Below are 72,089 nucleotides of genomic sequence, written 5' to 3'. Positions count from 1 at the left end.
AAAAGGAGAATAGAAAATGCATAGAGGAGTGTTATGTTACGATGTTAGATAAAGTGGTCAGGGAAGAAAGTAATATCTAATCAGAGACTTTGTGTAAGTGAGGAAGCAAACCGTGAGGTTATGCAAGGGCCCTGAAATGAGAGCAAGCGTGGAGTGTTGGAGGAATGGCCAGGAAGCCAATGCGAGCCAAGGTGAATGCAGTATGAGGTTAAGTCAGAGAGGCAGTGGAGGCCTGGATGGCCTAAGCCAAGGAAGCCTCTAAATGAGAAGCTGAGTCTTGGGGGTGTCTTGAATGAACGGTGACATACGTACCCTGCATTTTTTTAAGGTACAAAAAAATGTTTAAAATGACCTAAACTTTTTTGGAAATACTTCATTCTGAATTTTCAGTGAATTATATACTGAAGAATAATATACACTACAGAAAAATTTATGGATCCTAAACTTCCACCTTAATTAGTTTCCCCAAAGTCCATACAGTCATATCATCATCACCCAGATCAAACAATAACTATCCAGGTAATGCAGAGCAACACCTCCAATGCCCCTTGGAGTTATCACCTCCTTCCTGCCCAAACGTAAACAGTATCTTCATTTATTTCATTGGAGATTAATTATGCCTGTTTTGGAATTTTATAGAAAATGAAAACCATACAGTGTATACTTTATCATATCTGTCATTTTGCTCAGCATTTTGTAAAATGTATCCATGCTTTTGTCTATAATACTCTGTTCTGTCTAGAATTGCTCCAAAATGATACATAGTAAAAAATATCACAATTCATTTATCCTTTCTACTGTTGATGGGCATTTGGGTCATTATAATTTTGGGTTGTTAACATTAGTTCTGTTATGAATATTATTGTATATGTCCTTCGATGAACATATTTACACTGCCAGGGGTTAAACCGATCATAGAATATGATTCAGGTTTAGTAGATACCACTAAAAGTTTTCCAGCATTTTGTACCAATTTAAATTCCCACCAACTGTGGTGTAGTTTTTGCTACAACCTTGCCAACAGTCAGTATTACATACTGTATTAGTTTGCTAGGCTACCGTAGCAAAATACCAGACTTGGTGACTTACACAACAGAAATTTATTTTGTTGCAGGTCTGCAATCTGGAAGCCTGAAATTAATGTGTCCACAGGATTGGTTTCTTCTCACTGGCTTACAGATGGCCATCTTCTTCCTGTGTTCTCACATGGCCTTTCTTCTGTCTGTGTGTGTCTATGTCCAAACCTCCTTTTCTTATACAGACATCAAACATATCGTGTTCCCCCGAAAATAAGACCTGGTCTTATATTAACTTTTGCTCCAAAAGACGCATTAGGGTTTATGTTCAAGGGGCTGTCATCCTGAAAAAATCATGCTAGGGCTTATTTTCCAGTTAGGTCTTATTTTTGGGGAAACTCGGTATTGGATTGGGGCTCACGCTAGTCACCTCATTTTAACTTAATTACCTGTGTAAAGACCCTATTTCCAAATAGTCATATTCTGAGGTACTGAAAGATAGGAGGACTTCCACACATGTATGTTGGAGGACACAATTCAGCTCATAACAGTGCTCTTACATTTTAGCTATCCTGGTGGAAATTTTTCCACTGTGTTTCTAATTTACTCCTGATGACAGATAAGGTAAAGTACCTTTTCTCATGTTTATTTAGCAGTCTTTTAGGTAACCTGTTTTGTAAAATGGAGTGTTTGCCCATGTTTCTATTGTTGTGGTGGTTGTTTTTTTTCTTTCTTTCTCTCTTTCTTTTTTTTCATTAATTTTAGGAGTTCTTTATATTTTCTGGATTTGAATTCTTTGTCAGATATGACTTGAAAATATCTTCCTCCGTTTTGTCGCTTACTTTTCATTCTCTGAATAGAATCTTTCAATAAATGGAAGTTCTAAATTTTAATATAGTGCAGCAGCATTTAATAAATATACCATTGTTTCCTTACTGCATTATAGTAATCATTTGGAAAAAATAATTCTGTGTATGCTTGGGTCTTTTTCTGCAATCTATGCTGTTCCATTCATCAATTTTATTATTATTTTTTAATCTATAGGCCAACATCATTCTGTCTTAATTTCTGTAACTTTAAAATTCTTTGAATAAATTTAATTTTTCTTCATAGTCATTTTACCTAGAAAAGTGAGCACATCTTCCGCATGTTCACACACCATTTATGTTACTAGCTCAACAATATTGCATAAAACTAGCAACATATTTTGCACATGATTGATGAATTTGAAAATATTATTTATGTTATGTAGAACTTTATATTTTTGAGGTTATTTATCAGTATGCACCTTGAGTTTCTCATTATAATATTTCCACAAGGTAATTGGGTATTATTTGTTCCATTTTATACCCAAGGAAACCAAAGTTAATTGCTTCACCTAATGTGAGATGAATCATTATTCAAAATTAGAATTCACAATCCTTGTCTTTTCACTCTGTTATTTAACCAGCGAGGCAGGAGGCCATTTTAAGGCATTACTCTTCCTTAAGAAAATAGAAAGCTGTATTCCTGGGATCAAATATTGCTTACAGATTCCCATTAACTGTTAATTTACGGTTAACAAAACTCTGCATTTCCTTACTCTCTGGCATGTGCATCGATGAGACGTACCTCATGAGATAACTTATTCAGCTATATTTCAGTAATTTAATTGAGTCAAATAACAGCATTGTCACAGGACCTCAGTGTAGATTTCATATTCTGCCTTTGCTGTCTCTTCTCAGTTACCAAATCACACTAATCATTATTACTGTCCAAATTGACAACTGTCTTCTAGAGTATTTTTCTGACACCAGGATTTAGTCCTGTGGCTCCCTTTATGTTTTTGTACATATCCCAGAAGTAGTCATGTTCCCTGTTTCATTCCCTCTGGATGTGAAATATGTAGCCCTTCAACTCTGCTGTACCCCAACATCTGCCTTATTCCAAGTAGTTTCTCCTCAATATTAATCACATATTTCCTCCATTTATTTAGTCTTTGGGTGCTTCTCAAAGCTCTCCATTCCCTATAGAACACTTTTGTATTGAGGTTTCATTAGCTACTCATGATGAATTAAATCACTGGCCACTGAGATTAACTCTGACTCCAGCTCCTTTCCCCTCCCTTGAGGAGGTGAGGGGTTGGCTCCAAAGGTCCAACCCTCTAATCCTGTTTTGGTTTTTCCTAGAGAACAGCCCCCATCATGAAGTTATCATGGGGCTATACCTGGGAGATTTATATATAAATCATATAAATGATGGACTTTGAGCTCTCTCTCTCTCTCTCTCTCTCTCTCTCTCTCTCTCTCTCTCTCTCTCTCTCTCTCTCTCTCTCTCTCTCTCTCCTGGCTTAGAGAATTGTTTCAGTTCATTTTTTTTTTTAAATAAATAAGAAATGGCTTTGAACAATGTTGCGTGTGATGTCTGTCTACCATGATCTAAATCTCTTCTTTCCTACATGGAATCAAGCTTTTTAATTGTATTTCAGCCTGGAACCATGACTTTTCAATAGTTATTCCTTATTAGAAAAAGTCTTATTGCTACCTCTAAGACTTAGTCAAGTCATATTAAACTTTCTATTCCATGTGAGACCTCCTACCTCATGCCACAGGAACTCTCTGCCAGATTTCCTCCCTGCCTTTTCCCAGCGAAGGCCACTAGCCTATACCTTACAAAAGAATAAAGAGACACATTTTCTTACTAAACTAACCAAGGAGAGTGTGGGGACAGAGCCCCAGAAAGCAGTTTCCAGGCTCTCGGCCTCACGTGGAAAGGTGCTGGCTCAAGTAGTAAATGGCCATCAACTGTGATTAGATGGCCATCAGCTGTAGCTAGTTGGCCGTCAGCTGTAACCAGTGAGCCATTGGCCACTAATATAACTGCTGTGGCTACGCTAGCAGAAAAACGGGGGCTAGCAAGAAGATGATGGCTGAGCCTGCAAGCAGAGCAGTGAGGTTTGCGAACAGTGTGGTTCCTGCTTCCTGTGTCTCCAACCCAGCCGCAAGCAAGAGTATAGTGGTATGACTCCCCTACCTATGGCTCTGTGGGTGTTTCTTTTTGGCCTCACCATGTCCTGCGTTACTATGTGGCGAGCGGGACCAGACACCCTGCATGAGTCCCTGCATGACACATGGTTCAGCGAGCAGGGTTTCCCGCCTGAGACCCCGCCTGACTCCCCACGTGACAGAGAGGTTTCCATCCTGTCTTCAGTTAGCTATAACTGCTTGTCAATCAGGTTGTGTTTCTGGAAAGCAGAATTGGAAGAGTTGAACTTACAGGATATTTATCAAGAAGCACTCTTGGGAAGAAGGCATAACGGGGCAGAAAGGGAAGTTTAGCTGCAGTATAGCCCAAGAAAGAGATATTGCACACTCCACAGAGAGCTCTGGACCTAATGTGGACCAGAGCTGGGTCCTGCACTAGGCCTTTATTGAACAGTCTTTGGATGCCAGCACTGTTCTTTGGTGAGGTAATGCTCTGTACGTGCAGCAGTCCCTCGAGGGGCTGACAGCTGAAGGCTGTTTGCAAACTGCAATGCCCTGCAACTGTGGCAACAAGTTCCTCCCTGAAGAGAGAACTGAGTGACTGCTCACCATGCCCTACACAGCTGTTGGAAATTACATGACAGGTCCGCGATGACAACAGGCCCCACTGATGGAAGGCTTCTTTCCAAACAGCTCCTCTAGATACTAGTGGTCCTTTGAAAGATTTGTCCACATTTTTCCAGCTAACCTATATTTGACTGATAGCAAAAGGACGCAGGTGACATTTCTTTGATGCTCGTACTCGTGAACACAAGCACTGGAGGTCCTCCAGCACCGAAGCTGCGAGGCACCTGTAGGTGCTAACCTCCATGTTTTCTGGTATTAGAAATTTAAGTAGAGTGGGGGATAATACTGACTTGCCCCACTATGTCGTTTCATCTCAAGCTTTATGAGCAATCCCATGTGAGTTGTTTCTTTCCTTTCAGTGAATTCCAGCCAGTGAATGCTGCACTGTTTGTACTCTTTGTCCTTCTTAATTCTCTTCTAATATTGTCTGTGAGGGTAGAGGACGGGAGAGGGGGATTGTTTCTGCTGAAATGGTCACCCTCAGTAGGCCTGTGCAAGGATGTGTCCGGGCCTCTCTGAACTTAAAGCATCACATATTAATACACATTTTCTCTAACCATGGGTCTTAATAACAAATCTCACATTTAATAACAAATACAATTCTGTTACACATTTTTTATTTCTGTGGCTGCTTCAGCATGTAGGAGATTAATAGGCTGGGGATTAACAGTTCAAATTTAACAAATCGACCTCTCTATAGAGATGTTTTTAATTTGTTATGGAATTTAGCTATATCATCTGAGAGTCTACAAACTGTTTTTACTTTCAGCACTCTGACACCAAATGTATGGATTTGTTTTTTATACCAACAATCAATTCTCCAACACTCCAGGCCCCGATTGGGTATCCTACGAGTAAATTCAATTCTGACACTAACTACCTGGTATTAGCACAGACCCCACATATTAAGGGCTTGGTCCTACAAGACTGCCCGCCCCCCTACTTCAGATGCCAGGCATAAGTCCCAGGTTGTAATCTGTATTTCTTATCCACCAGCTATAAAATGGGATTCCCATTCTCAAGTTCAGTAATGTGTGGTAATGGTTTATAGAACTCAGGGAAAGACTTTACTTACATTTATTGGTTTATTATAAAAGATATTGTAAAGGAGACCAATGAACAGCCAGATGAAGAGCTATAAGATATGAGTTCCAGAAATGTCCCAAGTGCAGGCGTTCCTGACGTTCCTGGCACAGGATGTGCTCACCAAGCTGGAAGCTCTCCATTCCCTGTAGGACACTTTTGTATTGAGGTTTCATTAGCTAGTCAATGATGGATTAAATCACTGGCCACTGAGATTAGCTCTGTCTGCAGCTCCTTTCCCCTCCCTTGAGGGGCTCAAAAGGTCCAACCCTCTAATCCTGTTTTGGTCTTTCCTGGATACCAGCCCCCATCTTGAAGCTATCCTTGGGCTTCTAGGTACCAATTATCTGATTAGCATATAAAAAGACTCTATTATCACTCCCTCTCTGGAGACTTTAAGGGTTTTAGAAGCTCTAGTGTCAGGGAACAGGGACTAAGACCAAATGCAATAATAAAGTATGCTCCTAATATCTCTATCACTCAGGAAATGACAAGGGTTTTAGTAGCTCTGTGTTTACATTCTCAGATGTTTGCTACAGAGTTTTGTTTACCTGTGCTTTTTTTTCCCAATGTGCCTTAGTCAGGATTCCTTAGAAAAACACAACCCATAGGAGGTATAACAATACTAGAGGGTACCAATACACACACGCACACACACACACACACACACACACACACACACACATTTTAAGAAAGGAAAAGAAAAAGGTGTATTAAAATTGTAATAATATATACCGATAACAAAGGATGAATACAAGTCAGGTGTATACATTTTTTGGCCCCCCGGTATGTATATGGATTTATGATAAGGTACCAGCACACACAGCTGTGGAGGCTGAGAAGTCCCTGTGAGCTGGAGACTCAGGCAAGCTGCTGGTGCAGTTTGAAGACCTGCTTGATGGCACATGAAGGAGTCATGTCACTGGGTCTCAAACATTGGCTTAGTAAATTCTGCTTATGTGATGTGGATTCAGATTTTCTTATCCTCTTTTTCTTTTTTTTTTTGGATCTTGATGTTTTTGACAATTTTAGTTTTTAGGACGATCTTTTATGTAAAACTTAAATTCTGAAACGAATTCCTTATGTCAAAAATAGCTATTCTAAAAAGGTGCAAAATTCCAAAGGTTGCACTCTCTTTGTCCTAAGAAGCATGGCACCTGCACAGTATAACCTCCTGAGTTTTTAATTATTGCTCAACTGCCAGATGGGTGATTTAGATAACATGCTTAGCTCAAATTATCTCTTTATAATATGAGGTGATGCCATGAGATGATATTAAAGGTCCTATCCAGCTCTGAGATGTTTTACTTCCATAAAAATAGTACTGTTATTTTTATCACAAGAAGGAAGTGCTGTATTGGGAAGAAATAAAGGTTACAAAGAAGAGCAATGCTATTGAAAAATATAGAGGCAGTAAAAATGTTCTCTCTTAACACCACTAACAGGATTAAGTTATAATTAGCACAAAGAATTTGTAGCTAATATATCTTAATTAATGTTCTGATTATACCTCTTGTTTTAACCATTTGTAAATTGATTTTCTTTGGTAATTTTCCCAATTTCTATGGCAAGACTTCCAATACCCTCAAAAGTCTCCTCATCCCAATTCTAGGTGTTCCCTGGGCATGTTTTTTCACCATTTCTATGATTCAGAGACAAGGAGAAATGGTATGTGTATTTGTATGTGAGCAGAAATTATCATTCAACTATCTCTTCAGTGCTCTGGAAACCTCTGGTAACAGGTGCTCCTCCTTTCAGCGCTGATGTTCGAGGCCAATCTAAGTGGGTTTTGTCTCTCCCACTAAGCTATTTACTGTCAGATATCACTGTCATTGTCTCTTTCTGGGTGTCACCATTGCCACTGTCAGTTTGTGCTTTCTAAAACCCTATTTGGATATAGTAAATTTGTGAATCTTACAGAAGCTTGCAATTTTCTTCTGTCTCTGCTTGAGTGTTGTTTTTATCCTCAGGGGTACCAACAGACTTAGTGCTTACCCTGTAATGTTTTACAAAAGCTTTTGTGAAAAAAGTATTTTTTTGGCTTTTCTTTGTAGCTAGGTGACAGTAGTGTCACCTTCACCCACTGCAAATACACATACCATTTCTCCTTGTCTCTGAATCATAGACATGGTGAAAAAAGAGCAGGCAGAAATTACTGTGATGAAAGAATAATAATTTGTGCTAAGATTCTAAGTCAACTTTAAAGGAAAACGAAGAATAGGCATTGACATATAAAGAACAAGAATTCATGCTTGTGTGGTGTGTGTGGTGTGTGTGTGGGTGTGTGTGTGTCTGTATACTGCTATGCTTAACAGGTATGTTGTTGTGCTATAATGATCTATACTTAAGGGATATGTCATCCAGAACTAAGTCAAGAGGTAGTTATCTTAGAGTAATCTGGTCTGTATTCATTAGAGGTAGGTGACTAGGGAATATATAGGTTGTCGAATGCATTCATTCAATAACCTTTTTTTTTTTAACAATCTACTGGATGGAAGATAAAAATATCATATAAAATTGTATATGATATAAAGCTATACAGAACTATAAAGGGCCCTAAAGGCTACTACTTTTACATCAGGAGAAAGTGAAACATTTTGGAGTTGTCAATGTCTGGGTTTTTAAATATACCAGCTCTAATAGCTTATGTTTGTGGCCTTTAGTGTAGTCTTGGGCCAGTGCTTGAGGATTTTGAAGGAATCACCCATCCCCTATGAAGGACTGAATCTGAAGATAAATTTGAGTTTCAAACACTATGCTAAATTCTCAGTGTCCCTTGCCTCTCATGACTAAAGATTTATTACTAGACCAATGAGTCTAGTGTCTGCTTCCCTCTCTTCTCTTAGTATAAGTGCACTCCCAAGAGGCTTCTAAGTTCCTAATGCAAACAGACTTTGAGGCAACCTGACTCAATTTGACAGATTTTCCTGGTATGCACAAATACTAGTATTGGATTTAGTTGAGCTCCAATTTGACTATACCCATCAATTGACATGTATCTAGATAAATTATGCCATCTCTCTGTGCCTCTCATCTCTCACTTGCAAAGGGAAGTGAAAAGTAATAATGCATATTTTAAAACTTTAACCCAATTCATGTCACAAAAATATTAAGTAAATTACATGGTAAGTTAATGACATAATAAAAATAGAAAAGTCAAGAATAGGTAATATAAACAAAAGTATAATGTTAAAACCAGATATTTTAAAAGTGTAAGTTATCATCTTCTTGGTTAAATTGAGAAACATAGTCAATTGTAGAGTTTACAATATCCAATATATCCAGATTTCCCAACACCATTTACTGAATAGACTGTCTTTACCCCATTGTATGTTTTTGCCTCCTTTGTCATAGATTAATTGAGCATATAGATGTGGATTTATTTCTGGGCTCTCTATTCTGTTCCATTCATCTATGTGTCTGTTTTTATGATAGTCCCATGCCATTTTAATTGCTATAGCCTTATAGTATAGTTTGATATCAGGTCGCATGATACCTGTAACTTTGTTCTTTTTCAAGATTTCCGTGGCTATTTGGGGTCTTTTGTGGTTCCATGTAAATTTTAGGATTATTATATTTGTTCTAATTTTGTGAAAGATGCCATTGGTATTTTGATAGAGATATCACTAAATCTATGGATTAATTTGGGTTCTATGACATTTTAATGATGTTAATTTTTCCTATCCATGAGCATGGTATATGCTTTCATTTATTTGTATCTTCTTTAATGTCTTTCTTCCGTGTCTTATAATTTCCTGGGTACAGATCTTTTGCCTCCTTGGTTAAATTTATTCCTATGTATTTTATTTTATTCTACTTTATTTTACTTTATTTTATCTTATTTTGTTTTGATGCAGTTGTAAATGGTATTGTTTTCTTAATTGCTCTTTCTGATAGTTCATTGTTGGTGTATAAAAATCAATACAGTTCTGAATATTAATTTTGTGTCCTTTTACTTTGCTGAATTCATTTATGAGTTCTAACAGATTTTTGGTGACTCTTTGGGGTTCTCTACATATGGTATCATGTCATCTGCAAATAATGACAGTTTTACTTCTTCCTTTCCAATTTGGCTGCCTTTTATTTCTTTATCTTGTCTGATTTCTGTGTCTGGGACTTCTGATACTATATTGAATAAAAGTGGTGAAAGTGGACATTTTTTTTTTTTTTTTTTGATCTTAAGGAAAACTCTTTTACCTATAAAGTTAGCTCTGGGTTTGTCATATGACAGGCTGTAAAGTCTGATATTGCTTACTAATATTTTTCCCCGTTTACCTAGTCTTCTCTCCAACTTCGTGAGTATCTTTATGACCATTAATTTGAACTCTTTATCAGGTAAATTACTTAACTTCATTATTATTTATTTTTTCCCGAGGTTTTGTTTTGTTCTTCTTCATTTTGAACATATTCCTTTTTTGTTGTTGTTTCCACTTTTTCGTGTTTTTTTTGTTTGTTGTTGTTTTTGGGTTTTTTTGGTTGTTTGTTTATTTATTTATTTATTTATTTATTTAACTTTCTGTTGGTTTCTATACAGTACATGAAATAACCACCACTCCTAGTTTTGAAGGAGTGGCCTCATTTAAGAGAGGAACTTTGTCATTCAACCCTGACAAAGCTCTTGATTGTCTCTCAAATTTTTGTGCTTGTCCATACAGCCTATTATATTTTTAATAGCTCCCAGTAATTGAGGATGTGCCAAGATTCGTTCATGTCTGAAAGGGGAGTATTGCAACACCTAGATTCAGGATGATTGGAAGCTAGAATCTCAGGTATAAACTTTTAAAGGTATGTAAATATATATAGTATGTGGGACTACAAGATTAAGTCCCACTGGCCACCAGAGCCATGCAATCGGGAAGTGTCCCTTGGGCATCAGTCACAAAAAATTGGGGCTTCCAATAAATTTATAAGCTCTTTTCTGGGTACTGACAAACTGGAACAATGCAAAGGGAGTGTGTCAAGGTGGCATCTACAGCCAGTGTTTCTTTTGAGCAGCTCTGTAGGCCACTCAATGTGTGTCAAACTTGAAACCTGTCCCTAAGGCTGAAACTCCAGGACAAGCAAAGATGCCTCCTTCACAGAAAGACTTGGGGGTGTGCCTCATTCTGCTCTCTGTACAGTAGCCTGCCAACAACCATCTCTCTGATTTCCACAGTCCCCTGGGGCCCAGGATTATAAGCCCCACAACCTTGTTCCCAGAGCCAGCCAATCAAGGGGTATCCCCTGCAGCAGCTATAGAAACCGGGGCACCAAACATAAAAATCAGGGCACCAGATACATGTAGGAGACACTGGTGTTCTGAAGCGTGGCAGAGGGTGAGTGTGAAGGTAGCACCCACCCTCCATGATCTCTGGAATGGATTACATTCAGCCCCTAGATACCTCTTTAATTAGAAGCCTGACCTTGTAGTACAGTCATGATAGTTAGCAAATAGGCCTCCTTCACAGAAAGACTGAACTCCTGGATGTGTTCCCTCTTGCTGTGATCCTAGAGTGGTAGCTATTTAAGTCTTTGTACATTGGATACAGTTCCATGGATGATGGACCCTAAACCCGATGGCCAACAAAGCTAGATGACTTGAGGTGTCCCCTGGCAGCAGTTGCAAAAATTGGGGCACCAGAGAGGAGTCTGAGCTCCTTTCTGGGTGACACCAATTCTTATAGTTTCATGGGACCAGGAATGCAAACTCCACTGGCTTCCAGAGCCAGGCATGGCTGTAGGCAGCAGCTGTAAAAATTGAGACATTGGATGCATGCAAAAGCTCTCTTTTGGGAGGTACCAGTGCTGTGGGAAATGAAAAAGGGAAAGTGTGAATATGGGGACTGACAGACTTTGTCCAGTGCAGTGTACCAGCAGCCTCCTAGATGTATATATTAAGTTAGACAGCTGCCCCTCAGGCAGATGCTTTAATATAATCATATGAGCCTTTTTCACTGTAAGTCTGTACTCGATTGGCTGTCTGTGAGCTGGATCCTGGGACAGTGAGTCCAAACCTATGATCCGTTTAAGAGCAGTTTCTCAGATTGCAATAATCTTATGGGTCTTGGAATGCGAGTTTTGTTTTTCAATGTTAGAAGTTTTTGAGGGATTGTCCCACAAGAGGATGTCTTAAAAGATGTAATGACCAATATGGAGTTTGAATCCTTTGCTCTCAAGGGAGAAACTCTGAATTCCTTTCTTTCCTGGTAGTGAGTTTTCATGCCAGAGGTAGGATTTATGGGATGATTATTTCCTAGCCTCTTCTACCTGGTTCAGTATGTTTTCCCAATGTGTACTCTGCCAGCCCTTAGGTTTTTCTTTTCTTTTTCTTTTTTTTCTTTTAAAGAGACAATTGTTCTATATATAGCTGTAGACGCAGTGTGTCCATGGGAGGAGGTGAGTTCAGGATCTTCCTACATTGCCATTCTGAACTGGAACCTCCAAATTTATTAATTCTTAATATTATATACACGGAGCATCATAAGAAAACAAAAGTGAATACCCAGAAAGCAGTGAGATTTTTAAGTTTATATACCATCTTAATAGGGGAAAACAGGAATTTAGGGAACAGTGAATGACTTTAAGGAAGATGAATGGGACCTCAGAAGAATAGATGGGAGGTATGATAGTTTGTGAAAAAAATTGTCTTCGTGTGTGGTGGATTTCTAGTGCCCTCTTCCATACTGAGAGTCAATCTTTCTTGGTTGATGGAACTCCCAGGGAGGGCACTGATGACAATTGAGTTATTTTTGGAGTATCTCTCTTTAGGCAGTTAAGAATAGTTTAGAGAAAGCCTCTCCCTGAGTCTGTTGTTTTTCAAAGTGTCTTCAAACTCAAAATAATCAGCATACCAAAGTGACATTATTAGGGGTGGTATGTCTTAAACTCCTTCAAAACAAAGATAATTGCTTTTTTTCTTATCTAGTGTGCATATAGAGTGAAAAGTTCTGATAATTCAAATTGACTTTTAAAGTTTTTATTTTTATGTGTATACATACAAATATATTTAATATTATTTCCAAAGAATTGATATATACTGCTAATAAAAAAAGTAACCTGCAATTTATTATTTTTTTTAATTTAAACTTTTTAAAACCTTTAACTGTATTAAAAAAAAAAATCAAGCTAACAGGGAAAGGTTGTAAGAATTGTATGAAGAAACCCCATATATCTCTTACCCAGGTTAAGCAATTTGTAAAATTTGTTAAATTTGCTTTTGCATTCTCTCTATATGCGCATTATTACCATTTTTCTGAACCATTTTTCTGAGAATAAGTTACATATCTTATGTGAATTTTCTAACATTTGATTTTTATATATTTATTATCTTTGAACATGATAAAACTCTAATATATATGAATGACTCGATGTTTGTCATTTAATTTACTTCTCTATTCACTGTTTATTCAAAACATTTTTTGAGTACCCATTATGTGGCTACAGTGGTGAAGAAATTAGGTAAAATCCCCGTTCTTATAGGTTTTCCAAAAAAAAAAAAAAAAAAAGAGCAAGTACATTAAAAGCCTGATGAGGGTTATGGTAATGAAAATAAAGTCGATGTGAATGCACAAAAAGCAAGAACATCTAATATACCTTCATATTCTCAAACATCTGGAGAAAGGTACATTTAAGCAAGGGCTAAATAATTAATTTATAGAGGAAGCAGGAGAGGGGTCTTCATGCAGCGAGGACTGACTGTGTAGAGCTTCCGAGGTGAGATAATATGCCCAGCCCCACGAATATCCATATCCTCAGGCCCTGGTATAATTCTATGACCTAGATAATATAAAATATGGTGAGCACTTACTTAGGGTCATTTCTTTATGTACATAAAGAAATCAATGATGAGCTCTTTCACAAGTAATCTCAAGCAATGAAACTGAGAATGCTTAAGCGCGTTGTTGTTTACTAATGGCAATGTTGAAAAAAGTGAATTTCTCTGGGAGGTAGAAATGAGCTTCCTCATGTTGCGATTTAATCAAATAGGAGAGAAACTTGAGTTAGCAGGCATTTCCAGGTGAGCTTGGAAGAATGACTTGCAGTGAGGCCGTTTAGGGTCTTTTTCCAGAAGAGATGTCCTCTTGACACACACAAGTGAATGTTCCCGATGAGTACTCTGACCAGGAGAGGAGAATGAGTGCCCACCAGCAGAGCAGGTGGCAATGCTTACATCCACTGAGCCACCATTATGCAAGGCAGCCAAGAAGAGAAGACAACAGCTACGTGAATAGACCAAAGGTAGTGCTTTTTTACCACCAAGCGCAACCAGAGATGTCTCAGGCTAACTTCAGGCCAATCATTTTATTGTATGACTTGAGACTATGGAGTCATGTAAACTTGCTCATTGCAAGGGCATGTCTACTGCAAATTGTGTTTCTTAGCATTCTGCGAACGGGCTGGAGACAGACATTTTATAGTCCCCCTTCGAGTCTTCCTTAGACAAAAGTAAGCTTGGTATTTTGTGCTGTAGGCACCTCATTGTGAGATGGACTACCCAGAAACATTTGGAGGAGTTTGAATGCTTGCATTGAAATATATGATATGTGATATTCAGGCATATTTGTGAAAATTCAAGCACTTTTAAAATAGCATATGCAGACTAATGTCTTTGGTGAAAACAGACTATCATAAAGCAGATCTCTGATGAATCTTGGAGGTATAAGTGCTCTACAATTATAAATGTATACTTATTTCTGTCATAGTCTTTAATACAGTGTTATAATTATAGGCTATGTTTTTGTCTCTTCAGTTTAAAGGGAGGCACCATGTATTATTTTCTTCTATATATATAGTTAGTGCCCAATATAGCCTAGGGCACTAACTAATGAGTGGATAAATACATTGATTCAGTTGTCCCAAAGTCATGTATTGATTGGTAGTGATTGAACTGAATCATTGGAATTACTATATACAATAATTATAACACAATTAGCATCTACAGAGGAGATAGTAGATTTTATAATGTATCTCAGCCTTTAAAGTAAGAGATTTGTGTTTTAGCTATAACTGTTTCAATAAACTTAATTTATATGTAAAAAAGTAATAATAGGTTAAAGATCTACTCCCTCTTACCTCTACCTGTGTTTTAGCGTTCCAGGAGCGTTATGAGAAAACTTTCAGGAAGAGGATACAATGACTTTAGATTTAGTTTCTGGAGACAGCATTTACTTATTGTAGCCCTGTAGTACAAGCAAAAATCAGGGAGTGTGATACCTCCAGTATTGTTCTTTTTTTTTAATATTGCTTTGGCTATTCGGGGTCTTTTGTGGTTCCAAACAAATCTGATGATTTTTTGTTCTATTTCTTTAAAAAATGCCATTGGGATTTTAATGGGGGGAGACAGCATTTACAAAGGTTAAATGAGTTTCCTACTGAGGAGAAACTGGAACTTTCCTCAATCCCCTGGTCTGCTTCACAACTTTAAAGCGATAAAGAAGAGGCAAAACTTCCCGGGTGATGGGTCATATTTTAATTAACCATACAGAGTTCTCCAGTCAGAAAGCTAATGAGATTTTACTTCCCAACTGTAATGAGAATAAAGAAAGAGTAATATGTTTTACTAGGCTGGGTCATTCAATACCCTGACCATGGTGGAGTTGAAGCAGAGATGAAATGTTTAGCAAACCTGATTCATTATCTCTGCAAGCCCAAGTCTAAAGCTCAAGGTTATTAGTGGTGACTTCTAAAGCAAATTAATGTATGTTTCATAGAAATGGTCAAAAAAGATCTTTTCAGTGAAAGATAATGCCACATTGTTTACTTTTGGGGGCCCAGTGGCAAAAAGGCCAGAATGATAATATAGGGCAAATGATTGTTTTAGCCTGAGGATTTTCAGGAAGTTGATTAGCATTGCTAGGAATTCTTTGTATTAAATTATTTTTTTATTATGTATAGATGAAAAGTTTTTAAAGGCAATTGTTTTGTAGGAATATTTTAAATTTGAACCTTTCCTTATTTTATTCTGCTCAAGCAAGGGTCATAAAGGTAACTCAGGGAAAGAATTCTGCAAGTCTGTCCAAACAATATAAATTACCAGGGAGCTGCTCGGAAGCAGGAACATTTACTATTTCATTGGGAAGCATCTTATCTCCCAAGAAAGCACCACAGATTAATGTATTAATATATTAGAGTGGCAAGCTGAGTCATATGTAAAGGTTTCAGGCCTTTACCCAAAAGAAATCTGCTCTTCAAACTGTCTATGCATTACTGTGAGCAAAAAACAAAGGTGGTATGAGCCAAAATTATCTATTTGATTTTTCTGGTGTGACCTTTTTAGGAAGGACAGTTAACATGCACAGGTATAAATAAATGACAGACTAAAGATGGTGACTTGTAAGGACATCATGTAAAACACTATTTTAATTAATATATTTTTAACAGACATTAGTTGGATGTAACAATTTGGAAAACATGCATCTGCCTGATTTTAGCTGTCCTCAAGCTTGTCTGTTTCTCCCCAAGCTTGTTTTCAATTAAAAGTCATCAATAATGAAACTCATTTCTTTCATCTCTATGGGCACTGACAATGAAAAATGAGCAAACAAGTTGAAGTGAATATAAATATTAGATGCCCAAATATGCTGCTCATCATGGCATGGAGGCTGGGCATTGTGTTGATCTGGGTGCATTCTGCAACATCTGACAGAGTGATGAATAGGCCAAAGAGCTCAGTCACAGTCTAGTAACTAGATAAAGCTCTCCATACAAAAATGTTGTATTTTCTATGCCCACATTAAACTTTTTAAGAAGGAAAGGAGGGAGGTAAGGAGGAAGGGAGGTAGAGAGGGAGGGAGGAAGAAGGGACGGAATTAACTGTAAAAGGAGTCATAAAGCCTATGGTTATTATTTCTTTCTTTTTTTCTTTTTTCCTAGTAGCTTGTGATGAAAAGTTTCCATCTGCTAAAGGGCATTTGAGATGAATGCAAATGGCAGGCAAGTTAACGTTTTTAAATATTAGTTGGGTGCAAAAGTAATTGCAGTTTTTGCAATTTAACCTTTTAAAACACAATTACTTTTGCACCAATTTAATAGTATAGATATATAATAGTGTACTTTTTTGTTTGTTTCATTGTGACCTCTAAGAACTATTTGCCTATTTACAAACCTACACTTCTTCATGACTAGCAAATCAGGTAGGAAGTTCTCAGACTTGGCCTTTGAGGTCCTCCACAATGTGAATCCCACCCACCTTGCTGTAGGTATCTCCCCCTGCTCACCTATATGCTAGCCTACAGAATACTTGACCCATTCCAAGAACTATTTTGTTTGTCCCTACTTCTGTTCTTCTGCACACATTACACTTTATTATTGTCCTTACCGTATTGTACCTTCAGTAAATCTTCCCGAATTCTTCCAAGCTTCATTAGGACAGGGGTTTTGTTGTTGTTGTTGTTGTTGTTTCTTTGTTTTGCCTTGAATAATATCTGACAAATAGGAGGAACTCAACCAATTAATGTTGAATGAATGCATGAATTGCTTGTTTATTTTGTAGCCTCTTAGTGCCTCCTAACTTTGTCCATAGTTCACATTCAATAAATACTGAACTGTGGTCTTGGTTGTTGTCTCCCCCTCCTCCTCCTCCCCTTTCTTCCTTCACTTCTTCCCCACCCATTCCCCCTCCTTCTCCCTGCTCCTTCTTCTTTTTAATGACAAAAATACAAGTGTTAGTGGATGACATCTAGTTTTCAAACCTAATTGGTGTATACCTCTTTAGAGCTATGCATGGTTTGGAAGGAGGGGACATTAGAATGTGGGCTCCCAAGAGACAGAAGGGCTTTCCTGAGGACCTTTTGTTTTATGATAGCCTCTTTCTGAAGGAGTGACCAGTATAAGAGTTTTATCATGAAAAATAGCCTTCTTCACATAGGCTGCTTTCTTCATTTTCTATCTGGTTAAATGAAAGTCATTTCTTTTGAGTCCTATGTTCCTCCATTTTAGGGGTTTCCCACTTGTGCTCTGTGAAGTTTTATTGTTCTATAGAGATACATCAAGGGGTTTCGCAGGTGCTTGACTCAAAATATCATATGAAGTGTGACAATTAAGTTTGCGACCTCATCCTAGAAAAAGTGCTACATACCTCATTGCTGAATATCACTATGGTCACCTTCAAAGTACTCCCCTTGGAAAGCTATGCACTGATGCCAGAGCCTAGCCCACCTTTCAAAGCAATTTTGGAACTTTTTCGGGAATGGCCATCAAAGCTGTAGTCATATTACCCTTGATGTCCTGAATGTCATCAAAATGTCTTCCTTTCAATATTTCCTTTGTCTTTGGATAAAAAAAGAAGTCATTGGGGGCCAGATCAGGTGAGTAGGGAGTGTGTTCCAATACAGTTATTTGTTTACTGGCTAAAAACTCCATCACAGACAGTGCCCTGTGACCTGGTGCATTGTCGTGATGCAAGAGCCATGAATTGTTGGCAAAGAGCTCAGGTCGTTTCTGTCTAACTTTTTCATGCAGCCTTTTCGGCACTTTCAACTAGTAAACTTGGTTAACTGTTTGTCCAGTTGATATGAATTCATAATGAAATCCCTCTGATATCAAATAAGGTTATCAATATCATTGCAACAAGTTTGTGAACTTAATTGTCTGACCTCATACATACAGACAATATTTTTAAAACTTCAAGGAGCTATACAGTATTTAAATATTGTAGCAAATTTAGCATATTGGAGACTGCTCATGAGTCAATGTATGCTTTCAATTTAGCTAAATTTTTGTGCTATTCTTCTATCATGGCTATGTATACATTTAGAATGTTTTGTAAAAGTGTTATGGATAATGATATGAGTAACCCTGAACTGTTTGTTTTGCTTTGTTTTGAAACTCAAGTAGTATAGGTTTATATGAATAAAAATGTACAAATATGCAGTACTTCAAGATGTAACGTGCATGAGCAATTAATAGCAATACAAGTTTATATGCGTCAGTTCAGAGCATATTCTCATTATTTCATGTAATAAATATACAAATTAGTATTTTGAATGCTTACTACCTGCTAATAGAGCTCTAGGCTCTGGGGATATAGAAATCAACAAAGTAGACAGTATCTTCTCTCATAGAACTTTAATGTTAACATCATGTAGATCAGAAAATGGACACATAAAAATGCATATATACTATACTTGGTCATGATAAGAGTGTGTGAACAAAAAATAAGCATATAAATGGTCTAGAAAAGCCTCTCCAAGAAGACGGTATTTGAACAGAATTAGATCTGAGAGGAGGACAAAAGTTCTTAGGATTTTTAGAGTACAGTGTTCTGAAAAGTTCAAGTGTAAAAACCCTAAAAAAGATAGACCTGCTAATCAAGGAATACGAGAGATATGGGTGGCCAGAGCCAATGTAACAAGTGAAAAAATGAATGCAGATATGTTTACAGAGTTGGGCCAGGACACAAATATGAAGTTTAAGAGTATTTTGAGATTGTAGGAAGAGCTGTTAAAATGAAGTACCAGACATTTCTCTGTGGGAATCATATTGTCAGTATGACGCAACCTAGTTCTGAGGCTAGTAGAGGAGCAGAAAATCCACCAATAACTCCTGATATCAAATTGTTGCTTTCCTCAACAGAATCAAGGTTTTCATTGATTCACTTTATGACTATTTAAAACTAAAAGTGTATGCATTGTATCAAATAGCATTTTATCACATTTTTGTGTTTCAATGCCCAATAATATTTTGCTGAAGTATAATTCTTACCTTAAAAAGGATTAAAATATATGTTTGTTAAAATCATTAATGTAGTCATTTGGAACTTGGATGACTTAACAGGGACTATTGTAAGTGTTCTGATTAAAACATTGGGAAGACAGGAGTTACATTCATGTACTAGAAAAGTAAATCATCAGAGCCACGTATTTTATTTCATCTGATAACGTTTTCTTCTGTGTTCTTTCCTCAGTGTAATATAATGAAAGATAATTCAATGATAGATAATTCAACTAGTAAGACATGGGAGAATACAGTGAATGTTCCGTGTTCTGATTTATAAGTGAGATTGATTAGTGCTTGTTTCATAATGCAGTAAAATATGATAATATCAATTTGATGAAACATTCCATGATTCTGTGAACTCTTTTACTTGTATACTAGGCTGATAACATAGATAAAATATTGTTTAGATATTTAATTCCTATGTACAAAATGAAGATACAATAGACTTTAGTTTTTCAAAAAAAACTGACCAGTTTTTCAATAAAGTAGACCCAACTCATAAAGAACATCTCATGTTATAATTACCTCTTCTTGAAACTATGCTCATGTCAGAATCTAGATATTATTTACTTATTTTAAAAATTTTTATTGGGAAGGTTGGGGAACAGTGTGTTTTTCCAGGACCCGTCAGCCCCAAGTTAAGTCATTGTTTTCAATCTAGCTGTGGAGGGCACAGGTCACTGGCCCATGTGGGAATTGAATAGACAACGTTGGTATTTGAGCACTGAGCTCTAACCAACTGAGCCAACCGACCACCCCAGAATCTATCTATCTATCTATCTATCTATCTATCTATCTATCTATCTATCTATCTATATATATGGAAAACAGACAAATGAAAGTGATTTGATACATAAATGATATGCTTAATCTATGTAGGTTATTTAGAGTAATAATAATGATGCAATAATGTGATAACCTACTTAGTTTTTCAAATAATAATTTTATAGAGTATTTATATTATATAGTATATGTATAATAATTTAAGGCCAGCTTTTAAAACATCTTTAATATTTGAAACTATAGTTTAACTAAAGAAATAAAGTCACTACCCTATACTAAACAATAAATAACATTTAATAAAATAAACAGTATTTGGAGAATTAAATGTTTCTTCTTTCATTAATAATAGAAAATATATAGGAAAAATCAGTAATGATACAGAGAACCTGAACTACATGGTCAATCAAATCAATCCAATTGACTCTCCATACAACAATAATAGAATACACATTTTTCTCAAGAAAAATTTAAACTTTCAACTGTATAGACTTCCGAGGCCATTAAACAAACTACCAAACTACCAACGAAAATAATAATTATACAGAGTGTGTTCTTGGCTCACAATGGAATAAAAATTAAAATCAATAACAGAAATATATCTAGAAAGGCCAACAATGAAATTTAAATACAATATTTTTAAATAAACTAAGTTTCCAGTAAGTCTTAAGGGAAATCACAGAGTATTTTGAACTGAACAAAAATAAAAATGCAACGTATCAAAATCAATAGATGTGGCTAAAGCAGTCATTATAGGAACATTTCAAGTATGGATATTTATATCAGAAGATAAGAATAGTCTCAAATTTATAACCTAAACATCTTCCTTAAGAAACAAGTAAAATAAGAGCAATTAAACACAAAGCAAGAGTGTGTATGTGTGTATATATACATATATGTATGCTATGTTCTTCTCACCTCTCATTCAAATGGTTCTAGAAATCACAGCCAATGCAATATCATAAGAAAAAAAAGAGCATATATAGGAAAGAAATAAATAAAACTATCTTTATTTGCAGAAGATATGATTAAAACCTTAATGAGGAAACTGAAATGTCTTTCAACTTCTGAATAGAAACCAAACTGTGGTGCACTCATACAATGGAATACTACTCAGTAATAAAAAAGAATTACCTTTTTTTGATATGAGCAATTGTAACCTCAAATGCCTAATCATAAGTGAAAGATGACCATCTCAAAATATTGTATATTATATGATTCTAGATCAGTGGTGAGTGTGTGTCGGGGAATGGTGTGTGGGAAATATTATCAATCTTGCTTATGGTGGTGGTTACACAGACTTAAAACACGCACAGACACACATACACACACACACACACACACACACACACACACCAATATGATAGCAGAAAAGCTTATTAGAATAGTTGAAATCACATATGCTGTCAATACCAAGTCCTGATGAGGCTGTGGAGCAGTTGGAATTCCCATGTATTACCAGTAAAAATGAAAATAGTACAGCCATTGTGGAAAACAAACACTCAGCCTATGTCCAAGTAATCCCTCTCCTAGATAGTAAAACAAGAGAAAGAAAAAATAACATTCAGATACAAAAATACTTAATTCCAATTATTATATGTTGAAGCAGTGAAGGAGATAAAAAGTCACCATTATGCTACCACACTGCAGAAAATGCTTTCTAATGGATGTTAAAAATACTAGGCAATTTATTGAGGAGAAACAACGATACTTGCACATTCTCAAAATATCTCCTCAAAGATGTTGGTTAATTACAAACAGAAAAATAATAACTTGACAGTAGAGAAACTGAAAATACCATTTTAATCAAATTATCAAATTTTGAATTACTAGGCCAAGATAAAACAATATCACATAACACCTGGTTAATACACTGAGAAGGACAGATCACTTCTGTAGTACTCTTCCCTAAAATGCATAACCATAATCTAATCATGTGACTGTATTAGACAAATTCAAATTGAGGGACATTTCACAAAATAACTGATCAGTGTGCTTCAAAAGAGTTAGGTTATAAAAGACAAGGAAAGAACGGAAAAGACCAGACATGACAACAAAATGCAATGTGGGATCCTGGACTGGGTCTTATCACAGAAAAAACAATGTATTAATGGAAAAAAAAAATGCTGCAGTCCAAATAGTCTCTACTTTAGTTAGTAGTATTGAACTAATGTTAATTTCTTAGTTTTGATCATTGTGCCATGGTTAGGGAAGATGTTAACATTAGGGTAGTATTGTTGAGGGCAAATGGGAACTCTATTATTTTTTCAACTTTTCTATTAGTCTAAAATTATTTCAAATTGAACAGTTTGAAAAACAGTAAAATAATCACGGTAATGGATTATATCATTTTGGATAAAAATAATCCATGAGTCTCTGTAGATACTAAAAAAATGAGATATCGAGGATGAAAGAAAATTCTTCTTAAAAGCTTTTGATAGCTATAAATGCAGAAGATGATGATAAAAATAGAAATTTCCACTTTACAACTTCCAGTGTATATATAAATCAGGCAAGTATCATTAATGGCTATTAAAACCTTAATGGATACAGTCACAATTGAAATTACTTATTAATTACAGAAAGAAAACTTTGTATAATGGAAGAATTTTAATAAACACCAACATTGCCTAATTTAGCATCCTCAGTAATGGGACAAACTGACATTACAGGACCTTGACATGATGTAATAGGCAGTAGTTTTGTCGTATTTTGCTTATGAAGTATTCTTACCAAAAATATTTAGTTGAACCTTTTGATGTGGAGACAATTAAAAAAGCCATTCTGTAAAATAACTGATTTGAACTGTTCATAATATCAGTGATATGAAAGACAGCAAGAGGCTGGGGAATGATTCTTTAGGAAATTGATAAAGCAAAATAAAATGTCATGCGTGATTTGTGATGGGATTCTAGATATAAGCAAATATAAAGAACAGAAGAGTTATAAAACATACTGTTAGGATGACTAGGAAGTTTTGGATATCATCATTACAATTTATCATATTGGTTCAATGTTTTACTTATTGGGTGTGGTTATGATATTGGCTTTATATAGGAGCATATTTTAGATTTCAAAGAGAATATATCTCACCATATTTAGGAGTCATTGTAATGATGTCTACAAACGAGTTTCAATTGTTAGAAATAAACAAACACATATATGAAGACGGGAAGAGAAAGAAAGTGAAAGTGAATAGTGTATATGCTAATATTTGCTGAATCTAGCTGAAGTGTTTACACGTATTTTCCTATTGTTCCAACATTTTTACAAGTTTGAAATTTAAAGTTTGGGGTGGATTTCAGAATAGGCTATTGGAACATCCGCAACTCTTGAACTCTTAATTGATTAATCAAAAGCTACTTCAAGAGAAAAACAAACAAACAAATAAACAAACAAACAAAAACACACAAAAATGGCTACACATGTCTTGTACTTATGAAGATTAAATTGAGCCTACAAAAACTGTTTGCATTCTTACACATTTATACTCATATACATCAATCCTTTTTTGGCAGAATAAATGAAGAGTCTTAAAATTTTAAGTAAAATAAACAAAATAGTATAGGGCATTTGTTCAACTTGCAAATACTATGTTTAAATATAACCACTTCTGTCAATCAACATTAATGCAAACTAAGAAATACCCAAAATATTCAAATAAGTGTATTAGAAAATATTAATGACTTAAAATGGGAGCTAACAGCCCATTTTCTTAAGTTTCTAGATGATTGCTAATTCATTCTTTTGTGATCAACTCTGGTCATAAATTGAATGTGATTGATCACTATAAAGTGTGCACTAATGATGATTAATTGTACTGATTAAGCACATCTGCTAAACCCTACAACTATTCAGCTTATCATTGTCGGGGAAAAAAATCACTTTAAATGCAATAGTAAGCTAATGCAACTTATTTTTACTTAAACAGAACATTTTAATGGGTTTTAATTACTTGCATAGATTCCTAAATAACTTACTATACTTGTATAGATTCCTAAATAACTTACTAATAATGACATATTTAATATGGCTTTTTCTAAATATGTCTTAATAAAGGCCAAAAGCATCATAATTTGGTCTATGGTGAATAATGTATTTTGTAAGAAAAGAGCTGTCATGTCATAAGAAGCTTTATCCAGGCTGTTTTCTATACCTAATATTTTATACAACACAGTCATTCATTTTGTTCTAAGTTAATTAGCTTGAAGAAATCTAAGCATGATTTTAAAGCACATGAAGAAAGACAAATTAAAATGCTTTTGATAGTGTGATCTTTCAAATGAAAACATCATCAGTGCTGGAGAAGAAAGGTCAATTAGCAGACAGAATAATGTCAGAGTGTCTCAACCTCAGCACTTCTGACATTTGGGGACGGTGGGCTTTTCTTTGTGGAGGATTGCTCCAGGCATTGTAAGATATTTATTGTCTTCTCCCACTAAATGCCAGTGGAACCCCCTTTCCTACAAACCTGGTTGTAGGAAACCAATACAAACCAAATATCTTTCCAGAGCTTGCCAAATGTCCACTGAGGGACAAATCACCCCTGGTTAAGAACCGGTTAGGAACCACTGGTATTAAATATGCCTTCTTATATTGATAGATATTTTGATAATATATAGGTGAGAACAAATTTAAGTATTGAGCACAAATTATATACCAAGTGCTTTGATAAGTGCTGAAACATATCAACTCCTTAATCCAGTGCTTTAGACCACTCGGCCTTGCTACTGCCCCAAAATATATCATTTCCTTAATTTGTTTCATGTACCATATGAGGAATCACTCTAGCCATGCTAATTTTAGAGATGAAAGAACTGAACTCCAGGAGATTGAATTGTATGTCCAATTGCATGTAGCCAGTAAATAGAAGACAAATCATTTGAATCCATAAGTCATAAATGTCTGATTTCAAGAATTATACACTTGACTATTTGTACTACCCTCATTTCCTTAAAGCTTCAATTTGAAATGCCTCCAATGAATTTAAGAATCAAAGTGTAAAATGAGAAATTTATAGCTGATACAAATAAATGGTTTAGACTTTTTATAGACCCAGATAAATACTATGGGTGGCATTCAGAATGTACAAAATACATGCTGTATCACGTCATATCATTCATTAGTTGGTACAGGGGAAAGGGTTTCACTATTGATTGGGTTTGACTGACAGATACAAGGAAGAGGAGAGCCTGGGCAGGAGCACCTCTCAAGAGGTTGCAAAGCCCTAAGCACTGGAACGAAGGCCAGAAAAAAAAGAAAAACTGAGGCAAGTGGAAAAAAAAAAGTCTCTCTATAGAAAGTATGTTAAACCTGTCAAATCAAGAAAATAAAATAGAAACATCTGCCAGTTTCTCTGTTAACCAGGATATACGATTGATTCATTAAAAATGAAGATAAAATAAAAAGCTAAGTATCATTGTCATTTGTATAATAATGGACTTTTAAGGTAGGAATATTGGACAGATCTCATTAGTCAGTTGGAAGAGCTCTTGAACAATTATACCTTATATTTGACGCTGCCATCAAACACTTAGCATGATAGCATTACCTCATGGCAATCACTCCTTTGATTACAGGCAGTTGCCAATTAAAAACTTTACTAAAAAATCAGCTTGTAACACAATTGCAAGATTTTCTTACTGATATAATGCATGGATATGCTAATAAGTTTTTTATGTGAATCGTCAAATATCAGTTAATTATGAATGAATACAAATTATTCTAAAACCAAATCTAATGCACACAAACAAACAAAACACCTTTATCATCATGTACGTATTTTCCAATTCTAAAGCAGGAAAGGAGCAGATTTCAGACAAAGCGACCATTAAAATAGGCTGACAGATAAAAATGGAAACAAATAGAGAAGAAAAAAGATGATACTAAAAGATGTAGTGTACAAAATAGGTTGTCATACTAAAATCTATCCATGTAGATTGAGAAGTAAAGAATGGATAGATCATTGATATTATTTAAAAAGTTGATTACTGTATTAGTGTTCTATCGCAGCATAACAAATTACCACAAATTTAGCTGCTTAAAACAAGATACTATCTCAGTTTCCATAGGTCAAGGCTAAACTGAAATCTAGGTGTTAGGCAGAATTGTGTTCTCATAAGAGAATTAACTGGAGAAAGATTCAGTTCCAAACTCTCTCAGATTGTTGGCAGCATTCAACTCCTTATAGTTACAGAAATGAGGTTCTCATTTTCTTGATGGCCTTTGACCAGGGACTGCTTTCAGGTCCTATAGGTTGCTTGCATTTCCTTGACACACGGCCCTCTCTATATGCCCACCCACAAGATGGCAGCTTATTTCTTCAAAACCAGGAAGAGAGAGAAGTGTTTCTAACATGCTTGCATACAAGTATTTGCTCGCATATTTCTACTGAGAAGTACACACACACATAGATGTGTGTACGCATATGTATATATTTATACAGGGATCGATATAGATCACACACACACAATTATAGGTGACATCTCAGCACCTTTGCCATGTCAGGGGATTATACAGTGTATAAACATAGGAGACATCCTAGGTTCTATCCATCACAACTACTCTGAAAAGCATCAGTTCAGAACTTTTATCTTGGTGGGTTTAGAACTTCAAATAAAAAAAGCAAACAAACAAAACACCAAAACCCATAAAATTAGAAGAAATTACTTATTTTACAGAAAATATATTTCAACTCTTCATAGAATTAAATTTTGTAAGTACTGCTTGGGAATAAACCTCTTCTCTGGGAATCAGACATTTCTGACAGCTCTGTCAAGTGATAATGTGACATGACAATTCTTGGTCTTTCTGCATCAGAGAGAAGAATCTTTGGAAAGATGTTTTGCAAAAACTTCTTTCTAATTCTCCTTCAACTAATGTAATCTATATGACAGTTACAGATATGGCATCAAATCTAAGAATCAATGACAATGTTACTTTATATTTTCTCTAAAGGAAAACACTGTTAATTAAATTGTCATTATACATTATTCCTCAATGTGTTATTATTTTTTACTTATTAATAAAACTCATTTAGACTTAGCAATAGATTTTGATCACTTTGACTGTTGAAAAAGAAAACATAAATAAAATATCGATTAAGATGGCCCTGATATTTATTCACTTTCAGACTCTCTTTTAAATCACCTATCAACTCAAAGTTAATGATAACTACTTTGACCAAACAATACAGTACTCTACAGTGTATCAAGAGAAATCGAATCACAGCATATATTGACAGAATATTTTACTCTTGTCTCTAAGCCAGTGACACCCATATCAAGTCAGTTAATTATTTTTTCATCTTGGGAAAATAAGAATCTCTGTGTTTTACATGATAAATGAGGCTGTATTCTTTCCTAAGGATGCCATAACAATTTACCACAAGTTTGGTGGATTACAATGGAAATTTATTACCTCACGATTCTAGAGGCTAGATATCTGAAATCAAAATATAAGGGTTGTTGGTGCCTTCTGAAGGATCTGATGAACCATTGGATTCATGACTCCCTTCTAACTTCTGGTGATTGCAGGCAGTTCTTGGCATTCCGTGTCATCCTCCAATCTCTGCCTCTGTCTTTACATGGTTTTCCCCTGTGTGTCTCAAATATTCTAGTCCTTTCTCTTATAAGAACATCATTCATTGATTTAAGGCCCACCCTAAGTCCAAGAAGACTTCATCTCAAGATCTTTAATTATATCTGCAAATACCATGTTTCCAAATAAGGTCACATTCACAGGTATCGGGGGTTAGTATTTGGTCACATCTCTTTGAGGGACACCATCCAACTCATTATAGTGGTCCATTATAGTGTCAACGTTGTATAGTTATTGTATGTAAATAAAGGCATACTCTAAATACAAAGCTATATTTTTTTTTCTGCATTTTAAATCACATGCATTAGCTACTGTTACTTGATCAGTGAGTCTCAGTTCTCATACCAAATTTATATTTTGTTTAATTAACAAAATTTTATGGATGCAAATCAATAGTCAGAAGACCTGGAGATACATGCTATTATTTTAAATGCAACTAACAGGAATAGCATAAAATTATGCATATTAGAAACATAAACATCAGCATTCTTAGAGATATGAATGACAGATAACATTATCTTTTGAATTTGTCCACTTTTACATTTCATTGAAAACATGTAAAAATTTGATGAATTGTATTAGTTACTGACAAAGAAGAGCATTTAAAATGTACCTCCTTTGTTTTACATTTACATTTCTTTCCCCTGAACTTAGCCTTATTATTACCAAGTGCTTTATAGTAAATATAGACACATATTAAATTTCCAATGAGTTCAAAAAGTAATTTCAGTATCTTGGCTCTTAGTTTCCAAAGACATTCTAGGTAAACATGCGAAGACTGAATCTAATAGTTTCTCTTCTTCAAGGACGACTGATTTCATATATATTCTCAATTTTTAAGTCTTACCGTTGGAGAAAAATCACACAATGGAATTGGTAGCCACATTTTTTAAATTGCTGAGGGAAATTTCATTTAAGTACGAAACAATAATAAATTACTTCCTATAATTATGGTCTTTCAGATACACACATATGCTTTTAGGAATGTCTATATTTGAAAGTTAACATAAACATGTTTAAATATGCACAGGTTTTGATGCTGAGAATATACATCTTCATTAACTTCAAGGTTTGTTGGCATCAGCAAGACACTAGCTTAGGAAGTACTGCATTAAAGTAACTGCCATCAATATTTTCATATAAAAATGTGATCTTAATATTAAACCAGGATATTTATGATAACCTACAGAAAATGGATTTCTTTGTAAATAGCTTACTGTCTTCCTGACAAGTCACCAGGCTAAGCCGGGTTATGGGTTACGTATGAATAGTAAGTAATAATTGGAAACATTGTATTGAATTCTGCACTGGATTAAGGTTTTGCTGTTTAGAACTAATCCGGTTGGTTTTAAAAATACAGAGATAGCCCTCAGTTTAAAAACAAAACAAAACAAAACTTCATTTTAGTATCATTTGGATTCCTTTGTTTATTCTGAGATACTTTTATAATAAAAACATTTATTTAGTTATTTGGGAAATATTTATTAAGTACTGACCACTTTCTATGCACTAAGTAGGAAGCAACCTCTAAGATGGCCCAAGACCTCACCTCCTGATGTTCATGCCTTAGTGTACTCCTTGCCACTCGAGGGTGGGCTGGGGGCAGTGACCTACTTCTAATGAATAGAGTGGGACAAAAGCAATGGGATGTCACTTCTGAGATTAGGTTATAAAAAGACTGTGACGTCTGTCTTGTTCTCCCACTCTTGCCTCTCCCTTTGCTTGCTCAGATGGAAAACACCTGCCATGTATAAGAGACTCATGGCAAAGAATGATGGAGATCTCCAACGAAGAGCTGGAGCCAACAGTAGGTGAGTGAATTTGGGAGCAGATTCCTCCTTAGATGCACGTTGAGATACCTGTAGCGCCAGCAGATACCTCGATTGCCTCAGGTAAGCTGATGCAGAGGTACTGTGAGATGATAAATGTGCGCTGTTTTAAGATGTTAAGTTTTGGGAAAATTTGTTATGCAGCGATAGATATTTAACACACTGCTTGTATATACTAGTAAGAAAATCAGAAATAATATGTTTAAGGGATCCAGGAAGCAGATAAAGTTCAATACCTCGGGTGAATAAGGGTATTTTGATATAGTAGTATGTTTTTATGAGTTTGCACACAATTAATACTTCTTGCACTTGAAGCAAAACATATGACTATTTATTTTCCTGAAACATGTGACATTTGCCTCATAACTTTATAGGCATAGGAAAGGATAACATTCTGAGTTCTTGTTAAATAAGAGATTTGAGCACACAATACAATTTGAATAGCCTCTCTGACATAAAATACTTAGTTCTTAATTTCAAATATACTTCGTTGTTTTGCTTCTCTCCCTGAAATATTTTCTCTCCATTTAAAAATGCAGACTGCAGAGGTTACAATTACAAAGCTACAAATGAGGCAGGAAAAAAAAAAAAAGATTGTAGCTGGTTACAGAGTTTAAGAAACAACCTGCAGTGTAACTTATGTGGACTCTGACATTGACTTGAAGAAAATTAACTATTTGGGGAAAATTATTTGATATAAATTATTCCTCATGCTTGTCTTATTTTTACAAATAGAGATATAGCATTCATTGTGTCACATTCATCAAGTGTATACCTGTTTTAGAAATATGAATCAGTATCAATGAAGTACTACATTTGTTACATAAATTGACAGTTTAAAACATGTACTTGGAATAAATTTAAAAGATGGTGGGAATATAAGTCAGAGTGACTTGCTTCTTCCAAAATGATTTTAGAATAGCTCCAGCCATAAAAACTTTGTCCATTACTGAGAAGTGAAGCTTGGTGGAAGCTATCTGTTTAAACTTTTTATCTGAGGCTAATCAGATTTTCTTCCTATACAATCATATAAACATTTGAATATATACACATCCATACATCTTTTGTTATTTTTTGGCATGGAAAAACATACATCTTATAACTAAGACATTTCCTTTTTCTAGCTCAAACATGACTTCTGTGAAAAATTTGTTCCAGCAGACAGAGTCAGATATTTCTTTGTTTATATTTATAGCATGAATTATAATATTTTTGTTTTCTCCCTTCTCCAAAGGAGACAATAGAGGATTGGAAAGACTTGATTCTGTATCCAAAATACAAGGCCCAGTCTCAGCACAATAAGAGTTAATTATATTTTTCTAGAACAAGTATATCATCATACTGTTACTTTGTGCTTTGTAGAATATTAGTAGAAAGAATTAGAGATTTGTTCTAATAATAGATCTCTAAGGAAGAGATACCGCAAAAATATGAGAAAATGTCTCATTTATTTTGTATTTCTTGGAGTGGGAGATGCGAGGAGGTATATACTATCAAATTCATCTTCATTCTTGCTCTGATATAGAATCTGTATCTAATTTTAGATAAAAAAACCATGGCATAATTCTCAGACCACTTAAGTTCATGATTTATTCCCTATTGTATAGAATTCCCCTCTCCCCCAAATAAAAGCAAACATATAACAGCAGAAAAAACAAGTTATTAATAATTTATCAGAAAGGTTCACATACTCATCTTATCCTTAATAACTTGTCGTAGCTCTTTAGTTAAATTAATGACAATCTGTGGAGATTTTAAAAAATGGACTTTCACATGTTTTAAGGGTTATTGAATTTATTTTATATCTCTATGTAATTATGTCTTCCTTATGAGCACTGGCTAGGTACTAAATGGGAGGAAAAAGGACAATAAAAGAAAAAAGCATATTTCATGCCCATCATCCACATATGTTGGGGTCAATCTATATGAATTTCTGAATACACGATGTTTTCTTTACTAAAAGTGATACAGAGATTAAAAGACCTATGAGGTGTTATATTTTCTACTTTAGATAATTTATGTTGTTCAAGTTGTTGCCCAATATAACATGTTCAGCTACAAATACGCTCCATAGGAAATTGAATTGTAAATTGCTTTCTCAACTAGAATACCAAAGATTCTATATTCAAAAATACAATCCATTTAAAAATGATAAACATTTGTGATTTTTTAATGCTAATATATAATAGGCTGTGAAGATAATTCTAAAAGAGAGACTCTAAGTATTTTTGAATGATGTTAATGTTTAATTATATAGCTATAAATAAATTATATAAACATCCAAGTTGACTCTTTATAAAGTAGTACTTGGATGTATAAGTTTGTGTAGTTCTTAAAAATTGTTTACGTTACTATTTACATAATCCTACTACTTTCAGTTTTTGAACTTATATTACTTACATCCATTTAAAAAGGGCATGATCTTCATTTTGGCATAATTTCTGGGATCCCTTGAGACCATGTTCTTTTAATTTGTATGTGCATGCTACCATGATTGAATTAATTCTTACTGCCCTTAACTAAATTTATGCTTCTAGATGGAATAGATTTTGTTAATGGATAAATAAATTATTAGAGAAGTCATTAAAATAAAAAAAATAAATATCTTAAAAATTGCCAGAAAAGCTGTGGAATTACATTAAGGAATGATATGTACTTTGCCAATTGGGTAGATTAATTACATGGGGATGTACATACTAAACTTACAGGGAAACAAAGTAGGACAAAACATTTAAATAACAAACATTTAAATAATTTTAATCACTGACATTAGCCAATGAAACTGGTAAGAAAGACTATCCTTTCTATGCAGATATTTTTCTGTATGTGAAAAAGACATAATTGGTATTGATAGTGTTTATATGGCTGGACTATAACTACATTGTCTATTTTAAACCAATCCCCTTCACTGATACTAATTGAAACAGTTAATAGTCAATGTTACATTTAATATTTGAAAAAAACTCACAACAATGTGGCAACTGCTGATATTACCTTCCTGATTAATTCTCATTTATTCTTTCTGAACTCTATCCTTTTGAATGACAAATTGCTTTATCTTTTGTGTTTGTTTGTTTGTTTTTTTGCTATTGCTATCAATAGCGTCCTTTTTTTGGGGGAAAAACATTTTGTTTTCCCTTATAAATAAAATTCAATAAAAGAGGGGTTAGTTAGACTATTTGGGCTTTACATGTTTTCAAGCACTGCTTCTCAGATGTTAATATGTATAAAAATCATGTGGGGAACTTGTTAAAATGAAATTAGGATTCAGTGATATTAGAATCAGGTTTGTGATTCTGCATTTTAACATGTTTCCAGTTACTGTGGATACTGCTGGTTGATAAGTAACATTTTAAGGAATAAGAGTGAAAGAGGTGGAAAGGTACAAAGGATAAAACTAGACATGAGGGAGCAAAGTACAGCATAGGGAATACAGTCAATAACACTGTAATAACTATGTATGGTGTCTGATGTGTACTAGATTTATCGGCGTGATCACTTCATAAGGTATACAAATATCTAATCATTATGCTGTGCACTTCAAATTAATATAATATTGTATGTCAACTGTAACTGTAAAATAAATTTCAAAAAAAGAACAAACTCTATACCCTCTTTTCAGGTTTACTATGGCTAATAAGTTTAAGTAGTCATAATGAAACTATATATTCTTCCCAAAGACTATATCAATAACTGTAGTTCTTATTTTCTCTCATGGAATAATTTATGTATTTTTTTTTTAAAAACTCCATTGGTTAGTGAAAATCTTCCCTTTGTATCCTAAAATGAAAAAGGAAAACTTTCAAACTCTTTACATTATAGTAGTGTCTCCTCAATCTGTTGCTAAGATACTGTCCTTATCTGTCTTCTTAGCCTTTTAAAACTTCCCCCATGTAGAAGCTTTTCATTTTTGTTTTCCCTAGGTTTGAACATAGGATATATTTGGATTGGGATATAGGTAAAGACTCGGTGGTGATTATAGATCATCACGCTGGATATTGTATTTTACATTTGGGAAGCAGAGGAGTGTGTTCGCTATCCAGGAAAATAATACTGAGATTTCTTTTTTCTATCCCATGTTGCCTGTCCATCTCCATCCTAAACTTCCATGGCAACTATGGGCTCTATGCCCAAGGGCACATCTGAGGTTTCCTTCAAAGGGCTTTTACAGGGACTGTACAGGTGTCCCCTCGAGAACCAACTGCTTTCTCCATTGCTTTAACCTGAATATAAGTAAATTAATCTGAAATATAATTGTTACAGGAATGCTATAGGTAAAGGTAACTTGTCTTTAGTGCGGAGTCTGAAAGGAGTGGCATGTTGTAATCTCCTTGAAGACAAAGTCTACCTATTTCAAGAACTAAGAAAATTTGGGCAATATGTAAGTGTCCTAAGAGTGGGAGAGGTTTTCCCACTTGAATAAGCCTAGACTTTGAGGACATGTTTGACGACAGCTCCACAAAATTCTATCTGAGAAGTTTTTACTCAAGAACCTAAAATCTTAATTTGTAAATATGAATTTCAAATGGAAATTTCTGTTTATTTAATAATCTAAAGTTTCATGTTATGATTATGAAATCCAGATACTCACTGAAGATTAAAGTTAAAGATTGGTGCTTGATAGCCCAATGTTAGCAGTGCTTATTCTCTAATGCTGGCAAGCTTACTTTCGAGTACGGTATGCTTGAGAATTATTTAAATTTAACACTACCATTTCAACTGAACGTGTTTCACTATAAACTGGAATCTGAACACAATGAAACTACATGGCAGTATTCAGTTATAAGGAGCTTACACAGATGATCCAGAGATATTTCTTTTTATTATTTTTAGATAATGAAATAACATAAATGGAATCTGATAGAGAACCCAGGAACCCATATATCCACATATTAGTTTGCAAATAGTGGTGTAGACCAGGGCTTAACAAACTTTAAAATAAGTAAGTAAATAAATAAATAAATAAATAAATAAATAAATAAATAGTAAAACATTTTAGTTTGCAGGAATTACAAAAAAAGGTGAAAGGCTGGAATTGGCCTAAGGATGTGAGTTGCTGACCCTTGATGTAGAGAGTGCATTTGGAGTTTCCATATTTGAATGATTGATGATCAATGTATGTTGAAAATAGTACTAGATTTGAAAGTTTTGATGGATTTTGGAAATAGAGAGGTTATGAGGTATTGTGCATAGCAAGAATAAATATATCTGGCACTACAGGGCAAAAGAGCTAGTTGAAGAACAGATTTGTGTTTGGTCAGGGAAGGCATTGAGTCATGATTTTGGGTGTTATCTAACAGCCTTTTAGGTTTGTTTTGATCAAGGCTAAGTCCCTGATGAGAACACCACAGGGGAAGATCAATCTGATGGTGATAAGCAGGATGAAATGGTTTTTCTGAAGTCTGGGAAGTCTTGTAGAAGATTAGGATAATTACCCAAACATGAGACATTCATCTAGGAAAGTGGTCATTGGTAATAAAAATATAGAGGAAGAGATAACAAAGATGTTACCAGTATGAAAATAACTGGCTCAGAGTCTGACCTAATGAGATATCTTACGGACAGGGAGAAGAAATTCAAACCAATTTCTGAGAGTTGAATTAGTGTACCAAGAAAAATAATGGCATCACTGATGCTGACAGTGAAATCTGAAGGGATGAGCAATTTGAGAGGAAAGATTGTGATTTTAGGTAGACTTACTTTGGTTACTGAGCATAGGACTTCTAAATGAAAAAGCCCAACTGCCAGTTAAGTATAACAAAGCCAATATTTATCAAGCAGGAAGAAAAAGGAAAACACTTCTCAGAGAGACTAGAGGAGTAATTAGACTTGTAGAAGTACTAAAACGCGTTAGTATTTCCAAGATTGAGCAGGAGTGTGAAAGAGACAGAGGTGGTTCATTGTGTCAAATTTATATCTTCTCAAGCGATATTTTTGGCCCCAGGCTTACAATTCCATTTTGAAGGTGCAAATAGCCATATTCTCACCCTTTGGGAATGTTCAATTTCTATTCAAACAGTAGCACTTTGCTGTGTGAGTGACTGCGTCTCACTGTTTGCTCCTGTGAGATGAAGTCACAACAGAAGGTTAACAAAAGATTTTTCTGGTAGGTGTATATTTCTGCTAGATGAAACATAAGCTTCATAAGCAGAACATTATAATCTTGAGAAGCATTTTGCTCAGGTTCATCTCTTCTCCCATGGGCTGTGAAGATGCGTGCATGAGCCAATTTGCACCCCTTCACAACACTTTCATTCATCTAAAATTACAATACCATTCTTACGTGATTTTGAGGCACCCAGAGGAATTAAACTCATCACTAGTATAATGACAGTAAAGCTCTCTTAAGAAGTTGCTGTGTCGGAAGTTTTCCCAAATGATTCATTTTGATTTTCATGCCTTACCTCCAAGTATGTAATTTCCCATTTCCATTTTTAAGATACTTAACATGTATCATACTGGTGTTTTTAAAATATTTATACAAAAGGATTGTAGTAAGACTCACATAGTTTATAGGAAACAGACTATAATGTATGTTGGCTAACAAAATTTCTGTGTTCACAAATTATACATGTGAAAGCAGGAGTTTAGATTACATGGTTAGCTCCAATGAGGATATGTTAAGGGCTTTTATTTCTTGATTAGTGCAAGTTGAATGTCTGCTGAAGACACCTTCTAACCAGAACACATCTGTCTTTCACACATTTTATCTTGAACACAGATCATTGAAGTATCTACATTTAATTATCCGTAACAATTCAGAATGCAGGATTTTTAATGGAGTTGGTAGTTATTTGTGCACAGATTAGGCATCCCTTTCTTATTGTTTAAATTGTCTTGTTTTGAGAAAAAAAAATTCAGAGAACTTTTATTAAAATGTTATTCAAACTTTGTCTGAGATAAAAATACTAAGTAAAACAGTTAATATACCGTTTTCATTTGACAGCTGATTATCTCAGTTATCCTTGTCAGCTGGGAATGAATTATTCCTGTAGCGATGTTTAGAAACAGTGGTGAGCAAGGGAGGCTATACCCTCTATTTCCCCACCTAGACAGAATGAACAGAAAAATATAAGAGACCAGAAAGCATGACAGGTACATGAAATTAATTATATATGTATATGTATATGTATATGTATATGTATATGTATATGTGCCGTGTTTCCCCAAAAATAAGACCTAGCTTGACAATCAGCTCTAATGCATCTTTTGGAGCAAAAATTAATATAAGACCCGGTCTTATTTTACTATAAGTAAAATACTATAAGTAAATGTTTAGTAAAATAAGACCGGGTCTTATATAATATAATATACCGGTTTTATATAATATATATATAAGACCGGGTCTTATATTAATTTTTGCTCCAAAAGACACATGAGAGCTGATTGTCCAGCTAGGTCTTACCTTCGGGAACACAGGGCATATGTATATGTGTACATGTATGTGTATATATATATAATGTATGTTTTTCATATACGTTTTCAAAACTGATTCCATAATTTTAAGCATGAAAAATAAGTCAATGCTTGATTATTTTCCCCAAAACACTCAAACAGTAATATTTTAATTCTATAAATTAAAACAAACACAAAAGCATGGGTTCCCTTTTTATGCACCTGCCCGAGGTTTCTGCTTGTGAATTATCACCTCATCCTCGCTGTAACCAATTGATATCTGTGAGAAATGCTATCGTTAGAAAAAGACCCAGTATCTGAGGAGATGGCATGTTCCTAAAAAGTTGTATTATTAATAATATACTTACCTATAAATACTATTATCCTATATATTATATCATTTGCTCAATAAACAAACAAAATAGAAATGATTCCAATTTTATCATTCAAGTCCAGAACAGAAACCTGTGCTTGTGTGTGGCAAACATATCACTATAGGGAAGGTGATTAAATAGTGATGTGTCCTGGCCCCTGCAGATAAGGAACCTGAGTTTAATTCAAAGTCTAAGTAGAAAGCATCTTTCCCCACTGCCTGATGCCTCTAGATCAGTGCGGAAATGTTCCAAACAGGAAAACACTGATCACCAAGGAGGGTTCAGACACGTCCATCTAGCTCAGAGAACGACTGCAGAGGCATTGGCTACCCTTACTGAGAGTGAAAAGACAGAATCCAGTGGTATGATGTCCAGAGTAGAGCTAAGCAACTCCATGGCACTGCTGTTTATGCATCTGTTTTGTTTGGCCAAGCAGCCTGGGTTGGGGGTGGGGGCTTGATGCAAGTACATGTCCCAGATAACAGCCCACAGAGTCACAGGTTAATGAAAGTTTCTAATGTGACTTCCCCAAAACCCTTATAATAAACAGTCTCCCCTGCCTCCCACAGCCTTCAGCTTGTGCTCTCCTTGGAATAAGACCCTCTGGAGAGCGTACCCAAATCCAGCTCCTTTTGGTTTGAATTGACCAATCCGGCCTAACCCCAGGGAAACCCAAAGCACTCCACTCACACACAGGTCCTATGAAGGCACGTGCCCAGGTCCTGCCTTTCTCTCTGTCTATACTCTGCCCTGGCCACTCTGTGTGGCTCCTGGCAGCACGCCCTATACCTCCTCTGGGACCTGTGAGTAATAAACTTCTCTGTTTCAATTCCCTTGTGGCCTTTTGTCAAACCTGGCTCACCAGCCTACAGACCACCCCTGGGTTTACTTAACAAATGTTAATTTAAAGTGAAGTTACAAAATAGACTGTGAACAAGGAGAGAGACCTTACAGCAAATTTGGCTGGTTAAGGGCCATGTCAGTACACTTAGTAAGAAAATACCTGATAAAGAATATCCCTTATCCTTCCTTTTTTGTTCATTGTATACTTTTGTTCATAAATATAAATAACGCTAACTATATAATTCTCATTATCTAATATAGATTGTGTTATTTCAAACAAACAAGCAAACAAACAAACAAAAACACTTTGTTTTCTGCAGTCTTGAGCTAAATAAGCCTGCGGTATAATATTATACTTATATTGCTGCACTGAAGGGGATATTTCTTATCACATTCTAGAATGTCATTCAGTTTTGGTGGAAATACAAATTGTTTTAAAAAGTATTATGCTACAGATACTGTATTATCCAGCCATTCCACTTCTGGGTATTTATCTGAATAAAATGAAAACATGAATTCGAAAAGATATATGCACCCCTAAATTCCGCGGCCTTGCAGCACTATGTACAATAGGCAAGATATGGAAGCAACCTCAGTGACCATTGAGAGATGAATAGATAAAGAAGCTGTGTTGTGTATATGTGTATATATCTATATCTATGTATACATATATACGTGTGCGTATATATATATATATATATATATATATGCATACACACACGCACACACACACACACACACACACACACACACACTGGAATATTACTCAGCCATAAAATAGAATGAAAGTTTGCCATTTTTAACAATATGGATGGACCTATAGGGTATTATGCTAAGTGAAATAAGTCAGTCAGAGAAAGACCATAGAATTTCACTTATATGTGGAATCTAAAAAACAAAACAAATGAAGAAACAAAACAAAACAGAAAGAGACTCATAAATACAGGAAACAATCTGGTGGTTACCATATCAGGGAGAGATTGGTAGTGGGCAAAGGAGGTGAAGGGAACTAAGAGGCACAAACCTCTAGTTATATAAAATAAATAACTCATGGGGACGTAATGTACAACATAGGAGATATACTCAATAATATTTTGATAACTTTGTATGTTCACAGATGGTAAATAGACTTATTATAGTGATTATTTCATAATGTATATACATATCAAATCACTATTATGTACACCTGAAACTAATAGGATATTATATGCCAATTATGCTTCAGTTCAAAAGTAGCATTTTAGTTTTGGTGTGTAAAAAAAAGCAAAAGAGTCTAGAGAAAATAGACACCAAAATAACTGTGATTATCTTTGCTGAGTTAAATTCAAATAATCTATTATTTTCTTTGTATACTTTGTATAGCTTTCAACCCTTTTATTATGAATGGAAGTAGGGTAGCTAATAACTCAGCTTTGGCCTGAACTGCCAAAATTTGTTTCCCAACTGCAATTTATTAACTGTGCTGAAGTTAATCTCTTTATGTCAAGGTTCCTCATTTAAATGGATTTGTTGTGAAGCCAAGATTTAAACACACTTATGCAAGGAAAGTTCAACAATATTACTATTAATTTGTTATTAATTAAAATTTATTTTGCAATGAAGGAAAAAAGAGGGATTTTTCTTTGCTTCTTCTTCTTCTTCTCTTCTCCTTCTCCTTCTTCTTCTTCGCAATTTTTGGAAACCCTGAGAAGTAAGAAATACATTTCATGGTTCTTTTTTTCTTTTTCTTTTTCTTTTTTTTAATTTTAAGGTATACAACATGCTGATTTGATACACTTATATATTGCAAAATGTTTACCAGCATCGCAATAGCTAATACCTCTGTCAGGTCATATATTTACCATTTCTCTTTTTGTGTGTGTGGTGAGAGCATTTAATATCTCTCTTAAGCAACTTTCAAGTGTGTAATACAGTACTATTAACTATAATGCAATGCTGTTCATGAGATCCCTAGAATTTACTCATAACTAGTTTATACTCTTTGACCAATACTTCTTGATTTCCCTCAACTCCCAGCCTCCTAGTAATCACCATTCTACTCTGTTTCTATGAGTTTTGCTTCAGTGTTTTTTTTTTTCCAAACTGGATTTATTTCACCAGCTGATTCCATGATTTATTACAAAGTTGCAATAATCAAAACAGTGTAGTATTGTCTCAAAGAAAGACAAATAAGTAGATGGAGTAGAGTAGAGATTCCAGAAGCGAACTCATACTTATATTTGGATAACTGATTATGTCAAAGGGGAAAATGCTTTTGGCATTAACATTCTGGGATTGACTTTAAAATTAAGAGATAACCTACTTAGTTCATTCATTGGAATGGAAGGCTACTTTTCCTAAATTGTTGTGTTTTAACCAAATGCATGCCTACCTATTAGTGCTACTCTCTTTGATAATATGCTTGAGTATTTACAGATAGTCCATAGTATTTCTACATAGCAAGCTACAAATCATGTGCTTTTAACTCCAGATGATTGATTAAAACAAACAAACAAAACCATACATAGAAATAAAATAATGTTAGGGAACCAAAGTATAGTGAAATGTGAAGATAATTACTTTACCAGCTATGTGACCGTGAAGACATCATTATTCTTACTTAATCTACAATTTTTGTCAATAAAGTTGGGATATAAAAGGCTAACCAAAGATAGATTTGGTTCAGGTGATAGAGTAGACAATATCAAACTAAAATGATAACAGATAATGATTATAAACTTTGGAAAATATATATACACAGTATATGTATACACATGCACATACACACACACACACACACACACACACTATTTCAGGGCATGGGACTAAAGCAGAAAACAATGATGGAGATTTGACACAAAATCCAGCAAAAGCTTGCTGAGAGTAACTCGTGAGGCCTATGTTGATGTAGTTTTCCGTTTATGATGGCTAGAACTCAAGCAGAAATCTACCACAGTTATCCACTTGAGGAGGCAGACGATGTAGTGCTGGGCTTCCAGACCAGCTAGAAAATTAAGCATGAGAATGAAACCAAGTGCAAAGAACTACATATGGTATGATGCCATTTATAAGAAATGTACATAATAGGGAAATCTTTAAAGACAGGAATCAGATTTGTTGCGCCTTGATTTGGAGGTAGGAATGGAGATCACCTGCAGACAGAAATCAGTTTGAAATGATAGAAATGTTTTAAAACTGGCTTTTGAATTCTATACATTTATTAAAAGGCATTGAATTATATACCTACAAATGATGAACTTTATTTTATATGCATTATACCATAACAGTTAAAAGCAATAAAAGTATAAAACAAAAAATTACAATGCCTGAAAAAAAATCAGATATGTTTAATTGGAAATAGCAGAAAAGAAGATTCAGGTAAATCAAAGTACGATAAACAGAAATCATCTAATATGAAGAATAAAGAGACAATTCAATGAAGCCTCAGGTACTTATAGAAGAACTACACCAAGCAGTATGACGTACAAAGGTCTGACAATTAAGTTTGTGAATTCATCCCAGGAAAAGTGCTACCTCATTGCTGAATATCACTACAGTCACCTTCAAAGTACTCCCCTTGGGAAGGTATGCCCCACACCAGTGCCTAGTCCACCCTTCAAAGCAATTTTGGAATTCTTTTTCTGGAATGGCCATCAGAGCTATTGTCGCCATATTACCCTTGATGTCCTGAATGTCATCAAAGGTCTTCCTTTCAATATTTTCTTTATCTTTGGGTAAAGAAAGTAGTAATGGGGGGCCAGATCAGGTGAGTATGGAGGGTGTTCCAATACAGTTATTTGTTTACTGGCTAAAAACTCCCTCACAGACAGTGCCGTGTGAGTTGGTGCATTGTCATGATGCAAGAGCCATGAATTGTTGGAGAAAAGTTCAGGTGGTCTAACTTTTTCATGCAGCCTTTTTAGCAATTCCAAATAGTGAACATGGTTAACTGCCCAATTGGTACAAATTCATAATGAATAATCCCTCTGATATAAAAAAAGTTTAGCAACATCAGTGCAACAAGTTCACGAACTTGATTGTCAGACATCATATGTGTAAACGGAATCCCAGATGGAGAGACTGAGGCAAAAAAATACATATATACTTGAAGATATCTCTAGAAATCCTTCAATTTGCGAAAGAAATGCACATATAGACTGAAGAAGCTCAGGCAATCTGAAACAGAATAAATGCAAAAATGTCACATTTAGACACGTCATATTCAAACTGCTGAAAATTGAAGTTACTGAGAAAACTTGAAAGTAGCAGAGAGAAAAGAAAACACACATAAGAAAAACATTAATATGTGAGACTACTAATATATCATTTGAATCATAGGACAAAAAAATGGAACATGTCTAAAATGTTAAAAGAAATTAACACCTATTTCTATAGTGAAAATAGTTTTCTAAAATGAAGAAAAAGACATTTTCAACTAAATGAAGGATGACAAAATCCATCACTACCAGATCTACCCTAGGAAATGTTAAAGGAAGATATTCAAGATGAGGGGAATGATACCAGATGGAAACTTACATATAAAAAAAGAGGAATACTGGAAATCCTATATTTGGGGTTAAATATTATTTTGCTTAATTTTCTGAAAATATAATCAATTTAAAGCAAAATTAATAACCAGTAAAATACTTGTAAAATTTTCTGGCAAAGGACTTCTATCCAGTTTATATAAAGAACTCAGTCAAATTATAGTTGAAAATACCAACTACCCAATTAAAAGACTTGAGCAAACACTTTACAAAGGAAAATGAGCATGGGGAAGGAGCTCAATGTAGCGTTTCACTAAGGAAATGCAAATTCAAACAACAATGATATGTCACTACACTCTTGAGGATGACTGAATTTTTAAAAATGATTAAAAAATAAGTGTTTTTATGGTGTGGATCAACTGGGAACTCTAATTGCTGGTGGAAATATAAAATGGAAACCTGTTTCATATTCTCTTATTAAGGTAAACATGTACCTGCTCTACAATATGCCACCGTGTTTCCCTGAAAATAAGACCTAGCCAGACCATCAGCTTTAATGTGTGTTTTGGAGCAAAAATTAATATAAGACCCGGTCTTATTTTAATATAACATAAGACGAGGTCTTTAATATAATATAATATAATATAATATAATATAATATAATATAATATAACATAATATAATACCAAGTCTTATATTACTTTTTGCTCCAAAAGACACATTAGAGCTGATGGTCCGGCTAGGTTTTATTTTGGGGGAAATACGGTACTTCTTTTTTTTTTTTTTTATTAGTTTCAGGTGTATAAGACAAGGTAATACTTAGACGTTCATCATTTATATCCCTCACACTGTGAACCCCCCACCCCATCCATTATCCCTCCGACCTCACACCCAGCCATCACATTATATATATAAAATTATAGTTGGCATTCATTAATGTTTAGCTTCTGGTGTACAATGCCATTCTTGATATATAATGAAAATAAATGAATGTGCACATTCCGCCAAACATATATGAAAAAGTTTTGGGCATCTTTATTTATAATAGCTACAAACTGGGGTGGGGGTAAAGAGAATAAGTTATTTATATATAGGAAAATGGATAAACATACAAAAGTGGTATAAACTAACCAACAAAAATAATTACTAGTGCACACAACAACATGGATTAATCTTACAATTAGCATATTGTATGAATATATCAAGACAAAATAATATGTGCGTCATGATTCAATATATATATATATATATATATACAAAGTTCTAGAAGAGGCAAAAAAAATCTATGTTGATGGAGATCAAAACTATGGATACCTCTGTGGGAAGAAATTGACTCACAAAGACAATAAGAACACTCTCTGGGGTGTAGAAATTCTGTTTTGAGTGTTTTGCACACAGTTGTCTAGATGTGTGAAAACTGAACAAGTGAACACTTTGGATCTCTGCATTTTGCTGAGTGTACATTAAATCTGAATAAATCTTTTTTTTTTTACTTTAAAAATTCTAACTTGATGTATTAGATATGTTGACTCCTCATTGTTTCTGGAGCAGAATCATAATTTTGTCCATCTACCTCAAATAATTTAGTCTCTTGAAACTAATGCACAATAATCGTATTTTTAAAAGATTCAGCTATAAACAGAATCACAAAATGCTGATTTGGAATGAGCAATATAACTGTGATGTCCATGGTGACTTTCCATTCTCTGTAAAAGAATGGAAGCCAATTTCCAACCAGGATTTAGTTGGGTGAGTACAGAATCAGTTCAAGGATAATTAGTTTTATAATTGCAATGACTGGTGTCCTCAAGCTGCGATAGCCTGAGGCAGCCGTCTCCCTTTTGGGCCATGTGGACCTTTTCCCAGACTAAATAGATGTGAAGTCACATAGTCAAGAGTCCAGCCTTCTGAATGCACTTTCTCTGAGCCCCATTGAAACACTGTTTTTCTGTTAACACAGTCTTTCTCTGAAGAATAGTGAAATCAATGACAATTAAGTTTTATTCAAAATCACCGTCTCATTCTGTTCTACTAGGACTTCTGCTAGGTCATTTTGTTTAAACTTTGATATTTCTATATTTAGTTACTGAGTTAGTTACAGTTACTAATGCAGAAATTTATGTGTCTCTTAATATTTTAATACTTAAAAAATAAATTCTTAGGGGGTGGTCTCTGATAAATCTTTTTATGTTCATGATGAAACAGGATTTGTGATATGGTTGATTGTACAAAATAATTATATTGTAATGGTCTATGCATAGTCACATCATAATATTAAAGGTTATTTTTAATGCCAAAAAAACTGTTCTATCAGCTTTCAGAGTTTTATCTCTGAACTTCACTCTACCTCTCATCCCCTCTTTGATTCTTACTTTATCCCTGACTCATTCATAAGATTTTCTCCATTTTAACCCAACTGTGAATCTGAACTGTCATATGTTGTTTGACTAATTCCTGAGTCTCAGATCATTCTGAGCACAGCTAGATATAGTGATAGGGTGAAATTCAGACACTTTTCATGTTAGCTACATTAAAAATGGCCAAAGGTTAGTTTTCTGAATTTACTTTATCACAATTATCTCATTAGAATTATCCTATAAAACAGTTAAGTGAAATTAATTCTTGTATCAAAATAGCTGGTGAAAATAAGCGTCAGAAAAGGCTTTTTTTCTAAATGTTATATACCAATTTACCATAGATTTCATCTTTGTGGGAGGGTTCATTGATGGATTAACTAACTGAATAATTCATTAAGTCTCATGTTTTACATGTGAAGGTGATCTCATTTAATTCTTTTCACCATTTGATTACCAAAGTAGACTTAGTGTGTCTACTTTTTTTTCTTCAATATTCCATTCATACCCTAACTGAAGTAGTGATTTGAGTCGAATGGAATGATTACCTAAAGTCATATATTTTTAACATGGGATTGGTATTACAGACTTAATTTTAATGATTGTTATTCATTCATTTTGTTTCATTGGTAATAGCAAAGTTCATAAATATACAAGTGTCTTGTTGCTAGCATGTCATAGGTCCTCAGTAAATATTTTCTGGAATGAATGAATGAGTGCTTCTTTCCTCAAGGTTTCTATTTTCCTTGTATGTTACATATTATATCTTATGTTTGGTTATGTTTAAGATTTGACAAACATTAAACAATAATAATTGACTCATTTTAAAGCAATAAACTCATCCCTATAATTAGAATAATGTGTCCTTTAAGGAGGAGACAGTTCTTTAAGGAGAGAGCTCAATTCTACGACACAGCAAAGGATTGCCTAGATGAGATCTGTTGCATCTCTGAATTCCTGAGAGAGTATGGCAGCTGTTTTTTAACAAATGATAATGGAGGCACAGAAGATGGTGTGGCCCTACACACCGTGGAACAAGCCCTCAGATCCTGGTGATTGAGGAAATCTTATTCAACATTGAATTAGTGTAAATATTACAATGTATCCCATTTTCATCAATGCAAGTAGGAGAGAGGAGATACATGCTTAAATAAACATCCATATGTATACATATAAATAATTAAATTCTAGTTGATGGGCTTATTTTCTTTATTCCACAATTATTTGGAAATTCTGGCAACCTCTTAATTGTTTTACATTTTCACCAAAAATATTCACTTGTTTTCAAATTGTGAAAAAAAGAACTGCTTTCATGTTTTGAGCCACCACTAAAATAAATTAAAAACTTTAAGGCACCTCCAAAATTTAGACAGACTCTGTGATTAAAAATATATAATATTCTCCATATCTGTGGTTGAATATGATCACCAAAAAAGTCTCTTAAGTACACACTTTACTATTTCCTAATTTAATGAAATTACTATTTCTAAAATCAAAGAAAAATAAATTATTTGATTATATAATTATTCAATAGATTTCTTCTCAACTGAGGGAAAAATATAATCATACAACAAATGACTTGAAATTATATAGAACATTAGTGTATTTGCATCTAAAAAGTAGTAGCTTCATATAGCTACATTTATATACTCAATAAAGAGCACTTTATGAAAAATTGTTTAACTTTTATATTTAGGTTTAGACTGCAGTCAAATTATTCCTTTTTTATTTCTTTATGCCAGACGTTGCCTAAATAAGTCTTTAGAAACAAAGCCCAAACATAATATCAGAAACATAAAGAAGTTTATTCATATATATGAATAAAAGTTTGTATTTTTAGTATCAGGCCTTATGTTTAAAATGTTTTATTGAACTGATAAAAGACATGTTTATAAATTAAACCAAAAGTTATACATTATACCTCCTAGAACAGTGTGTTCTTGTTGAATAATACATGTTTGAGTATAGCATGGTTCGTGTGAAGAATAAGTATGTAAGATTTCTCCTGTTGGCTATGGCAGATCAGGTTGTATCAAACCAACTCTCCTGCTGAGAAAAACTAGAAAAATGAATAAAATATTTTTGAAAATCAATTTAAAAACATCAGAAAACAATCAAGTCAGCCAAACCTTTAGAGGTCCATATCTTAGAGAGATAAGAGACAAAAAGAATGTGAGTTTGATACTGGTAGTTGCTCTTACTTTGGAGTTATCCGCCTATTTATAAGTAGCAGCCAGATTTTAAGCTTCCACCAGCTCTATCCCTGATTATATAATGATGATCTATCCTTAGTCTAAAGCAGCAGAATGAATGCTGAGAAGCTGAAAAAAAGTATTTAGTACTATCACGTGGAAATAAGGAGGGTGGTAGGCTGTGGAACACATTCTAGGATTTCAGTTGAGATCCCCAAATGGAATAGACAGAAAGATTCTAGAATTGTTTTCATGAAGACTGGAATTTAGCCTCAAAACAGTTCAATCTCTGATAGGATTAAAGCAATCTTTTCTTAATCTGTTTGTTAGGATCAAAGGCATAAAACAAACAAACACACAGACAACAAACAATCCCCAGACCTCAAAAATAACCTGTGTAATTTTGCATATACAATGTCTGGCATTAAAAAAAAAAAAAAAAAAAAAGAAAAGAAAAAGAAAACTAATTGAAAAATCAGACAATAGAAACAGACCTACAGAAAAAGTAGTGGGGATAACAGTCATGGATTTTTAAATAATTGCAATTTACATACATGAAAATATATGGAAAGATGGGGAAATTCATCAGGAAATTAGAATTTATAAAAAACAGTTCAAAAATAACTTTAACATTAGAAAGCAACATTATTTACGATTAAGAATAAGAACTTGATAGACTGGTTAATAGTACCTTATACACAGTCTAATTGAGAATTATGATCTGAAAGATAAATCAATGAAAATAACCAAAATGAAGAAAATAGATTAGAATGTTTGCAAACTATAGAAAAAAAGGGTAAGACATGAAATATGAAAGAAAAATCTTGAATGCCAACTATAATTTTATATATATAATGTGATGGTTCAGTGTGAAGTCGGAGGGATAGTGGATGGGGGGAGGGGCTTCACAGTGTGAGGGATATAAATGATGAACGTCTAAGTATTACCTTGTCTTGTACACCTGAAACTAATAAATAAAAATAAATAAATAAATAAATAAATAAATAAATAAAAAGAAAAATCTAAAATATTTATAGAGTTACAAAGGGAGAAGAGAAAGGTAATGTGGCAGAAAAAATATTTGATGAAAAAAGTACCCAAATTTTTCCAAATGATATAAGATACCAAGCAAGAGATCTAAGATAGCACTACAATCTTCACGCTGGTGTTACAACTACTTTGTTGAACTTTTTGGCTGTGTCTACTAAGCATAAAGGTATGTTTAAGCATAAACATAAACATAACTAAGCAATTTCACTAAGTTCTAAAACACAGAAATGTTTATATTTATACACCAGAAGAGATGTTAAAAAATGTCTGTAGAAAAACATTTGAAATAATCTCAAATAAGAAATGACAAAATTATTTAAAATAAAATAGTGGATAACTAAACTGTAGTGTTTATACAATGGATATAGAAATGAAAAAGAACAAGTGACAGCTCCCTGCAACAACATGGCTTGATATTATAATCATAATTTTATAGTCACACACAAGGATACATGTTGTAAAAGTACATTTGAATAATGTTCAGAAACAGTGTGGTATTCAGAAAAGTTACCTCTAAAGAGGAGGTGTTATTGGGAGAGGCTTGAGGGGATCTTCTGAAAGGTGGGTAGTGTCCTAGTTCTTGTTTTGGATTTTGTCTCTAAATGTGTGAAGTTCATAAAAAAAAATAATAGACACATTATTTGACATTTTCAATGTAAATTATATTTTAGAGGAATAAATATAATGTTTGGAGAAAGATTATGAAATATGGTGGACTTCTCAAAAAAAAAAATAGGGGCAATCCTGCCACATTTTCATATATATGGGACTAGTTATAAAATGTTTTTTTTGCTGAAGAGAGGCAGACAATCCTCACTTTTATCTTAAGGAAATCACTTAGTGTTAGGCAATCAGAAAGCTAGCAGTTTCAAAGCACTTGTGGTCCTTATAGACTGATGAACCAGAAAAGTCTCCCTCTTCCTATTTAATCAGGTAATGGTTTACATTGCCAAGTCCTTGTAGCAACTTGCCAATTCATGTGATGTGCGTCCCTGCTCTCTTTGCACAGTTTGACTGGGTGCCATTCACCTTGTATTCTACGTGAATGGTGGCTTCACAAACTATACAAATGTGGTAGAGATTGTAAATCAAAATTATTTGTTTGACTGTATAACCTTGCATGTTGCCACATGGAAGGCAGACCTTGATGCAGATTTTGTAGCAATTGATTGACTCTGTGCAGTAACTCTGAAGAAATAAAATCTAATTGTCAGTGTGAGGCAATCACGTCTTCCATTACAGTGAACATAGATTGTACATACATTTAAAACATATATTATCTAAACAAAAATAACATTAACCTTTCTCTAAGTTATTCAATGACTATGCATGCATGATATATAAAGATAATTATCATGGAATTATTTACAAATATATGACATGTATCTTAATGTTTACACTTAACACATTTTTTTACACCTTTATGTATTTTTCACTGCTTATTACACCATCAGCATGTGGGCAAAGTCCAAAATCCTAATTTCAAATATGTACTTGAAGTCATGAAGAGAGAGGACACAGTCTCCAAGTAATAGTCACTTATTTGAAATGATACTTGTTCAGCATATGAGTATTTTTATTTGGCCATGTCAGGTGAATAGCAAAGAGCAGCTGATGGTCAATGATTATAGAGCATAATACTATGCTAGAATGGTGGACTAAAGTATTAATAAATAATTTATCTAACGTGTAATTCTTCTTTTCTTCACCTTCTGAGATCAGCTGCCTTTGCTATTTAGGATAAGCAGAGAAGTTTTTGTCTTAAATCTTTTGATTTGTGAACTTAGAAATTGTCTCAGCACTGTGCGCTCTTTTTCGACTGTGCCTACTTTTGCCATGGGCCATTGGCCATTGTGTAACTGGCATGCTGTTCCTTCAAGTAAACTTTCCTCAAAGTCTGTAAAAAGAGAATCTAAGGGATTAGAGGCCTTCATCAAAAGGTTTCCACCTGAGCACACATTCAATTTCTCAACTGTTCTGATAAGGTACAGCCTTTCTTTTCTCAACCAAACCGCATAATGCTCTTGTACTAATTGCCACCCCAATTATAGAAATGCAAATGTTCCTTCAGCAGTACATTTTTCCAACACTGAGACACTTGGGATTAAGCCAATATCTGGGCTTTGAGGAGGATGATCAATGATACCTCCATTCCTAAGTGCCATGTCTAGGGGAGGGGAGTGCCCTCTAGTGCTCCATGTCGATGGGCCCATATCCAGCTTCTCTGGCCAGTCTCTTTTACATGATTCCTGCTCACTGTCTCACAGAAAGCCATTCACAATTCAGAAACTAGTGCAGGCAGTGAATCTTATAGTGCCTTACCCCTGCATTGTCTCCTTTTTCATTCTCATTGGCATTGTATGTAATAGAAAGACTCAAGAGAAAAAAAAAAAAGAAATCTTTGCCAAAATGAGTTTTGACTAAAATGAGTTTTTTAAAACATTCATTGGGAAGTCAATGATCATAATCGAAAGAAAACAAAGCCTGTTTTTTTATTTCAGCATGTCCACACAAGGAAGTAGGAAAGAAAGAAACTTTATTCTGACTATAATATGGCTTTCTGATTGTAAGCAAGTCAAAGAAATATTTCTTTTTTCAAAATGGGTTTGAATACCACTGTTAGTGTCCTATTAGCAATGTTCAGTGTCTAACAAGGGTAAAATATGAGTGTGTGTGTGTGTGTGTGTGTGTGTGTGTGTGTGTCAAAAGATGCAATAAGACAGGTACCTCAGACTAGCAGCAATCTTTACCTATGACAGAGATGGAGTGCTTCCAGTGTGATCTGAGCAACCTGCCCAGCAGTGTTGGGCCAGCTTAGATGGGTAGGAAATGAGTAGCAACTATTTTGTCATCATCTCAGTAAGATTTCTAGAAGGAAAGCATAAGGTTTTATAGAACCTTCCATCCTCCAAAGTGCATAAAAGACCATCCTACATATAACAGACTCTGAATAATGTTTATGGAATGAATAATAAATGGGAACATCTTTGTTCCATATATAGTTTTCTGTTTTCAAAAGAAGCTATATCTAGCATTTAAAAAAGTTCTCCCATCGAAGTGTTTCTTCAGACTGTATCAAAACAATGCAAATAAAAATGTAAATTTGTAAATGTGACAATAGGACACAAGATGATAGTTTAGAATGCAGTGAGAGTAATGTATATAATTATCATTTAAACAATAAAATTGTACAGGGTAAGTTACAAATTGGATTGGAGGGAAGAAAATGGCATATCTGAAAGAAAACATGTTCTCTCTAATCTAACATTCAGAAAATTGTGATGTTCTATCCTCTCTGTAAGCTAAATTTACTGAGCCTTCTTTCACTCAACAAATATGTACAACTGGGATTCTTTTGTTTTCAGTGTTTGTGAGGATTGATGATTTGTTTACAAGTAACATCTAGCTGAGTATATCATTATCACAAAGTTTCAGACATTTAATGAAATGTCTGAAAGAGAAAAATCACATAACTTACAAACACATATGTATGTACATGACATATATATGTAATAAAAGTCATTGGCAAATTAAGTGATCAAAATGTTATAATTCCTCCTTTCTCTGCCTCTCAAAAATGTTTCACAAAGATTTCTTTGGACATGAATTTAACCTAACACTTTTCTTTCTTTAATTCACAATCAATAATTAGCTTCCATCTTCTAAGGAAAAAGGAGAACTCTGTAGCCTGTAAGTTCCCAATTATATGCATTAATGGAATGGCTAGGGGAGAATCCTCATTTGCTAAAAAGAAATAACTTTTAAGTCACATAAGTGGTAATACTGAATCAATATTTCATAAAAGATTATTAATATGAGAATATCATGAAATTTTGAACTCCTTAATGTTCTTTGTATAAAATTAAATAAAGGAAACACAACACACATTATGTCCCTCAAATTCACAATTGTAGAGTTTTCCTGAATTTATTCCAGTGTATGAAGTTGCCTAAATGATATACTTATTTGCCCAAATCAACATACTTACTTTTGACTCATCAATGGACTTTGTAAATCCATTAGAGATTTGTACCTAGACCTGGGAATATTTCACTTTAGTATTTAATTTTTTCCCCTTTTATGGTAAGAAATTATAAAAGAATAATTTTCATAAAGGGCAAAAACCAATTACTGAGTATGAGCCATAACTAAATGCACAATTTATTCAAAATTAAAATGGTTCATATGAAAGCAAAAATTATGATGCATTATGATTCTATAATTATATTACATACACCCTCATACATAAACTCAGTGCTAAGACTTCCAGCCAGAAGAAATGAAGGCTATATAAAAGAAACAGCACTCTAAAATGTCAGCATGAGAAGAAATGGAAGCAAAACAATTTGCATTTCAGATAACGCTAAATATAAAATATGATCTTGAACAAATTTAAATCTATATTTTTTTCCAAATACATGATTGGTGAGGAAAGACTGATCTATGTTAGTCTAGTTTAAAAAAGAAAAGAAAACAAAAAACCCTCTTATACCCACAGATACCTTTCTCTTTTCCTTCTTTCATGAAAATTCAGTTAAGAGTGACAAACACTCACTTCAGGATTCAGCCAATTTATGCGTTCTCCCCCCCACCCCAGATTAGTCCAGACTAAAATAGATCATTTCGATTGCTTTCTAGAAAAGCATACTTGAAAAATAAACTATCCCTGAGAATTCATTAGGACAGAAATTTAGGATGGATAGATTCAAGTGCCTTACCAGGAAGCTGTGATACTCAAAGAGTTCTAAATTCTCCAAGGGTCTAAAGAATAATTTAACGTTTCAGAGTACTCCAAAATTATACACGTTCTTTGACCTTTCTTTCATGGTCCCCCAAAAATAGAATTTGGTTCAGATTTGAGTCTTGGAGTAGATCACACAGTGTGATGAGTTCAATTTAACTTTTGACTCCAGTTGACTCCTTGTCCATCCTTGAGAAATGGACACTCTGAGGAGACATGCCTGAGAACAGGATCCTTTCTTTCATCTTGACAGTGATGTTGATACCTCGGAATCACTGGAGCCATACAAAACACTAGTAACCAGAAACATTTATCTCTGGGAAATGTCATCTATTTACATTTCATTCTATGTATACAATGTCTTTAGAGCTGTTTGACATCCCAGGCATGTCTCTATAAACGGTTTGCTTTTGGGTTAATGTTACTAATAACTATTACGCATTGACCACTTACTATGAACCAAGTACTGCTCCAAGGTTTAGATCCCTGATTAATTATCACAGACATACTATGTAGTCCCACTATTACCACTTTACAGATATGAATGGTAGGCAAAGAAAAGGTAGGCGACTAGAGATAGTGAATAACTACCCAACTTCGATCTATGCTACACTTACCTACTAATAAGGAGAAGACTGTTCATTTGAGCCCAAATGAACAAGCATCGGAATCCATGCCATCACCTACACTACTTACTGCCTCTCAAATGTGACTACTGCTATACATGACGACTCTGGAGACAACACTGGTTCTGAAACATGCTAAAACATAGAACTAATACAGTCCTGTAGCACTGAACCCATCTGAGACACATCGCTTTTAAAGCACGTCCTCTTTAGGCTCTCTTCACTTCAATGCTTTTACATACGAGTATAACGTGGATTATTCTAGTTCTAGTAAAACACTTTGACTACTTGTCTGGATTGTTACTAATCATTCCATTGTTACTAATCATGATTTCTAGGTAAATCTGTCATCTCATTTTTAAAAGGTGGGATGGTGCTGTATAAACTTTATTTTAGCATAACTTGGGCTTTTATAGTCTCTGATGTTATATACCTCTAATAGCATGTTTTGTTGTTGACTGAGATGTGTATCATTCATGCAGTTTTTATTAATGATGTTGTACTATCTTACAGTGACTCTGTAAAATGAGTTTTATCACTATTGTACAGATGAGAAAAATGTAAATCATAAGGTTGATAGTTTACCCAAGGTCACACACAGCCACTAACAAGAGCATAGGTAATATATGAACAAAGATCTGAAGGACATGATGGTGTAATCTAAGCAGAAGTGTGAAAGATGAACTTTCAAGATAGAAGGGCCAGGAAACCAAAGATGAGTGTATGTTGGGCCCGAACTAGGGAGAGAGGGAATCTAAAGTGCTAATTATTTAATGAGCAAAGGAAAATGTAAGAGATGATGCATTCAGAGAAGTAGTAGTAAACTTTATCCTGCAGCCAATTGGAAGAAAACAGTTTTTACAATTGAGCCAAATGGCATGCCATTGACAGTTTGGAGTAAAGGAGTGACATGATCTGCTTTGAATTTTAAAAGGATCATTCTGGCAGTTGTGTTAACACAGTGCTCATATATTAAGTGTGGAGAGTTAAAGAAAAAGAGGAGTTGGATGAATTCAAGGTTTTCTGCTTCAGCAATGATAAAATGGATTTTCTATTTACTGAGATCAGGAAACATCAGTAGAAACACATTTGGGGGGAGATCAGGTGTTTTGTTTTGAGTGTATTAAGTCCAGGATGTTTATCATTCATTAAAATAGATGAGTAAAAAATTGGATATAAGAATCTGGATTACAAGGTAGATATGCAAGATTAAAATTTCAATTTCTCAGTCATAGGCCTACAGATAGTATTTAAAACTAGGAGACTGAATGAGATTTCCAAAGGAGTAGATGTAGATAGACGACAAAGGTCTGAGGCCTGAGCAGTAAGGCATTTAAATGGCTAGAAATCAGGAGTATGCAGATAAACCAACAAAATCAGAATAAACCAAAAGAAGTGGTCAGTTATATAGGAAGAAAATCAGGAGAGAACAGTGCCCTGGAGTCCAGGAAGCAAATATTTGAGAAGGGCCTGAAAAACCATGACAGATGTCTCTACTAGGTCAACCAAAATGAGAACTGAGTATTGACTATTGGTTTTTTAGTAACAGGGAGCAATTTGATAACATGGGGACAATTTGGGGAAGAGGTAGAGGCAATTCCTGATTAGCATGGATTCTCAAGAGAGAACAAGAAGAAACAAATTACAGGTTAATATAGACCTTTGTGTCTTAACCAAAGTTTGTTCTTGATTTTCAGACTTCATTCTGTTGTGACTCATATGACTGGCTCTTCCATTTTATGGGTAAAATTTTGAACTATGATATACACATATTGCATTAACATAAAATGGACAGAAGTTTCCTAAGTACTTTTTTCTAAATATTCTAAATATAGAGGTTTTACAAATATTTTGCTTTATTTGGATGATACCAAATAGAACCGTAGTGCTTGTGATATCATAAGTTTGTTTTCTAATAATCACTGGTATTATAAATGAGAAGCTATCTCAAATGTTTTTGATATTGGGACTCAGACAGTTGAGAGGTAAATTAATTGAACAGATTTTTTATATACTAAGATTAAAAGGAATGAGTTATTTTCCCTTAACCTTTTACTTAATTTTCTTTGTTCAAATAACTACCTGTCAAAAAAGAAACAAAAAAAAAACCCAAAAAGCTCATTGCTGATATTCTGTAGATTATATCTGTTAGTTTTCTGGATTAGATTGCAAGCATTCACTTATTATATACCAAGTAAATTATATAACTTGTCCTCAGATACGACAGTTTCAATGAACCTGAGAATTTATTTACAAAATTATATTTATCATGTAACAATCTCCAAAAGTATGAAAATCGTCTTTATTTAAGAAAAGTAAAGCATAAATATTTTCAATATAAGGATCTTTTTATATGAGAAAGTATTGCTATACTTTATTTTCTCTGTTTATAGGTAAATTGTGTGTGTATAAATTGTGGATCACATTTATCTTTTGAAACTTATGACTTAAAGATGTAAGAAAAAAAAATTTGACATTTGAAAACACTTTAAAGTTCTTTCACAATCCAGTACTTCACAGTGTTTATCTTTCTTTTGCACCAACTGCTTTTTAACTTGTATTTCTCTATAAATAGCATTTTTGTTTAAAACTGTTTTTTCTTTCCTCTTACTTTATTTCCTCCCCTATTGTGTTTTTTCTGTTACTTTTGCTTTTCACAAGAACCACATTTTTTTCTGTCAAAAGTAACACAGCACCATCTTAAAGTGTTGCCCTTTGAAAAGAGTGGTAATAACTTTGATCACTGTATTTGTATAATTGAAGTGCAGGCCTTTGCTTTAGAAGAGTTCATTTCTAGCTTTGAATCTGGGAGGGCATGATGTATTTACAGAGATGAGCACTCTGTTGGAAAGTCCCTGGTCTCCTTTGGTGTCTCATCTATCTATGTCCCCAGACTGCTCATCCAATGTTCCAATGACAATGATTAGCTGGACCCCCCACGAGTTGCAGATGGAATGAGGCAGAGCGATAAGGCAAGCTGCCTTTCAGATCAGCAGAGAGAAAGGCCTTCTTCACAGGAAGCCCAAGAGGAAGCCGTTTAAACAAGTGTGCAGAAAATATTGGGGTAATTACCAAGCACCAGGAGGGGGTCTCAGCATTGAAAATGGATTCAAAAATTCATTCAGCAGATTAATTGATGTTGTCCCTGCAGCTTGTGTTTGGAAGTAATTCCCATGGAAATTCACAACTGAGACTGGGGAAGTATATTATAAAAAATATATTTTCATTATAGCATACATATATACTAATGGTAAAACTACATTTATTTCTGCCAGAGAAGCTCTTATGCTTTAGATCACTCACTCAGAATTTCAGTTTTGCTCTCTAAAGTAAGACTCTTGCACCTACAAAAGCCAGAAAAACCTTTATGTGCAGGTAAATTATAAGAAGCTTCTTGAAGTACTATCATTATTGGAAATATTCAGGCACATTTTCGTGACTTCAGTTTTTATTTTTTATTTTTTTATATAATGTCCTTGATCACTATTCTGATGTCTGATGCATCTAAAAGAAAATCTGCTCTGTGTATTTGAGCAGGAAGTGTCCTAAAGGAGCAGGACTGGTATCCCTCAGTCCCACATGGCTACTGTATTGGAGCATAAGTGTCATGAGAGATTTGTTTCTGGGGAAAAGCAAATCAACCTTTGCCTCCTTATTTCCTAACCAGCTGGCAAATAAAGGACCTTGAAAGCAAAAGTACAGAGAAAGCCACTTATCAAGTGGCTTGAAGAAGATGTCAAAAAGCAAAAGTGTGTCTGTGTGTGTGTGCGCGCGCTGTGCACATATGTATATGATACGGTGTTTATGGGACACAGAGTTAGTCTTAAAATGGGAATATGGACCTATTTTTGAAAATATGGATCTATTATCTTGAAAAATGGGAAGGAAAACTCTTAAAACATTGTTGCTGCATTATTTTCTTTCACACCCCTGGGAAAATCTGTTTACTATGTCCAGTTTAATTGGAAATTGACTTGGAATAAATTAATCTGAGTATTCTCACTGAAGATGTCTGCTCATGCACATAATGTTTCTAGGAGCATTTGGGGATTTGAGAATATGGACATCTATTCATTTGAAATGGGATGTTTTACCTTTCTGATGAGGAATGTGTATTTTGTTCTCTCCACCTTGAATGTGCTTCCTCTTTCTTTGTGTGCATGGCATATAACATCCATGAAGCTAGGGCAATATTATGATTTCCATGGGCCCCTTCATTTACAGAAATATATTAACATTTATGGTTCTCAGTTACACTGGCATAAAGATGAATGTATTGATGTTACATATTAAAACATTTTCTTGTACCTAAAATTTTATTTTTTTCTTCTCACTTAAATAAAATTAAGATTTATTTTGGACCCGAATATGTTGTGGGTCCTAGGCAATATACCTGTTGTTCCTAATGGATTAGTAAGTCCTGAATGTATCAAGTCTACGGTAAAATGTTGACAGTGCCGTGTAAGTTACCTGTGGCAGACCTGCTGAAAGCCTCACAACAACAATTCCCTTCCTTTCCTGGCTAACAGATCTGGATTCTGTTTAGAGTTCAGGCAATAAAAGACCCAAGACATAGAGTACCCCTCAGTACAAAAGCATAGATCATGGCTGGCCAATGGCATTGTGGAAAAACTATTCCCTTTGTCAGTGTGGGGGTTAGGTGTGTTCCATCTTTTGATCATAAGGGAGACCATGGAAGGAACAGCCGTGTGTCACATAATGACATTTTGATCAACAAAGGACTGTGTATATGACCGTGGGTGGTCCCATTAGGTTAATATAGAGCTGAAAAATTCTTATTATCTAGTGATTTTGTAGAAGTAGTAACATCGTGGTGCATTACTCATGTGTTTGTGGTGATGCTGGTGTAAATACAGCATTTTATACAACCTACTACACCGCAGGTTGTATAAAATTGCACACACACTCCTGTATAGCACATAATACTCAATGATATAAATGGCTATGTTACTGGCATGTGTCTACTATACTATTCTTTTTGTTGTTATTTTACAGTTACTTTCTATTCATTAAAAAGAAGCTTGCTGTACAATAGTATGCTGCGTTACATGGGCAGCAGCCTTATGCATCTCACGTTCACCAAGTCTCTCAATTGCATCATTTCATGTTGTGCTTGAGTTAATCTTGTGCTGTTTTGTACAGTAACATGTTGTACAGTCTTATGGCCAAGAAGCAGGAAGCTATGCCATGTAGCCTTGATGTATAGTGGGCTATATCAACTAGGTTTGTGTAAGCGCATCTTATGATGCTTGCACGATGACAAAATGCACCGAACAGTGCATTTCTTAGAACATATCCCATCATTAGAGGCACGTGGCTGTACTTAACAATTGTTGAACCACTGGGATTCTTTTTAAGTTATGTGATAAATGTCCTTGGTGTTTATGCGTGCTTAATTCAATATTCTGTATTGGCATCTTAACCAATGTATTTCCTTTGCACTTCCAGGAGATGTAGGCATTTTTTAACCTTAAGTATACTTGCACATTCTGTTATCATAGTATTCACCTTACGCTCTAATTGATGTTCAACATGACAATGTTAATATTGGATGATAAGCTCTGTCTAGTTCCTGGCACAATTTTGCTCAATAAATATACTAATATTTGTTCAACTAGTGAAGTTATAATCTGCATTTTTCTGAATATGTCTTTTTATTTCCCCTCCTTAATTAAAATTCAGGATGGTTGTGTTTCAGTGCTACTCTCACTCACCAGTTTCTAGCAGATCCTGGATTGTAATTTTCCTGAGCCCAAAAACGTTACCTTAGTTAATTCTTTCTTCATCCACTCCTTATATATTTTGGGCTTTTTTTTTTCTTCCGGATTGAAGAACACTATCATTGTTACAAAATATGCAAAGCATTGTATTTGATTGTTACATATTCTCTATGCCATTGGTTTTATCCTTACTGTGTATCCAGTTCTCAGTACCTGGCTAAATGGCAGATATTAGACAATTTGAAAATAAATTTTAGTTAAATGAATTATTATCCTCTTATTATCATCTTTCCTCAAATACAGTTCTACTGAATCCTTGTTCCCCCACTTTCAAAATGACCAAGCTCTACATCTTTTTATTTTCCTTAGCCTCAAGCTTTAACCTTTGGACAAGCTCTTAGGAAAACAACACTGAAATTTTAAAGCTATGTGTCCATATTTTCGTCTTATGCATTTTTAATAGGTTTTGCTGTAATAATCTCTGTCAGATTGGTTTTCCTCTACTAGTGCTACTTGGGAACATCAGGTGCTCTGGAAAGGGGCAGTGTTTCTTGCCATTATAGAAAGGGCTCAATGCAGTGAAGCGTTATAGGTTGGCATGTGAGGAGTGACAGATGCGAAGGTAAGGGACTCACATTTTTCCCCATTTTGTCCATTTTTCTAAGGAAAACATAGCATGGTCCACAGAAGTTTAGGATCACACTGGGCTACACCAATCTATAAGGCATATACTGGAAAATCCTGGATTTATAAAGCTTTCTAACCCTAACATACTATTGGATTTGTACCAGACTGAGTGCATTCTTCAGAACAGGTTCACCTGCTTTATTCATGTTTGTACTGTCCACCCAGCCTCCAGAAATGCCATGTTTCCCAGTTCTTGTTGTTTGGGTACTGAAGCCTCAAGTCTCCCCTCTGTTGCATGACATGACTCATGCTGGTAATCATCTCTGAGAATCCTTCTTGTACAACTGACTCAACCAAAAATACGAGTCAAATTTAGATGGCCTGACCTAGTAACTCTTCTGTATCATTTTTACATCAATATGCCACAGAATCAAATCGATAAGCTTGGTTTGCCACCTTTAGAGAGATTGACTGCATTAATACTTTTGATTTCTATAGGAACAAGTCTGGTAGCAAAGTAAATAATTGTCAGACCTAAGTATTAAGGTCAACAGTTGCCTGGTTTACATATGATAGACTTCTTGGAGAGTCTGGGGACAAATGTGGGTGGGGGTTAAGAGTGGATAAGGTTACCTCCTTGTAGTGTGGCTAGGTTGGGATTTTAATTTAAGTTTTTAGCTCCAAGTCTATTTGCACAACTAATCACTGAAAATAAATTAATTACAGTCACCATTTGTGCACTGCCAAGTGAGGAATTCTTGCTAATTTACAACTCTTAAACAGTGTGCTATGTAGAACTTTGCTCACTAATCAACTCACTGTCTACTATTCAAATTGGACAATTATTACCTGCTTTGAAACACCAGTGAAATTTTAGCTGTGATGGTGGTACCATTGTTCAATGTATACATTTGTTTCACATTTACATCTTAAAAACTTATCCTGACAAATAAGATTTAATGGAGTTCAATAACACTCTGACTCATCCACTCATCCAGTTTCCTTTGTTTGTTTGTTTGTTTGTTTTTCCTCTCAGAATATCAATACTTAGGACAGCACTAACAAATGAATATTGACAGGTACTAATTTGTTTAAAGCATGGAGTAACATAGGCACACAGTGGAATAAAACAGCGAGTACGAAGGCATATATACAGTGAATAAACTTTCTAAAGACTGCTAGAAATGTTCCTTAAGTATTAAATGTTAGGAATAAAACATTTTTGGAGAGTTTTAAAGACATGAAACTGTCTCAAAATAGTCAAAAGAGATTGAACAGAGGGGGAAAAATAATGCTATAAGAAAAAAAATCAGAAAATATTGTAGATTTGATGCATATATATATATGCATATATATAAGAATGCAAAAATCAGTAAGAAAGTACTTCTAGACTTATTGATTAAATAATCCTTAACATTCTAGGTGAGGTACTTCTAGGAAATGTGGGTTTGGGTCATTATTTTTTGAGAATTGGTTAGTTACTCAGGCAAATATCAGATGGAATTTCTGAATATTTTAATAGTATATGCCTTTAGGCTCCTTGTACTTCATAATCCATGCCACCCTACCTGTAAGGGTTTAGGTCATCAGACTGTGGAAAGCAAACCAGACAGGGCAGATGAGGGTTGGCTGCCCATTTTTGCCTCTATTGCTTTCAGGGGTTATCTTTTTTTTGCCTATGATTCATATCTCAGCAAGTTGGTTTAAATCCCAAATTTCCCCAATTAAGTCATATATGGTATCTCTTTTTCTTTTCTTTCTTTCTTCTTCCTTTTTTTTTTAAGTGGTCCGAAATATGTGAATTCATAAGCAGCCAGTTTGGTTTTCATAGACTTCCCGTTTTTCTTTCCTTTTGCCACATTTCAGGTTATAGAAATTTAATTATATAGTGCTTCTATTGTAACTCTTTATCCATTTTCTCTTTGAGAAGATCTGGCTATGGAGGATATTTCTTTGAAGTCTTTCCCATGATTTAACCTAATGTAAGGTAGCAGGTATTTTTATAAAAGGAACAGTTAAAAATCCCAATTCATGCGTCGGTACTTTATGTTCAGATTTAGAATTAGAAGAACCGTTTTCTTTATCATTCTCTTAACTTAGAGAATCAATTATTAATAAGTCTACCCAAGAATTTATCAGTGTTCTGAATAATTTGTGTAAATTTCCACATACCAACATCAGATCAGAAAAAAAAAAAAAGAAATTAAATGATCTTCAGTTTTAGATTTTAAGAGCAGCACAGGATGGGTGACGCATATTTGTTTAAAATATAAAGATATATTGCAGAGACAAAGGTGGGCTGTGTTTGGGCTATGTCCTGATTCACGACACGAACTTAGAATTCTGTTGCCCTTCTTATCTCCATCCTGAGGAGAGGTGTGTGTCAGGCAATTTCATTCTAATGTCATTAAATACTGAGTTCTCTAATTATCCCTTTCTCACAAAACAACATACCTATTCTTGTAATTTGATTTCCCATAATTATAGGAAAAATGAATTGGCTGGAGGATATAGCCATCTGGTTGTATTCTTTATAGTTCTCATCTAAACTAGCCAATTGGATTTTGTTCCCTTATCAATCTTACAAATCTATTCTTTTTTTTGTTAAGTAGTCCTTGAGAGATGGATAAAATCTTGTTGAGATGACGATGGCAGTTTCTAAGCTGACAAAACTGAAGCACAAAGTCTGGACCAAAAAAAATGAAAGCAATGCCGTACTATTAGATTTCTTGGGATAGACGCATCTGGTCTTATGTGAAAATCCCCTTACATCATTGAGCATCATGAGCTTGTTCTATTTGCAACTTGTACAAGTGGTTGCTACGTATTTGACATTAAATGTCTGGGTCAAAATTACTTTTGGACACTGCATAAATTTGTGATTTTAGGAAAGTGTGTCGTGTTATTACCTCAAAGATCCACAGCACATTTCTGCTGTTTTTCTCTCTGTCATTGTTAAATACTTTCTGCCATATTTCCAGCTTTTCATGTCTCTACAGACCTCCCAGATACATAGTGCTGTCTGCTATCCCTTCTAACAATGACAAACATATTTAGTTAAAGCCTTTGTGATATCACCGTGTATTGCAACTAATTAAGAAAATTAATTTCTTTATTGCCTGTTTCAGTTTATTTGTTCCTTAATCTCCAATATCCCTTAGTCCATTTATTCTCAGAATATGATCTCATTTCTTATTGATATCTGATATGAGCTATTTTAGTTTCCCACCAAATTTGTTGGGGAAACATGATTTTCTCTTTGTTAAATTTCTATGCGTAGATAACTATTCCATTCTCCAAGCAGAAGCACGAACAAAGTAATTTTTCCAGCCATTCTGTGTGTTTTCCTCACATCTCACCTCAGGAGAGGGGAAAAAAAAAACTAAAGACAGTCATTGACCATCCCATTGAGTTAACGCATTAAAGAGCAGTGCTCATACATAGTCCAACTTCTTGATGTTCTCTCTCATTCTCTCTCTCAACAGCTGCTCTTTTTGCAATTTAAAGTTTAAGTATAGTACATAGGGTTGACTTGTAGCTCACACCTTTTAAACCTTAACCCAAGCTGCTTTTTCGTTCCACTTTAACACACACACACACACACACACACACACACAAACACACACACACAAAATTATGTTAGTTAAATCCTCACTTCATTCATATATCTAATTCTCAGTTCTTTCAAAACATGAAATAGGGTAGTACCAGTAATCAGTACCTCTCAAAGCCTTCAATGTTAAAAAAAATCTAATTGTATTATATCATTATTACATTCTTTATATAAAAAATTATACTTATAAAAAGTGTAATAAGAAATGTGTATATGATGAAGAATTGACTTTATTAATAGATAACAGCTTGCTAACTAACTGGTTAATTTGTAAGTTCATTGATTAGACTGTATTTGCAGAAAAAATAACCATATTATATATATATATATATATATATATATATATATATATATATATATATATATCCCATAAAACTCCTTGCCTCATTTCTCTTGCCAAGTTCTCCAAAACTGAAAACAGAAATATGTCCCTTTTGTTTCTGGCAAATGTAGTTTCTAGTATTAAGTAGTACATAGAGATGTGAATTTTATTGCAATTTATGGCTATAGGCATACTTACATGTAGCCTGGGGCTTTGGCTTAATTTACTGGTACCGGGAGTTGTCTCTATACCCTTAATGGAGGGGTGGCTGAGTTCTAATTTGGAATGTTGGGGATAATGGAAAGAACCCAACTTTTGGTTCTTCTGGAGTCATACAGAATTGAAATGTAATTCTCCCTGTAAGTCATACTAGCTTTGACATCTCTAAACTTATGTGATTATTCATTTTCTCGTTTGAAAAGTGGAAATAATATTAAAATCATCATGCATATTATATTACACTGTCTATCTATCTATCTATCATCTATCTATCTATCTATCTATCTATCTATCTATCTATCTATCATCTATCTATCTATCTATCTATCGATCTATCTATCATCGATCAGTCACATAACACAATGCATGGATGCATCATAGAGAACATCAATAAATAATAGACTTCAATTTTTTTTTCTTATTGCTATAGTTTAAGTTAATGCCCTGTTTAACAAATAAGTCAAACTCCATGCTTCTGTTTAGAGTAAACACTCAGCAAAAGCCATTAATTCAGCTGGAAATAGCACTTTTGACATTACATGATAAATTTGTATATTAAAACCTTTTAGAAATGGGCAAGGAGTTTCCCTATATCTTAGAACAATTCACAGGATTGTCTCTTACTTATAGAGAAAAGCCTTTGCAAGGTAAAATGGACTTGTCCTTTAAAAACAACAGTAATTATGCCAATTGAGTGCCAAGAACCTGTGGATTTAAAGAAAATAACTCACACCTTTAATTGGGAGTTTAAATACATTCAGTTTTAGCATGTTGTTATAAGCAAAACATGTTCAAAAATTGTTGAAGAGACCAATAAGAGTCGGGCCAAATCAGGAAATTGTAACAGACCAACCAAAAGCTAGTAGCAAAAAGTGGGAAAGAAAACCTAAGCTGCTGCTTCTTTTTTTTTTTTTTTCTTTTTTAATTTATTAGTTTCAGGTGTACAAGACAAGGTAATACTTAGACGTTCATCATTTATATCCCTCACACTGTGAACCCCCCTCCCCCAATCCACTATCCCTCCGACCTCGCACAGAGCCATCACATTATATATATATATATATATATATATATATATATATATATATATATATATATATATATAAATTATAGTTGGCATTCATTAATGTTTAGCTTCTGGTGTACAGTGCTGTGATCAGGCATCCACAGTATCCCAGAGGTGGTCTCCCAAATAGGACACATGTCCATCAGATACCCAACAAAATCTTTACAACATTATTGAATAAGCTGCTTCTTTTTGTGAACAGTTTATGTGAGTGAAATTTAGAAAGTAATTCCAAACATGTAGCTCATTCTAAGGATAATATAGTACAACAACATTAAATATAACACTTAATTTTACACAACAAATTGTTAAAGAGTTATTTCACTTTCTTCTCATGATACTTGTAAGTAGTTATTTCTCTTTATATGCATGATACTTATAAATAATTATTATCCTGTTATTTTTTAAAACCACCTAAGATGATAAGTGGCTATTCAAATGTCAGAGGGGAGGCGGTTTATTAAATGAAGTCCAGGCAGGTGTATAGTCACAAAGAGGGAGGGCCATATGAGGTATACTGGGGACTGAGAAAACTAAATATTCTCCAGAGAAATAAAATTCACAGGAAGTAGAGACAGAGATTATTGGTGGTGTATGAAATTTACCCGCTGGCTGCCTACAATCCAGACTGCGTTTCTCTGGTGGCAGGTCTGAGCCTATATATGGGAGTCAATTTGGTTATTTTTCAGAGTTTGAGAACTGCAGTGATGTGGGTTCCAAAAAGCTATTATAAAAAAATACTATTTGAATTACAGTGTCTTTCGATACTTATCAGTATTCTGGATACTGGACCAGGCCCCTATTTTGTCCTCAGTATTCAAGAGGACACATGTGAAGTTAGGTTCTCTCTCCCAGACACATGCATCTCTAGGTAATGAATTTAAAATGAGAATTTCCACGTGTATTGTCTCCATTCTCATCTCCAACTGTAAACTAATTCTTTATGCCATTGCTTATAGAAAGTGCAGTTTTTTGTAGGTAGCACTCCCACAAAGTGAGTAACTTTGAGAAGGGTAACGTGAGAAGGAATAAACACTAACATTGTTTACTGTGTTAGTAATTTAAATAATCTTACAAATCCCATTTCATTCATAACTTACATGTATAAGTGAAGAAATAGGATATGGGAAAATGGAAGAGTGCCAAAATTTATGAATTATAAGATAACTTCTATTTAGTTATCTAGAAAAAAAACAAAAACATTTTGTTATTCATTTATTTTATATGTTAACAGAACAATCCTGTGTGAGTTCACTTATTACATGATAATGCTACAGTCACTTCAGATAAAAAGCCTGTGATCATTGGAATGGATAAATGCAAACAGCTTGTTGAAATAGATGGCTCTCCAGAGCCCATTTCTGTCAGCATATCAGAACTTTTGATCAAGCCAAACGAACTATGAATTCCTTATTTAAGCATCTTAGTTTTTTACTATTGATTTATTTTCTTCCTTCCTTCTTTTCTTCCTTCCTTCCTTCCTTCCTTCCTTCCTTCCTTCCTTCCTTCCTTTCTTCCTTCCCTCTTTCCTTCTTTCCTTCCTTCCTTTTTTGATATCAGCAAGAAAAAAACATCTTTGCATAATAGATGTAATATATTCAGTTGATCTGTATCTGAGACATCTTGTAAGGATTCAGAAGTGACTTTCATGGACCTGAGATGTTCCCTTACTAAAGGCTTTATTTATTAAGACACCTTTCTGTCTTTAGATGCAAATACAAATATATTTGTTTATTTAAGCTCTAAAATAATTGTGGGTAGGGTCAGCAAAATAATGCTTTAGTTTTCTATTCTTTATATACTTTAAAATGTAGTAAACTATAAAATGCCCTGTGCACTTTTTATAGTAATTGATATGAATATTTATTTCCATTTACAAAGGTCCACTGACAATAAAGTCCAGGAAAAGTTACTGCTCTAACATGCATCTAAGATACAGTTTGGCTAAAATTTCATTATAGTTATTTATTTATTTATTTATTTATTTATTTATTTATTTATTTATTTATTTATTTATGTGTGTGTGTGTGTGTTTGTGTGTGTGTGTGTGTGTGTGTGTGTGTGTGTTTTCATGCATGCTTTTAGATGCAATTTGGGTTAAAACATCTAGGTACTACTCTTTAATCTAACCTAATAAATTTCTAAAATATACTGTGTAGGATACTCTCAGAAATGGTTGAATCAGATTCCTAAATGGTCACAGAGATTTGATTAAAAGTTTAAGTTCACTCTTGAGGAGAACTTTAAAAAATGATAAACCTTAACACATTAGTTATATCTCTTTCTTATTCTTTCACAATGAATAATACACAAATGCTATTTATTACCTAAAACATAAAAGTATATCTCCATCATCTACTAATGGCTTTGTTGAATTCTCTCAAAATCAACCATAATAGGCCAAGTATTTAAAATTGTGTTTGGATTTAAACTAATCTCTAACCTTTAATGTTTCCCCAAGCTGAGAAGTGTGGAAACATTTCTATAATATTTCAATATGTATCTGTCTAGCTATTTATAACTTCCAAATGTGCCAGCCAGAGCAAAACAATGGGTGCATAAAAATAAGTCTTTGTGTCATGAACTCAAATCCTGATCTGAAGCAGGTGTCCCTTCTCCATTTCTTGTTAGTTCATTTTCCAGGATTTATTTTGAGAATCCATCATAGAATTCTAAGTGTTGTGTCCACTGGGATTTACACCACTTGTTCAATCTATTTATACTGAGTTAATTAAGTGATAATCCCAAAGTATCAGAGGACATAAGCAGTAATAAATACCTGCTTCTCTCACAGACATGCCTAAACCACATGGTGAGGAGTCATAGGGCAAAATACTGTTTTATTACCTAATGTCATATTCTTCCGTATAGGGAATATTGCTATTAAAAAATCTATCCTCTTATTTTCAGAGGTTGTATGCCTTTCATTGGATAAATATTTTTTTGACAACTGATGTGATGCTTCTGGAGATTCAAGCCAAAGATATGCATACATGAAACGTTAACAATTTAAGTAAGGGATTGGCCCCTACTTAGAAAACTTGGTCAAATCCATTGACAAAATAAGTAAAAATATAGCTTAATTTTCTAGTTGTTGAATGAGTTCCATGAATAGGTAAATAAAAATATCCATTGTGCCTTTACTTTGAACCCACATTAATCCTACTCGTGCAGGCAAACACATGCACACATGCACACACACACACACACACACACACACACACACAGAAACAAAGATTATCCATTTACTAATTTACCTGGACGCTTATTTAAATTTTATTAATCTTGTCTGTTTTGTTGACTAACCAAGAAGGAGGTAAAATTCATTGTTATTAAGTTAGCACTAAAGACAGTTGTGAAAGATAAGAAATATCTGAAGATATTTCTCTTAGAAATTCCATGAGTGATTTTCTGCTATAAACTAGATATAAAATTATTTACAACAATTTAAAAAACTAAAATAAAGATTGGCTAATGTAGAAAAGCTAACTATTACATTGCGAATGATCTAGTCTTCTGATGATATAAATAATTAGGGAAAAGTCCATTTTAGGTAAACATACAGTACTCCTTCAAAGATGACTTCCTTCACACCAACTTAAAATGTTGATAATAAAAAACAAAGGAGCTTAAATGATACTGACAAGTTTATAAATGTGTGAAATTGGGAAATTTGGGAATGATGTAAGTCTTGGTTCTGCTGTGACTAATTAGTTTCAAAAATAGTGAACACTTTACCACATTGGCCATAATTTTTTCCTCTATTAAATGTGGGAGGGTTGAAATAGTTTAGCTCTTAGATCTTTTTGTTCTAAAATTATACTATTTGGAGTTTGGAATTCTGAAAATAACTTCAATATCATGCTTATGATTATTGAAGTATGCCTTTAAAGAAGAAATAGCTATTAAAATGAAGCTCTGATTGTACAAAAATAACTAAAAATCACTGTCAGGGTTTCTTCCATTGTAATTATGAATACTGTATTATTTAGTTTTAGATGATTAACTAGTTCTGTCCATTTTCATTCATATAAGCTGTCCAGAAGCCTCTGGAGCAACATTACATGATAATTTTTATGAATGGTTTGTAAGGACAATGTGTTAACACTGTGTCCCTCTTATTATTGTTAGTCTTAGACTGTAATCTTCAGTAAAACAAATGCCGTTTTTTAACCATAGATAATATAATGCTACACTAAGAAATTAACAAATGAATATTTTTCTTGATAGTAAAATAATGGTTATATATGTTTCCTTGCATTAGGCAATATTGGGAATTTTCTGCATTACAGATTTTAATATCACATCAATAAATATATTTTATTTGTTGCATAAAATAAAATTTGAGGCACAAAATAATGTTTACAAAGTGAGCAAACATTGGAAATATGTAAAAATATTTTGAGTATAGATACACACTATGTTCATTTCTAATGTGTCTTTGGGTCTCTCCCCATCAGAATATAAACTCCATGAAAGCAGATTTTCTGTTTTTATTTATTTTTTTGTTCTGTTCTTGCTGTATTCTACGTGTATACACTATGTTCAACAGTACCTGGTACATAGCCGATACCTATTTAATATTTAATGAATAAATGAAGCTCTTTAAGAATACGGTTGTTAGTTTTCCCATGATTAAATATTTTAGAATATACAGTTAGGGGAAATGAAACAACTGGAAGAAAACTTCTCAGAAAGAAAAAAAACATAAAAATGCAATTGATTCCCTGATTCAGAGTGTCATAGCCTTGAGTAGAGAAAAAAATATATGTATCCAAAGATCAAAACAAGTTTCGTTGGCATTTTAGTTAATATAACTTTAGTTAAATGATAGAAATAATAAATCCATTATCTTACTATTATATAATGTTTTCATCACCATAACTAGTTTGACTTCATTCTCACCGCGTCTCTCTGACCTAAGCTGGATATGAGCCTACACTTTTGCATTAAGAAACAGGATCAGCAATAGCTTGTACATGTCCAGCAAGTAAAGAAAAAGTTAATATTAGGGTCTTGTGAATTTCATTTTGATGTTATTTACACATTAAATGATCAATATAAACATAGAACTGCAAACAATTTTATTGTTTGCAATTAATGAAATCTCTCTTCCTTGTCCCCAGCGAAACTTACAGCTCCAGCACTGGGTTGTTGCATATTTTCTAGATGATGATGACATATGTTGAGCCAAAATAGTGAATGGATTTCTGGCTTCTGAATTTCAAATAGATTTTTGAAAACTGTGGCCAAAACTATATCATCACAAAAAAATAGTTTGTGTTCCAAGACTCTGTCAAGAAAAGATTAAGTGATCGAGAAAAAGAGGAGATCAGAAGAAAAGCTGGACAATTAGGTGCTGTGACATATTTGGTGATGTCACATAAAATTATAAGTAAAGAGAATAATAGATTTTAAAACAGTTTTTTAGAGTACGACCGTATTTGAATTTACAAAAATAAATAAATAAGTCTTCCATTGTTCACTTCAGGATGTAGAGAGGTGGAAAGGGCACACCTCCCATTCTTACAATAAAAGAAACCTGCATGTCGAAATTTGAATCATTATTTCAAGCTTACATGTAAGGAATCTGAAAACTTAGAGAGCTTGAGGCTTGTTCAGGGTAGTCCAAATGTCACATGGAAAATTATTTCATAAATTATTTCTCTTAATGACTTCTTCTGATTCAGAAATAATACTGAATTAGCAATGGTAAATATATGAACTTTGTAGTTCTTACACACTCTAAAAGTAAAGAATGCCAAAGCTTACTTTGTTATACATTTAAAAATAATTCGACATTTTCTATTTTAATTTCCTATTACTTTTCTAAGATTAAAACTCACCATATTTAAGCATTTTTATTTCAAGCAATAAATAAAAAAATTGTAAATAGAAATATATTGGTGATTGAAATCCAGAGTAAACAGGGATTATAGATTTCTTCACCTATGTGTTTATTTACCTAAGAATTTTTCTATTTTATAGGCATAGTAACTTTTACTTCTGCACTTTTTCCTTTCCCCTGTACTCTTGAAAACAATGGTATCTACATGGTAATATAATAAAAGAAAAGGACCAACAACTCCTTTAAAGTTATTTTCCTGAAGTTACAATACCTGAATCATTTTGGACTTTATTTTTTATTTTATTTTCTTTTTTACTGCTTTTCCTTTGTGTATGGGTTGACCTTTCCTATTTTTTCACATTTAACATATTATTTTTCTTCAGTTTTATGATGGACATAGGGGGTTATATTGTGGAATATTTGGATTATTGTGTTCCCCATTAAAGAGCAATGCATTTTATTTTGCCAAGTATGTAAATTACTGGTCTATACTTTAGTCCTGTCAGGTTTGATCTTATTCTGTGTTAAGGAGGTTCTATTTCTGTTTTGCACTTAGTATTAGGGCACTTACTACATGGCGTGGTCCTTACTTTCAGGGGTTTTCTGGAGTCTCCACTGAATGTTTAGTGTGCTCAGAATGGGGTCTTTCCATTATGACTGGGCTGGGACTCAAATATCTATCTGTAGTAACCCACTTAGCCCATGATCCAAGGAGCCATGATGATTCCCTACAGAGAGTTAAAGGAGTCCTTTCTCTGACAGTTCTCTTTTCTCAGGTACCCCAAGCTACATTTTGGCTGCTCCAGAAGTCCGTAAATTTAATATATTTTCTTCTCAGCCCAGCAATATCACTGCTCATTTTTCTCCCTGTTTTGGAGCACAGAATATTTCCAGTAAGAAAGTCGGGACCATCATGACACAATCATCTGGCTTACCTTATGTGTTTCCCTTCTCTCCCTGAGTTCTCCTCTGCCTATTTCCCTTCCTTGAAATGTTTTGTCTCACATATTTTACTGTATC

Source organism: Rhinolophus hipposideros (assembly GCF_964194185.1).
Source record: "Rhinolophus hipposideros genome assembly, chromosome: 1".
In the NCBI taxonomy this organism is placed as follows: domain Eukaryota; kingdom Metazoa; phylum Chordata; class Mammalia; order Chiroptera; family Rhinolophidae; genus Rhinolophus; species Rhinolophus hipposideros.
The sequence above is the reverse complement of the archived record's forward strand: the minus strand, read 5'-3'. Positions refer to the sequence as shown.